The sequence below is a fragment of the Oncorhynchus mykiss genome, chromosome 5 (genome assembly GCF_013265735.2).
Source record: "Oncorhynchus mykiss isolate Arlee chromosome 5, USDA_OmykA_1.1, whole genome shotgun sequence".
NCBI classification, from domain to species: domain Eukaryota; kingdom Metazoa; phylum Chordata; class Actinopteri; order Salmoniformes; family Salmonidae; genus Oncorhynchus; species Oncorhynchus mykiss.
In genome coordinates, this window is record NC_048569.1 from 60,208,801 (window position 1) to 60,277,396 (window position 68,596).

At 43.9% G+C, this 68,596-nt stretch overlaps 1 long non-coding RNA gene across 1 annotated transcript; it reads left to right on the plus strand.

Annotated features, from left to right (window-relative positions):
* Positions 1-14,996: 14,996 nt before the first annotated feature.
* LOC118964531 lies at positions 14,997-59,047 on the plus strand. The gene is made up of 3 exons (XR_005051588.1): positions 14,997-15,044; positions 15,186-15,334; positions 58,651-59,047. It is a non-coding gene; the product is annotated as an uncharacterized LOC118964531 (long non-coding RNA).
* Positions 59,048-68,596: the final 9,549 nt, after the last annotated feature.

A 68,596-nucleotide genomic window follows, 5' to 3' on the forward strand; every position in this document is an offset into this window, starting at 1 on the left:
TTTGACATTAATTAATCAAAGTGAACTGACTTATTTAACTTAAGATGTAGAAAAAGTAATGACAAAATGCACACCACTGTAAACACACTTCCCCTCCCTCTCTCTCTCCATTCTAATTTTTGTTTCTATCATGTGTGTTGTGGCTTTCTTTCTCTTTTGTGCAAAGTACAGTAGACCAGGGCAAGGTTATAATGCAGTAATGGAAAACTAAAATCAAACTGTACCTACATAATTAAACTTCTAATATTGTTTCCTACCACTTGTAGGACAAGGTCCCACAAGAAACAGAGGATACTGGGATGCCCACTCATATGGACTTACAGAAGACCGAAGTCGCATCTTGATTCTCTACTTTGCTTTCAGACACGACGCTACTGGTGTGTTGGTGGAAGACCTGCTGACACTTCTACGGTTACATTCAGCTGGGACAAGTGCAGGTCCAGCAAGCATGTATGTTTTTGAGAAACCACTAGCTGGTATTGTAGATCAACATGAACGTCATCATTACTGCAGAGAATGTAAACAGTACCTTGGCAATTCACAAACTAAAGTAGAAACACTCACGTGTGTCCTGTTCCTCATCTGTAACAGTGAAAGACAGTTTAGAGGAAGGACATTTCTTTATCAATGTCCCATTGAAGGATCAACTGAAATTTCTTCTTGACAATCAGGGTATACATGATCTACAGTATGTTTACGTGCTGATGACAGTGGTCGTGTCTTTGACTATGCCGGATTAAGTGATATGACATGCTATTCTATAAAATAATTTCTCCGTAATTAATATTACCTGATTGAGCTAACCATGTAAATGTAATTAACTAGAGAGTTGGGGCACCACAAAATAATATTTATAGAGCTGTTATCTTCCGAATATACTCTTAAAGACCTAGTAATATTTTACATCAATAGCAGTCCATATTAATCGTCAGCTTAATTCAGTCTCATCTGAAAGTTGTAAATTCTTGGTTATCTTCACGAACCCCGGCTAACAAGTTGAATCAGCAATTCAAAATTGGGTTTAATTATTTATTTACTAAATACCTAACCACACAGAATTACATATACAAAGAATTAATTATACCTTGATTACAAATGACGTCATAAAGGAAAACGTCCCTAGCGGGCGGAACAGATATGACAGCTGGTTACACAAAAGAAAAGGGCTGGGTTTGAGTGAAAGAGCGGGAAGACTGAGGACCAAAGGAAGAAGCTGTGATATCGTAAATACAGTATTTTATGCATTCTAAATTACAGCCCATTTGGAAAAGGAAAATGCAATACATTTTAAATACTCTGAGCTGTGCTTCGGTAGGTTGGTGGTAGATGGAAGGCCGTGTTGCCAAACCGAGTCCTTTGTCCTTTGAAGAATGTCTCTGGTGGTCAATTGGATACGTTGTAGTAATGTCGTTGTGTGATAGACAGGATACTCTGTCTGTTCCTTCCTAACCCTCGTTTGCAGCTGCTGTTGCTAACTCAACGGCTAGGAGGTATCCCTTCTGTAGTGAATAAGAGTTCAAAGTTTATACCATTCGCAACCAAAGCTCACACTGATGTTGGCTTTGTTCTGTAGTTATTATCTGAACCATTCTGACATCGGACCGTCGTCCTCACATCATCGGAACAGGAGGTTACATTTTCGTCAAGGGCTTTTATAGTGGAGGGAGAAAAGGGGTGTGTTTCATAGTTTTCAACCTATGACTCTTCACGTGGGCAGGCCACTGAGTCGGGCCTAATACACTCATGAAAACCCAATTCTCACATTTTAGAAGCTAAAATCACATTTCATCCCATCAAGAATATTTTCATATTCAAACATTTAAATTGAACAACAATTCCATGTGAATCTGATAACTCTGATGTGTAGACTTTACACTGTAGAGTTTGTCATCTTATTAATTGATGAGAATGTCTGAGATGACAACCGAACTGACATCATATTCATTAAGTACCACTGCATATGTTCAATTGGTCGGATTACCAGAATATAGTTAATTTCCCCTCACCTTCTGATGTTCCCAGAATCTCTATGTTAACCAAGGGGTGTTCAAATATAACATCAGTAGGGTAGAGAGAGGAAAAAGGGGGAGAGGTATTTATGACTGTCATAAACCTACCCCCAGGCCAACGTCATGACACAGACATGTAATACGTGACATAGAGGATGGCACTTTACATCAGCCCTTGAAGGCAAACTGTGATGATGATGTCTTGTCCCTTACATTTAATTGTGATTGTGTACCAGTCGTTCAGTCCTCCAAATTCAGTATTTCGCCAGTACTGTGTTGTCATTAAGACACTCCCAGAAAGTAAAGATAAGCATGTGCTTTTGTGCGACTTGTGGTTTGGATCCAAAAAGCCAGATGTGACCTTTTGTGGAGGAATGTGCCACTCTTTTACAGACTTGCTTTGAGTGGCAGCATCCCAGTGAACAGTCATGGAGACACGTGAAGGTGTTACGCCCTGACCTTAGAGAGCCTTTTTATTTCTCTATTTGGTTTGGTCAGGGTGTGATTTGGGTGGGCATTCTAGTTTGTCTGTTTCTTTGTTGGCCGGGTAAGGTTCCCAATCAGAGGCAGCTGTCTATCGTTGTCTCTGATTGGGAATCATACTTAGGCAGCTTTTTTCCCACCTGTGTTTGTGGGTAATTATTTATTTTCTGTGAGTGTTTGTGTGCGCCACGGTTGCATCACGGGCGGTTTCTGTTTACCTGTTTTTTTTTTGTGAAGGTTTCACTCCTATTAAAGATGTGGAATTACATGCACGCTGCGCCTTGGCTCATTTATGACAGGGAGTTTGAAGACAGTCAACGTGACAGAAGGTGCACACATTATGTTGTGTTTGTGATGCATTAGCAAGACCATTACTACAGAACTTCAAACTATTTCATGGAGATTATGGTTGTGGACTATGCCTTCACCCTGGGCTGCAACACACAAGGGAATTGGAATGTTTAGATGAGAAACCGAACAACAGAACCACTGTGAAGTTAGGAGAAATAGCTGCGACATAAGGGCAGACTATTGCGCATAAAGGACTCATTTGCCATTTTAGGTTTACCAAAGTTTGATTTGATCAATGGAATGGTCCCTGACTACATGCACTGTGTGTTTCTTGGAGTGTGCAGACAGATTGGCACTTTTTGAATTGATTCCAAGAGCTAAGCACAGCCATGGTACAGCTATGGTACATTTGTACACAAACCCAAAGAATTGACATACACCCTCTGTCTATAAAACCTCCAACGAGTTCCAAGATCAGTAACTGTAAAAACAGTCAGCTCATCTCCTATTCAAGACCCCCAAATTATTTTAGTTTTCTTATTGGAATAAGGTCATGCCAATCATCATTATTTTATTAGCCAGTCAGTAGTCTCTATTCACAGGAGTTAGGGTAGGACCCCACCAGGCAGGGCCTTATTCAGTCAGTAGTTTTCCATCCTGATGACCAACTCTTTTTTTTTACCCCTCCTGCTCATTCTACCTCCTGGGGAATATTTTTTTTCTGATGTTTGATTGTGTGTGCAGCTAAATGTAAGTGCCTACATCTTTATGTCTTGTTTTTTGGAGCTAAATAGTGTCTGTTATAAATATGTACCATATGCATACTCCTGCTATCATTAATGTTAGCATTAGTATTGCAATCCAAATGCATTACTATTTAGCATGCTTATTTGTGATTAGCATTTGTTAGCATTTCTCTGTGGTGCTAGGCATAATAATACATAGATATTTATACATTATTTGTGCATCTAGCATGTGTTTGGGTCCACAAAGACTGTTTAGTTTGTTGACATGTAAATAGGCATATTTTCCCAAATTGTGCTATATACAGAACCACATTTAGTATCAGAGATAGTGGTGTTGTATGTGTGTGCATTAAAAACCTTGAACTGGAAGCAATGCTTCCTCATGTTCTGGACCGACACATTGGTGGTTGCTTAACCCAGCACCTAAGTTTTCTATCCTTATTTATTTTTGGTCCTTCGAATTCCTATAAAAAAACATACACCGGGTGTACAAAACATTAAGGACACCTGCTCTTTCCATGCCATGGACTGACCAGATGAATGCAGGTGGAAGCTATGATCCCTTATTGATGTCACTTGTGAAATCCACTTCAATCAGTGTAAATTAAGGGGAGGAGACAGGTTAAATAAGGATGTTTAAGCCTTGAGACATGGATTATGTATTTGTGCCATTCAGAGGGTGAATGGGCAAGGCCAAAAATGTAAGTGCCTTTGAACGGGGTATGGTAGTAGGTGCCAGGCGCACCGGTTTGTGTCAAGATCTGCACAACTGCTGGGTTTTTCACACTCAACAGTTTCCTGTGTGTATCGAGAATTGTCCACCACCCAAAAGACATCCAGAAAACTTGACACAACTGTGGGAAACATTGGAGTCAACATTGGCCAGCATCCCTGTGGAAAGCTTTCGACACATTGTAGAGTCCATGCCCTGACAAATTGAGGCTGTTCGGAGGGCAAAATGGAGGGGGGGGGGGGTGCAACTCAATATTAGGAAGGTGTTCCTAATGTTTGGTATACTCAGTGTATATTTTCATGGTCCTTAGGAGCCGGATGCAGTAACTGCCACAGCCCAAGGATGCCAGTCACCAGAGAAGATCCTCCACAAGTTGTGGTTTGTCCCAGCCGCCAGACTCACCCCCCACATTGTCTAATCGACAAGGCACGCACAACAACACACAAACAACACACCACTCCAACGAGTGAGACCAAGAGGAGGCTGTGGAATGAATTATTTCCTCACATAACCAGACAAGCACCAGCTACCTTTCTGCGCGAGATGAGAGAAGTTCCCTGTTCTTCCAGAACACTCGCAACGTGCCTGCAGCTAATTGGAGAGGAATGTGAGAAGTTGACACATGAGATGATGGCGCTATTGGAAGAGCAAACTTCATCTGCTTCAATGAGTATCCAGCAGTTCAAGTCAGCACCCAGGCTGACCCGCATCTTCATCGGTTGCCATCTCACTGGCCCCCCACAGCAGGTGTATCTCGACTAGAGATCATTAAAGATCAATGCCAACTTGAGCGGTCACAGCTGGTAACAACCAAAGAGGACACACTGCGGTCACAAACGTGATAAGATAAATCAGCTCATTGAAGAACTCAGGATCAGAGAGCTCCCCAACCCAGACCAGTCATCATCATCATCATCACCTACTCCATTAAACCCTCTCCATCGTGAGCCATTGCACCATCGAGACAGGTCGTCTTCTCATTGCAGTACTCGTAGCCCTACAGTGCCACTTAGAGGGCCGACTTCACGAGATCGCTATCAGCCTACCTGCAACCTGACTGTTGCTGTCAGACCCTCACATGATTGTCACCGTCAGCCCTCACTGCTGGCACTCACATGTCCGCTACCACACAATTTCTCCGTTCAGCCGGGAGCGCACCTACTGTGAACCAACACCTACCATCCCTAACTTTGTCAATGAAGATCCACAGGATTTTGCAAGCTTGAAGGTTGCCCTCAACAATGTGCTTCCTGTAGATGCAACAGAGCGCTTCAAGTATCAGGTACTGGTGGACCACCTGAATTTGGAAGAGGCTTTGCTCATTGCAGACTCCTACAGCAACAGCAGGAACCCATACTGTACAGCTACACCATGGAGTCCCTCATAGAACTGTATGGCCAGCCCGACCAATTATGACAGGGTTAATGAACGGCCCCAACATCTAGAGTGGTGAAATCAAGGCATTTGCTCTGAGGCTGAGTGCCTTGGTTGGCATGCTGGAACAGCTAGGGAGCAATGGATGAACGGAACTGAGGTGCGGCTCAATACTTCTCCCGCCTCTTAGCTAAGCTGCCACATGACCTAAGAGCCAGCTTCAAGAGATGGTTGAACACGATCAAGACACCCATTCCAACCCTCCTGGCATGCAGTTCAGCAGCGACCAAGGCAGGGACCAGCCTGGCTCACGCCAAGATCAGCGTAAAGACAAGTCTTCCCCCAAGACCACCACCATCTTCCACGGAGGTGAGCAGAGAAAGGTCATGAGAGAGGCCAAGGAAATATTGCCCATTCTGTAATACCATAAAGCACCAAATGAATCAGTGCACAAACTCCCAGCTCCATTCCAAAGAACAGATCGAATCCTGGATCAAGATAAATCACAGTTGTTGGAAGCACCAAGTGTACTCCCAAGGCAAAGCGCAAGATGTGTAAGAAGAAACATCTTGAAATTCTCCATGACGTCAACGCTAGCACTACCGCTACCAAGAACGCTAGCACGAGTGCTACAAAGACAGGGTTCAAAGGTACGCCACTCCCCTCTTGTGGAAGAAGAACATTTCTCACTTAGAAGCTCCGAAGGAGGTACTGGCTCATCTGCGAGGGACAGAGAAGCATCTGTCAAAAGATCCAGAGAATGCAGCAGTGTACAACACAGAGGTTGACAACTTGGTGGAGTCCGGCCACATCAAGAAGGTACCCTTACCGGCAGTCAGAGTGCCAAGGTTGGTACATTCCTATCAGTGGGAAGAACAGAGTCGTATTCAACTGGTCTATCAACTACAGAGGCAAGAGCTTGAATTAGAGGAGTCCTTCAGCGCGTCTGGTAACACTCTGTGGCCATCAGAAGCAACATCAAAGGTATGTTCCATCAAGTCTGCCTGCTACCCGAAGACCAGCCTCCTCTCCGGTTTCTGTGGCGAGACCTGTACTACGATGATCATCCTGATGTCTACGAGTGGCAGTGGCTTCCCTTTGGGAGGACATGTAGTCCCTACTGCGCCACATTCACCCTTCAGAAGTATGTGTTCGACCATAGCGAGCCCGTGGAAGATGTGCACTCTCTCTAGAACATTGTTTCTATGTAAACAAAAACTGTCTACCAAGCCTCCCCTCTGCGGATAGCCAAGAATCAGGTGGACAAGCTGAAGCACCTCCTTGCTGAGGGCGGTTTCAACCTACGCCAGTGGGCCAGCAACCTTCCAGGAGTCATCAGACACCTACCTCAAGAGTCCAGGTCAGACAGCAGTGCACTCTAGTTCCCCCAGGATGGCGTGGAACCCCAAGAGCTTACCCTTGGACTATGATGGTAATGTCTGTCTGACACTCTTGGCTACAAGCAAGGTCAAATAAAGAACGCTGAGCCCACCATACACAACATATATCGATCCTTGCCAGCCAGTAGAATCCACTCGGCTTCATCATCCCATACACCAGAAGGGCCAAGGTCGTGGTCCAGAGGCTTTGGGACAAGAAAAGAGGGTGGGATGACCCAGACCTACCTGAATATCTTCTCCAAGCGTTGCTTACTTGGGAGAACAAACTTCCACAGCTGCCTCAGGTCACACTGCCAAGGTGTTAAGTCAGCACCGACATGGACCTCCCAACCAGCACAAGAAGTGTCCATGTTTTCAGTGATGCCTCAGAGTGTGCGTAAGGTGCCGTCTTATACCTCTACATTTAAGACACCAATTAACGGATCCAAGTGGCAGTCCTTGCAGCAATATCAAGAGTGGCTCTGAAACAACAACAGTCGATGCCAAGACTTGAGCTCTGCGCTTCACTCACCGGTGCCCTGCTGACCGTGGTCCTCAGAAGAGGACTCACCCTGGAGATCCGTGACTTCATATACTGGTGGGATTCTACAACTGTCTTAACTTGGCTCCAGTCAGACTCCTGCAGGTACAAAGTATTTGTTGGAACAAGAGTCACAGACATACAGGAGCTCACGGATCCACAGGCCTGTTGTTACGTGGACACGGAGAGCAAACCAGCTGACGATATCACACATGGGAAGACACTGTCTCAGCCAGACCCTCTGGGCAGTCGTCTGGTGACGACGACATCCGGGCCAAGAGAGAGTGTTTGCGGTTGTATGTAAAGGGTTCTGGATTCTGAGGGGGAGGGCAGGTATCCATCGCTTCCAGCTTGGTTGCGCCAAATACAGGAAGTGCCGAAGCCAGTCTACAAGCCTACATTATTTTCTACAGGTGTGGACTGCTTTGGACCGTATGTTATCAAGATTGGACAAATAAATTAAAATAGATGGTGCATCATCTTTAAGTGCATGACCACCCAGGCTGTATATGTGGATCTACTGATGAACATGGATACCGATTTGTTCCTGACGGCGTTGAGACGAATCATTGCTTGCAGAGGAAAGCCTTTTAAGATCTTGTCCGATCGAGGAACACATGTAGCGAGAGCTATAGCAGTGGTGTTGTGTGTGTGTGTGTGTGTGTGTGCGTGTGTGTGTGTGGATCTTCATCCCAATTCCACAATAAATGTTTGTTTTGTTCGATAATGTCCATCATTTATGTCCAAATTCCTCCTTGTTGTTAGCACGTTCAGCCCAGTAATCTAACTTCATGACGCACGAGCAGACGAAAAGTCCAAAAGTTCCATTACAGTCCGTAGAAACATGTCAAACGAAGTATAGAATCAATCTTTAGGATGTTTTTAACATAAATCTTCAATAATGTTCCAACCGGAGAATTCCTTTGTCTGTAGAAATGCGACGGAACAGAGCTCGCTCTCACGTGAACGAGCGTCACGAGCTCAAGGCATTCTGGCAGACTCATTCCCCTCTCATTCCCCCCCACTTAACAGTAGAAGCATCAAACAAGGTTCTAAAGACTGTTGACATCTAGTGGAAGCCTTAGGAAGTGCAACATGACCAATATCACACTGTATCTTCAATAGAGAATGAGTTGAAAAACGACCAACCTCAGATTTCCCACTTCCTGGTTGGATTTTTTCTCAGGTTTTTGCCTGCCATATGTGTTCTGTTATACTCACAGACATCATTCAAACTTCAGAGTGTTTTCTATCCAAATATACTAATAATATGCATATATTAGCAACTGGGACTGAGTAGCAGGCAATTTACTCTGGGCACCTTATTCATCCAAGCTACTCAATACTGCCCCCAGCCATAATACGTTTTTAACATGGGTGATCAGTGTTTGTATACCATAGGAAACTATAGCCATTGCATGGTGCAGAAGTTGGACAGAGGGTCTCTGATCAGAACACTCACCTACATGTCAACCATCTACTTCCCATCAGACTTTCACAAAGACATACACACTAATCAGGTAGTCAGACCATGCATGCATATTCAGTGGCCACAGTCCAGCTCCATTGAATTTAGGTTAATAAAGACATATTACTGTAATTGAAAGGAATGTGAACCAAATGTGAAGAATGCCATGTTTGTATCATCACAATCAAATTGGTTTGCTTGTAGTTTTGTAGACTTTTCATTGGGGTCCAGAAAAACAATCTACAGTAGAAATAAATAAAGGTGAATACAATGGAGGAAAACAACTGATAATACTATATAGGCCTCAATCCACACCAAAACAATGTTCTATATTGGAAGTTCACGTTGTTGGAGATGATGACCTAGGAGTAACCCAAAGTTACGTATAAGTAACCCAACTTATTTCTCTGCATGTCTGCAATTTTGTAAAAATCACAACAATCCGACAGTCCCCATTCTCCAGATATTTCCATATATTGTACATGGTATGACACTGATGGGATAGTTTAGAATATTGTGCAGTAGTATATACTGATTGCCGGACACGGTGAACACAATTGCAGACATTTCTCTTCTGATGAAGACAATGTGTTAATATTCTGTGAGCAAAACAGTGCATTTTGTATTTACTGATGATATTTGTATTCAATGTTTTGCAAAAGGTAGTCTATGCAAGTCATGGAGTGGACCTTCCTCGCACCCAAACATGAAATTTGAACTTTCTACAGAACACAATGAATGAAATGAATCATGAAATTAGCCTCTGTACTTGTTATGATCCAAGTGCTTTGAAATGTGTATTTCTCATGTATGTGAGACCTTACATGTCTCACATGTCTACAACATTTCTGTAATAATAATTCCCATAAACCCAGGGACAACAAAATAATCCAGCCAGGGCACAGTCTTAACCTAATAACTTGCAATCCTTTGTCTGAGTCTGAATACCGCTCACTTGTAGGGTCAGCTTGGATGTCACATGTAATGTTGGTTTAACTTAGTGTCACTGGCAACCAAAAAGGCTAGTAAAAGTTGGTTTGAAGTAGTGCTGAACAACTCATCAAATTCACATCCTAATCGCTAAATATTGACATTTGCAATATCCATATCGCAAGAGATCATATCGCATGCAACATCTTTGAAACGCCACTCAGGTGCGTGTAACTTCCGTTTTTAGAATTGACCCTGTTTGTCGTCTCTCTCCCTCTCTCCTCTTGCGCCTGCTTCCTACACACAAATCCCTGCCCCATGTCACAGTTACTTCGCTATACTGTTAGGGCAGATGTGTTCAACAGATTGTTCCAATCATGAATGAGGATTCTTTCCACTTTGCTTCTTAATATAAATAATATATTTCTATGATTCCATCCGTTAACCCAAATGTTTTAATCTATATCGCATGTAAAATCACAAAATTGGGTTAAAAAAAACCCGCTATAAATGTTTTTGCCGATATGGTGCAGTTTGAACCTAGTTTGAACAATTTATTCCCATGTTTAAAACATATTGCCCCTGTGGGACGAGAGCTAAAGGCTGAGTGTGCAGGGAGCAGAAAGGAAAGGAAAGAGCTCTATATCTGGGCCTGTCCCAGGGCTGGCTAAAGACTCCGAACCGGACTAGATGGGTACATTTACAACTTTAGAGATCTCATTAAATATTAAGATCACATCCTATTCCATGGGGAGAGGTAGTGTTTCAACCCACCCCAATGTCCTAAAGTAACCTTGTGTGGAGTGTGGTTCCATGTGGGCTGGATTTTGTGGGTGATGTCATATTTCAGATCAGGCTGTCCAACCCTGGCCAATCAGTTTAAGGCAGGAGGTTTGGGGGAGGCAGTCATAAAGTAGAAGAGCAGCTGGAGAGATCAGTTACAGCCCCGAAGAGCAAAATATTAACCTAAATGAGAGTGGCTGAAGCTCAGAACACCTCTACTTGTGACAGCTGTGTTTCTCTGGAGGTAAACCAGATCAAACAAGAAGTCAAATTAGGTTTTGCGTCTCCATTTCAGTCTAAGACACATTACATTGTCTGGCCTATATTGTGTTCTGTCATGATTAGTTCCTCTCAGTGTCCCTGGAGGCGAAAGAAACACACACCTGTTTAGGCGAGGTGCTGGCCAGCGGAGTAGAACACCTGTTTAGGCGAGGTGCTGGCCAACGGAGTAGAACACCTGTTTAGTCGAGGTGTTGGCCAACGGAGTAGAACACTTGTTTAGGCGAGGTGCTGGCCAACGGAGTAGAACACCTGTTTAGGCGAGGTGCTGGCCAACGGAGTAGAACACCTGTTTAGTCGAGGTGTTGGCCAACGGAGTAGAACACCTGTTTAGTCGAGGTGTTGGCCAACGGAGTAGAACACTTGTTTAGGCGAGGTGCTGGCCAACGGAGTAGAACACCTGTTTAGTCGAGGTGCTGGCCAACGGAGTAGAACACTTGAAAAATAAAAGGAGAGCTGCACACTCTAGGAGCTCAGACGCAATAATTGAATAACCAACGTTTCGACAGACAAGCTGTCTTCATCAGGGTATAATGACAAACACTGCGGGTCACTTGTTTATATAGTGTCAAAGGACACACACAGGTGTCTGTAATCATGACCGTGTGTCTTGATATCATTGGTTAATTTACAGATATAAATAGAACATACAAAAAACATGAATGGATAACATACGACCACAGATACAATTTGGCTACAATGGCCAACAAACATTTACAATGAATAGCAAAATCACAAGAATGGCTTCAGATCGAAGTCTATGTTGAGACCGAGGTCACCCCCTCCCCGATATAACGTAGGTACGAAATCGAATGGTTCGCTTCCTACAAGTGGGCCACAACTGGGTACATTGAGTTTTTGCACCTAATGGTGCTACGATGCTCAGAGATTCATCCTTTAATTCGCGCTTTGTTTTACCCACTTTTTAACCAGAAGGACAAGTTATAAGTGAAAACCTTGTGAAGACTTACAGAAAACGTTTGAGCTCTGTCATTGCCAACAAAGGGTATATAACAAAGTATTGAGATAAACTTTTGTTATTGACCAACTACTTATTTTCCACCATAATTTGCAAATAAATTCATAAAAAATCCTACAATGTGATTTTCTGATTTTTTTTCCTTCTCATTTTGTCTGTCATAGTTGAAGTGTACCTATGATGAAAATTACAGGCCTCTCTCATCTTTTTAAGTGGGAGAACTTGCACAATTGGTGGCTGACTAAATACTTTTTGCCCCACTGTATCTAGCTAAAATTGTCCCTTTCCTAAATGATCCATGGATGGAGATAAGGATTTGGACTTGTGGTTTTACCTAATCCTCTGTATTGGCCAATTATTATAACGATGATTCTGATCCAACCATAAATTCAGACATTGTGCCCCTGGCCTGAGAGGATAGAAGTTCAACATTTAGCTAGATGTAGTTGGTTAATTTGAACTAACTGGCCTGGCGTATCGTTGCCCATGAAAGGAAGTTAGGCTAGCGAGCAAGCATTTTAGTCAGGTAGCCTAGGACAACACAACTAAAAGTGTGTACTGTATGACAGACATAGACCGTTTGAGCAACAGGAAAGAGTAGAGTGGCATTGGAGTTTCTCTACAAGTAGGGTAAGTCATCATGTTTTTCTACAATGTTTTCTACTTGCACGCACACACACACACACACACACACACACACACACACACACACACACACACACACACACACACACACACACACACACACACACACACACACACATACAACAACAAAAAATCAGTACTATGGACAGTCACATCATATTTAGCTTACATCGATTGGACATAATAGTTTGTGGTATCTTTTAGTTGTCACTGTATTAGACTAAGCATAGGTGATTAGATATGGTTGAAATGTTGAAGTTGAAATGGTGCTGGAATAGTGGAGGCAACGCCTGTTTTCTTTGCGACTTGCAGTAACGCCGTGGTTCTAAATCAATAGCTGTTTAGTAGTCTGAAAATGTCGGAAATATTAACTTGCTTGACCATGCTGTTGTTCATGTGACTATGTTTTGTGGACTTCACTGGACAGATGTTGCTCTCCGGTTTTGAACTGAAACAAAGCTGTGGTTGAATTTATTCTGCCTCTGTGTCTTCTTATTGTCTCTGCCTTAGGCCTATATATGACGGTGTCAAGGCATATGAACTAACAGGTTATAGAGCAAACAACGCAATTATCACACAGGTTGTAATATGGCTTTTTTTCCTGGCTTGGCTTCCCTGGTGATTTTACACACGCAACGCCACTGCCACTAGGCTACCTGCCGCCTTATCCGCCTTATATAGGAACCTGGCTTTGACATGGGCTTTATATAGGAACCTGGCTTTGACACTGGCTTTATATAGGAACCTTGGCTTTGACATGGGCTTTATATAGGAACCTGGCTTTATATAAAAACCTGGCTTTGACACTGGCTTTATATAGGAACCTGGCTGTGACACTGGCTTTATATAGGAACCTGGCTGTGCCACTGGCTTTATATAGGATCCTGGTTTTGACACTGGCTTTATATAGGAACCTGGCTTTATATAGGAACCTGGCTTTGACACTGGATTTGACACTTAATGCGAACACTGAGAGTGCACCATAGTTCAGTCAAGTCAATGGGTTGCCTTGATCCGCTAGGGATGGGAATGTCTCTATTGCAGTTTCCCAAACTTAAAATGTCCACATTTGTTCCTTGAATGAGTATATTTGCAAGTAAAAGGAGATCGTTGAAAACACTACAGTACAGGTTTTTTACTTCCTTTATATTAGTCTTCCCTATAGTTACTTCCCTTTTATTAGTCTGGTGAGAATACTTTGATATGCGTTCTACATTGCTCCCCAAAATATATAAATGGTCTATTATAAAACATTCTCCAAATAGATTGGATGTTGGGTGGATCCTCTTTTCCTTTTTGGGGGAAGTGTTAATGAAGTCATGTCACAAATAGCATGACATGTACCTATGATCAGACACTTCACATCTCTGTATCACACGCTGTGTCCAATAGAAGTTTCCAGCATATCATGATCTAATACAACTAAGTAAAGATAACTTCTCACCCTAATTCATGTTAGTGTGACCATTTCAACCACAATTTACTTCCACAATTTACTTCATGACCTCTGTTATTACCACTATTACCACATTACCACTTGTCTGGGAAGGCTTTCCACTATATGTTGGAACATTGCTACGGGGACTTGCTTCCATTCAGCCACAAGAGCATTAGTTAGGTTGGGCACTGATGTTGGGTGATTAGGCCCGGCTCGCAGTCTGCGTTCCAATTCCTCCCAAAGCTGTTGGATGGGGTTGAGGTCAGGGCTCTGTGCAGGCCAGTCAAGTTCTTCCACACCGATCTCGGCAAACCATTTGTGTATGGACCTCACTTCATGCACGGGGGCATTGTCATGCTGAAACAGGAAAGTGCCTTCCCCAAGCTAGCCATCTTGATTACTTTCTTATGTCATTCTCTCTGGCACCAAAAGTAAAACAAGTGTTGATAGGGGACAGAATGCGGTCGGACCATCACATAATTGGCATATACAGTTGAAGTCGGAAGTTTACATACACCTTAGCCAAATAAATTTAAACTCAGTTTTTCACAATTCCTGACATTTAATCTTAGTAAAAATTCCCTGTCTTAGGTCAGTTAGGATCACCACTTTATTTTAAGAATGTGAAATGTCAGAATAATAATCATTGGCCTCCCATTAGCTTGGAACTGTCAGTTAAGACAGGAGATCTGCTTAAGCTTGTCCTCTGTGGAATGCTTTGACCAACAAACACATAGGCCTTCCCCACTGGGCACAGACATCAATTCAACATCTATTCCACATTAGTTCAACTTAATTTCATTGAAATGACATGGGTACAACAGTGCTTAAACCGGTGTGTGCCCAGTGGGACATTGATGCGAAGGCCTTCATGCGATGTTGAAGCTGTGTTTTGCTTGATTTTGCTCTCTGAAAACAGATCCAGTACAGCGGATCTCTTCCATCTATATTCTGAAGAACTTGAAGGTATGACATTTCAGGGACTCGTGGCATCATAATCCAACATACTGTAGCCTGCCTCCCCTCAAAAATACAATCTGCCTGCCTTTCTCTATCTCTCTCCCCACTCCATCTCTCACTAACTCCCACCTGTCTGTCTCTTACCAGATGAGAGGGGTTCCTCCTGCCACGGCTCTGTCATCCAGGGCCAGTTTGAGGGTTCCGTCCTTACAGCCAATATCATGTAGAGCCCATCCACAGATACACCAGCGACCCCTCACAACACCACTCAATCATCTACCATGAGGACAACATAGGTAAGAGGATTGTTGAACATCTAATGTGTTCTTCTTAAGTGTATATCAATTGCTATGTTGCGTCCTCAAAATGATATGGTCTATTACAAACGAAAAATATATCTGCCATTGTGTCACATGCGTATGTATACACCCTTCCTCATTTTTGGAATGAGGAAATTAATATAAACCTATAATAAGACCATGACCTCATCTACCAAAGGTCAAGCTGACATATTTTATGACATGATGGTCAGATGAAATGGACTAACGCTCAATGCCATGGCCTGACACCTTACCAGACCAGAGCAGACCATGGCATTGATGAAAACAGAGAGGATCCTGCACGAGGGCCAGACTAATGGCTGTCTATTGTTCCCTATCTCTCCTTTTATCCTAACCCAGTTTTAAACCAGCAGGCTGTGGGCCGGGGTTACCATGGTTCACTGATCCAGTCATGCCCTGTGCTGTTCAGAGCAGACAGGGGGTAACGGGTCCTCTTATGGAGCTCTGGGGGTTAGGAGGAGGTGGAGACTCACTCAGAGCTCCAGCCAAAGAAAATAAAAACCTGAGATGATGTGAGGGAGGAGGAGGAGCAGTGTCGGGTGACCTTCCTCCCAAGGCTGGGAACCCTTTAAGCTGGGTAGGCCTGTGAGAGGGCCTTACTAGAGAGGTTTGGCCAGATGGCACTCATTGGAAAGAGCCGTCATCCTATTTAACGTGTGCTTGTGTGTGTGTGTGTGTGTGTGTGTGTGTTTCAGTGTAAGATGAATTCCAGGAAAGAGGTTTGCTCCCTAAAGCTATATTACGCACACAAAGCACAACTTGCTGGTTTCTCAAGCTTTTTGTATCCCCCCAATAAACAACTGTAGTAAAACTGTCATTTTTTGCATTTTGTTGATGTTGCTTGTAAGCAATGTCCTGTACTTTTATATACATGCCAAAATACAGTATAAGGAAGTTACAGTACGCAATATTTAATTGAAACACACGAGAACTGATGGAGACCGATGTGTTATATCAGTACAATCAGTGCATGTGGGCCTGAGGTAATGTTGCTCTTTTGTACTACACTAACTTCCTGTGGTTGTCATCTGAACTTGAGGTTGGATAAGGATTAAGGATTCCTGGTCCCCAGACATGGGACAGCCTAGGTTTGTTTGTAAATAGGCCTTTAGGAACAGCCCTCCAGACAGTCTGTTTAACATCACTTTTATCAACAGACTGTCTGACTAATTATTAGGACTTCTTATTTATTTAGCCAACTAGGCAAGTCAGTTAAGAACAAACTCTTATTTACGATGACAGCCTACCCTGGCCAAACCCTAACCCGGACGACACTGGGCCAATTGTGCACCACCCTATGGGACTCCCAATCACGGCCAGTTGTGATACAGCCTGGAATCGAACCAGGGTCTGTAGTGACACCGCTAGCACTGAGATGCAGTGCCGTAGACCGCTGCACCACTCAGGAAGTCATGGTACGTGAGGTGTGTGTCACATACATTTACTCCATGAAGACCAAGCTCATAACAATGTTATGAAGGCCCCGGGTAGGACGTTTTACCACCCATGGGGTTATAAAGCATTGAGGTTATCTCCAATGGCTTTGATAAGAGTCTTTTGAAGTGTGTGTGTCCACGCGTGAGTCTGTGTGTTTGTGTGCAGGGAGGAGATAGAGCGGTGGGGGCAGGCCAGTACTGACAGGTCCCCATGCTGTGTAGAGTCCTGGCAGACAAGCCAAAGTTAAACAATATCAGAGAGAGGAGTGTCCGACTGTGTCTGTGTGTGAGCTCTCCATGGTAAACCCTGGTCACGTGACCTCTCTTTTGAAGTCACACCACCTTGGTGTGAGAGAGGGATAACTATTGAGCATTTGTCATGCTTGCTGGGGCTCTGTCATTCAGCCTGCTAGCTCTCCTTCCGCTCTGCGTATCATTAGTTAAGAGGCTCACTCATGAAAACATACTTAGACATCCCCGCCAACACCCTGCAAGCAAGCAGATTGACAAAGTCTCTAGTTCTGCTTGTAGGGGAAAAACAAAACAAAAACAACAGTGTGTATGTATTCCAGATGTGTGAAATCATTTTTGCTAAAAGATTCAAAAGATGGGCAGCCCTCACAGAGTACTTTCACACATTGTTCATATTGCAGTCCCGTGTAGCTCATTTGGTAGAGCATGGCACTTGCAACACCCATGGGGGACTAGTATGAACAAAATAGAAAAATAATGAAAAATGTATGAAGTCACTCTGGATAAGAGTGTCTCCTAAAATGTGTGTTGTAAAGGGACAGCTGTTGAATTTCATCCAGCATCGAAGACTGATTTCAGTCCCTCCATGGAGGATTTTGCGGAAAGAATCCGTGTTGGGAAATACCTCCATGACCACGCTTGCAACACCCCCACCAGGTCTTCTCCTGGCCCGGGTTGATTACATGACTTTAAGCCCACCGCGGATGACGTCTAAGGGTGGCTACTTTTAGCAAATGACTGTTACTTTGACATAACTTTTAACTTTTTAAATTAGCACATTCAGGGTGTTCATGTGGCCAAGTTCTCCTATAGGATTTAATATGAACTCTAAAAAATATATATATCTGGTGACTGGGGGTTCTGACCTACTCTGTGGCTGAGTATGGCAGCGTCTCAGTGCACGTTTTATGGAATACACTTTTAGTCCTGAATTGGTTTGATGTTCAGGTAAACCAAACAGGAAATCCACCTATGGGTTTTATGATGGATGTAGTACGTTTAGGCTGTGTAATAGGCTGTTTAAACTATGTACGGGGTATTTCTCTACTGCAGTGAGACAGATTGAGTTTAGTTATTTAAGTTGGCAAAGAACTATGCCTTTCTTTTAAGAGTTTGGCTGCATGGTCCAGAAACTTGTAGAGCGTTTGCTTATTTTTGTCTCCCCACGCATGCATAGTTGAGAGAGAGCCCAACTCTTCATCTCTGAGGCTCAGGGAGCCCATGGCAGATGTCTGGAAATAATTCTGTCAATGGGTCAACGCCCGGCATTTAACCCCCTCCCCCTCTCCCCAGTCCAACATCCCCACCCATGCCATCTATAGAGCCAACAACTCTCATTGGCCATAGGTGCCTCAGCAGAATGGTGTGACCCAATCACACATTGTCTCCCTGAGTGTTTGATGGAGCGACAGGTCGCCCAGGCCTGACAGTAGTATTTTCTCAGTCCTCCACGGTTCAACAATCAGGTCTTCCTCTGTCAGCCCTCCAATCTGGGTCGCCAATTAATAACATCGCAGAAATCCAGGAAATCACACGTTAAAGTGATTATTGTTATGTCATACAGTGCCTTCGGAAAGTACAGTGATGTACAGTGAAAGTACAGTGATGTACAGTGAAAGTACAGTGATGTACAGTGCCTTCGGAAAGTACAGTGATGTACAGTGAAAGTACAGTGATGTACAGTGAAAGTACAGTGATGTACAGTGATGTACAGTGATGTACAGTGCCTTCGGAAAGTACAGTGATGTACAGTGATGTACAGTGAAAGTACAGTGATGTACAGTGCCTTCGGAAAGTACAGTGATGTACAGTGAAAGTACAGTGATGTACAGTGAAAGTACAGTGATGTACAGTGATGTACAGTGAAAGTACAGTGCCTTCGGAAAGTATTCAGACCTCTTGACTTTTTCCACATTTATTACGTTACAGCCTTAATCTAAAATGTATTAAATAAATAAAAATCATCAGCAAACTACACACAATACCCCCAAATACTGACAAATATTTTTGAAATGTGTTAAAAACAAACAAACAGAATACCTTATTTACATAATTGTTCAGATCCTTTGCTATGAGACTTGAAATTGAGCTCAGGTGCATCCTGTTTCCATTGATCATCCTTGAGATGTTTCTACAACTTGATTGGTGTCCACCTGTGCTAAATTCAATTGATTTGACATGATCTGGAAAGGCTTTTTAAGTGGGAGAACTTGCACAATTGGTGGCTGACTAAATACATTTCTGCCCCATATATATATCTACAGTGGGCTCCAAAATTACTGGCACTGCACAAACAATACTTTAAAAAATAGAAACAATATAATTATAGAGAAACTCAAAATACCAACATGTGAGAAATACTGTACTTTATTCATGTTTCAATGGAACCCACCAAAATCATACAATTATTTAATAGAAAATACATTTCACCAAAATCAAGGTTTCATAATTATTGGCACTCCTCATTTAGTACTTAGTGCCACCACCTCTGGCAGGGATAACAGCATGGTATTTTCCTGTAATGTTTGACAAGGTTAAGGAACACATTTGGAGGGATTTTGGACCATTCCTCTATGCAGATCCTTTCAAGATCCTTCACATTCTTGGGTTTGCGCTTATCAATTGCCCTCTTCAACTCAGCCCACAGGTTTTCAATTGGATTGAGGACCGGCGACTGAGATGACCATGGCAGAACATTGATTTTGTTGTCACAGAACCATTTCTGTGTGGATCTTGAGGTCTGTTTTGGGTCATTGTCTTGTTGGAAAGTCCATATACGGCCAAGTCCCAGCCTTCTGGCAGAGGCAACCAGATTGTCAGCCAATATTGCCTGATACTTGGTGGAATTCATTATGCCATCAATCTTAACCAGTGCCTCTGGAGCTCTGGAATTAAAACAGCCCCAAAACATCACTGACCCACCACCATATTTCACCGTGGGTATGAGGTGCCTGTCCTTGTATGCATCTCTGTTTCGACGCCAAACATGCCGATGCTGTATCTGACCAAAACGTTCAAATTTGGTCTCATCTGACCAGAGCACCTTCTTCCAATCATAATTGAAATGACGTTTGGCAAACTCCAAGTGCTTGCGTCTGTGTCTTGGGGTCATTAAGGGCTTTCTTCTGGCAACCCTTCCAAAGAACCTGTGGTTGTGGAGGTGGCGTCTGATGGTACTTTTTTAAACCTGGTGACCCCAAGACGTCACCTAGGCCTGCAATTCTTTCACAGTGATTCTTGGGAATTTTGTTGCTTCTCTCACGATCCTCCTCCCTATCCTGGGGGGCAAAATGCATTTGCCTTCTCTACCCATGAGGATTTCAACTGTTGCATGTCTTTTGAAATTTTGAATAATTGCCCTGACAGTGCTCAGTCATATATTCAATAGTTTGTGGATCTTCTTGTAGCCATTACCAGATTTATGAAGGTCTACGACCATCTGTCCCTTTTGAACTGCCAGTTCTTTTCTTTTCTTCATGGTGTTGGATGACAAAGGGATATTGCATGTGTGTTACCTCATTTTTATACCCTAGTGAAAAAGGAAGTGATGTAATGGCTCAATATAGTTCCTTAGATAAACTTAAATAAGTGGAATATAATTCCTGGTTTAATGTTGGTAGATGTTATTTACAACAATATTTAAGGGTGCCATTAATTGTGAAACCTTGATTTGGAGGACATTGATTTTTTATTAAATCAATAAATGATTTTGGTGGGTTCCATTGAAACATGAATAAAGTACGGTATTTTTCACATGTTGGTATTTTGAGTTTATCTCTATAATTATATTGTTTATATTTTTTAAAGTGTTGTTTGTGCATTGCCAGACAAGGGTGCCAGTAATTTTGGAGCCCACTGTATATATATATTATACCAAAAGGGGTCCTGAAATGCAAAACAAATAGCTAAATGATCCACAGTTTGACCATCTTAAAACAATTCCATATGTCAGCTTAGAAGATGTGGTGTCGTGTTCTTTCAATAGAGTTCCAGACACTTGTAGAATCTATGCCACGGTGCATTGAAGCTGTTCTGGCTTCTGGTGGCCTAACGACCTATTATAATGGCGCCGGAGGGGATCGCTGCCGTTTTACGGGCTCCTAAACAACTGTGCTCTTTAAAAAAAAATATGGCGGTTGTTTGTAACTTATTTTGAACATAATGTTGCTGCTACCGTCTCTTATGACAGAAAAAGCTTCTGGATATCAGAACAGCTGTCAGTTTCTCCCTAGGAGAGGTGGGTGTGTCAGGTCAGGTGCAGGAGTGAGCGAATACGAGAAAGGGCGTTTTATTTACAAGTCCAAAGAACAGGAATAGTACCACAACAGTAGCCACAAAACAACAGGAACGTAGTCCCGAAAAAACACCTGTTCAACAGAACAAACCAAAACACAACCCAAACAAAATGACAGCTACACGAACAATCCCACACAAAACCAAGAGGGTAGGGCGAGATTAAATACCCCACTAATAACCTAAACTATACACAGGTGAACAACAATACAGACAAAACCAAATGAAAAACAAAAAGGGATCGGTGGCAGCTAGTAGACCGGCGACGACGTCCGCCGAGCGCCGCCCGAACAGGGAGAGAAGCCACCTTCGGTGGAAGTCGTGAAAACAGCGATCACTGGACGAAGATTTTTTCTTTAATGAGTCCGATGCGAAGGATATACTGCTTCTCTGAGACCAGGCCCAAATCCCAGTAATTCGCGGGAAGAAAATATGGAAATACGGGGGGCGGAGATCAGGGTGCCTTGTGAGAATTAGTCGGTGAGTGTGTAACCCGGCTCTACCATCCGTTCTATTGGCCAATGTACAATCACTGGAGAATAAACAGGATTATCTCAGTTCGAGACTATCCTACCAACTGGACATTAAAAACTTGTAATATCTTATGTTTCACAGAGTCGTGGCTGAACGACAATACAGATAATATACAGCTGACTGGGTTTACCGTGCATCAACAGGACAGAACAGCTATGTCTGGTAAGATGAGGGGTGGTGGTGTGTGTCTATTTGTCAATAACAGCTGGTACGCAATGTCTAATATTAAGGAGGCCTTGAGGTATTGCTCGCCTGAGGTAGAGTACCTCATGATAAACTGTAGACCACACTATCTACCAAGAGAGTTTTCTTTTTTTTTAAATTTTCGTAGCTGTCTATTTACCACCACAAACCTGATGTTGGCACTAAGACCGCACTTAACGAGCTGTATAAGGCCATAAGCAAACCAGAAAATGCTAATCCAGAAGCGACGCTCCTAGTGGCCGGAACTTTAATGCAGGCAAACTTAAATCCGTTTTGTCTCATTTCTACCAGTATGTCACATGTGCAATCAGAGGGAAAACAACTCTAGACCACCTTAACTCCCCACACAGAGATGCATACAAAGCTCTCCTTCACCCTCCATTTGGCAAATCTGACCATAATTATATCCTCCTGATTCCTGCTTACGAGCGAAAACTAAAGCAGGAAGTACCAGTGACTCGCTCAATACGATGTGGTCAGATGACGCAGATGCTACGCTACAGGACTGTTTTGCTAGCACAGACTGGAATATGTTCCGGGATTCATCCAATGGCATTGAGGAGTATACCACCTTAGTCACCAGCCTCATCAATAAGTGCATTGACGATGTCATCCCCACAGTGACCATACGTACATATCCCACCAGAAGGTATGTATTACAGGCAACATCCGCACCAGGCTAAAGTCTAGAGCTGCCGATTTCAAGGAGCGGGACACTAATCTGGATGCTTATAAGAAATCCCGCTATACCCTCAGATGAACCATCAAACAGGAAAAGCATCAATACAGGACTAAGAGTGAATCCTACTACACCGGCTCTTACGCTCGTCAGATGTGGCAGGGCTTGCAAAATATTGCGGACTACAAAGGGAAACCCAGCTGCGAGCTGCCCAGTGACGTGAGTCTACCAGACTAGTGAAATACCTTTCATGCTCGCTTCGAGGGAAGCAACACTGAAGCATGCATGAGAGCACCAGCTGTTCCAGAAAACTGTGTGATCACGCTCTCCATAACTGATGTGAGTAAGACCTTTAAACAGGTCAACATTCACAAGGCCGCGAGGCCAGACTGATTACCAGGACTTGTACTTAGATCATGCGCGGACCAACTGACAAGTGTCTTCACTGACATTTACAACCTCTCCCTGACCGAGTCTGTAATACCTACATGTTTCAAGCAAACCACCATAGTCCCTGTGCCCAAGAAAGCAAAGGTAACCTGCCTAAATGTCTACCGCCCCGTAGCACTGACGTCTGTAGCCTCCTGGACAAAAGGAACACCTATGTGAGAATGCTGTTCATTGTCTACAGCTTAGCGTTCAAAACCATAGTGCCCACAAAGCTCATCACTAAGCCAAGGACCCTGGGACTAAACACCTCCCTCTGCAACTGGATCCTGGACTGCCTGATGGGCCGCCCCCAGGTGGTAAGGGTAGGTAACAACACATCTGACACACTGATCCTCAACACAGTGGCCCTTCAGAGGTGCTTGCTTAGTCCCCTCCTGTACTCTCTGTTCACCCCCGACTGCATGGCCAAGCACAACTCCAACACCATTATTAAGTTTGCAGATGACACAACAGTGGTAGGCCTGATCACCGATAACGATGAGACAGCCTATAAGGAGGAGGTCAGAGACCTGGCAGTGTGGTGCCAGGATAACAACCTCTCCCTCAACATGAGCAAGACAAAGGAGCTGATCGTGGACTACAGGAAAAGGAGGGACGAACATGCCCCCATTCACATGAACAGGCTGTAGTGGAGCGGGTCCAGAGTTTCAAGTTCCTTGGTGTCCACATCACCAACAAACTATCATGTATCATGGTCCAAACACATCAAGACACTTGTGAAGAGGGCACGACAACACATTTTCCCCCTCAGGAGACTGAAAATATTTGGCATGGTTCCCAAGATGGTATGGTAACTGCTCGGCATCTGACCATAAATCGCTACAGACGGTAGTGTGCACAGCCCAGTACATCACTGGGATCAAGCTTCCTGCCATCCAGGAACTATATACTAGGCAGTGTCAGAGGAAGGTCCAAAGAATTTGTCAAAGACCCAAGCAATAAGACTGCTGAACAGTTAAACAAATGGCCACTTGGACTATTTACATTGACAACCCCCCCCCCCCCTTCTTTGTTTTTACACTGCTGCTACTAGCTGCTTATTATCAATGCATAGTCACTTTTACCCATACCTTGATTTGATTTGACACTGATGTTGATGTTTCCTTTATTTTGGCAGTTACCTGTATGCATCAATTTCTGGAAGCAAAATGTGGCCCTTGACAGCATGGCTACTCAATTATTTAAAAAAGTTCTGAGGGTTCATGGTCCCTGAGTTCTAATTCAAATTCAGACAAATTATTGTGATTCAGGGAAACCACACATGGTAATACTAAAGGCTACACAGTCAGTTTATGGTGATTGGATAAATACGTGTTTTCTACTCTGAGATAGGCCTACAACTACAACTTAAAAATGTATCATTATTTTATGCACTGGCACTATAGAATGGTATGAGTTACACAAAACAAAAAAGTTGAGTTGATTGTGTTGTAGAGTGTTGAACATTATATATGTAAAATACTGTGAGCAAAAGAAAACAGAAACTTACTTATCTATTAGGTGGTGTGGTTTGTATCTTTTGGGACTTAAAGCAATTAAAGTTGCCCTTTGCACCCTCGTGGTTGATAATAGTAAGTATTAGCCTCATGAGACATGGAGTAGATTACAGATCTCTGTATACAACTTGGAGATGTTCCATGTCATCCAGTCTGTTGTGTACATGAAGTTATCAGGAAACACAACTGCTCCTATCTACCAAGCCAGTTATTAGTAATTTAGGTCCTTATTGATAAAAAGCAGCTGTGCAACTCGTATTTCAACACTACAAACACATGTTCACTGCTTCCTGCCAAATAGGAAATGCTGTTTGATGTTTCAGTTGTCCACATGCGCCAACACATACAGTGAGTCATTAACCTTCTCCGGCCATGGATTTGATTTCAGCAATCCAGCCTCCATTAACCTAGACTAGTGGGTGTGCCGGTCATCGGTGTGTTGATTTTACACAACACCATATTAGGGCCAATACTGGTGGATTATCAACAATCATGTGACCACCTCCTACGCTTAAATGGAGGAGTAGAACATAGCACAAGGCCCATTACCTTTGGCCTACTGCAATGACTGTTTGATGGGAATTCAGATTGCTGCAGTTGTTAGAAAGAGTCTTTGCTTTTGCGGGAAAACATCAGTGTACAATCGTGATAAATATTACGAATTGAGTTGCTAGGGTTGGTTTGTGTTCCAAATAAACATTTAGAAGTAAATGCAAATGACAAAGTCAATGTGTTTGATGCTTATTTATAAAACCCTCTTAGGCCCCCCTATCTGAGATATCTACTGCAGCCCTCATCCTCCGCATACAACACCCATTCTCCCAGTCACATTCTATTAAAGGTCCTTCTTGACTTTTGTGCTGTTGACTGTGCCCAATAATGTTTGTACCATGTTTTGTGCTGCTACCATGTTGTGTTTCTACCATGTTGTTATGTTGTGTTGCTACCATGCTGGGTTGTCATGTGTTGCTGCCTTGCTATGTTGTTGTCTTAGGTCTCTCTTTATGTAGTGTTGTGTTGTGTCTCTTGTTGTGATTTGTGTTTTGTCCTATATATATTTTGTATTTAAAAAAAAAAGTTTTTTAATCCCAGGCCCCAGTCCCCGCAGGAGGCCTTTTGCCTTTTGGTAGGCCTTCATTGTAAATAACAATTTGTTCTTAACTGACTTGCCTAGTTAAATAAAGGTTAAATAAAAAATAAATAAAAATACATTTGTATTTGATACCCTGAAGAATTGTGATGAATTAAGGCAGAAACATGCATTTTTTGTGAAAACTTCAAGAGGCTGAATATGTCTTGCACACTTGTTTAACTGTGTAGTTGTGCATGTGTTCATGTGTTCATACAGTAAAATATACATTTGTAAAGATTTTTTTTTTACCAAGTTAGTGCACTAGGCTTTTACGACTCCTGTATGAGCATAGAAAAATACTCGTCAGCAGATCAGGGATAAAAATCCACATAGATTCTCCACCCAATGGAAGCAGCCATGACAGGTTCTGTGGTGCAGAGCGTCTGTAGCGCCTTGCCCAAAGCCTCAGATCCAATAAAGTAGGCCAGACATCACCTCACACACACACACACACACACACACACACACACACACACACACACACACACACACACACACACACACAGTGTCTGGTACTAGTATTGGCACCATTATGGCATAGTGTTTGAAAGAACTCATGATAAAATGGCAGGTAAGAGAAAAGATAAGAGAAAAGAGTGCCCACATAAACTCAGCAAAAAAAGAAACGTCCTCTCACTGTCAACAGCGTTTATTTTCAGCAAACTTAACATGTGTAAATACAGTGCCTTGCGAAAGTATTCGGCCCCCTTGAACTTTGCGACCTTTTGCCACATTTCAGGCTTCAAACATAAAGATATAAAACTGTATTTTTTTGTGAAGAATCAACAACAAGTGGGACACAATCATGAAGTGGAACGACATTTATTGGATATTTCAAACTTTTTTAACAAATCAAAAACTGAAAAATTGGGCGTGCAAAATTATTCAGCCCCCTTAAGTTAATACTTTGTAGCGCCACCTTTTGCTGCGATTACAGCTGTAAGTCGCTTGGGGTATGTCTCTATCAGTTTTGCACATCGAGAGACTGAAAGTTTTTTCCCATTCCTCCTTGCAAAACAGCTCGAGCTCAGTGAGGTTGTATGGAGAGCATTTGTGAACAGCAGTTTTCAGTTCTTTCCACAGATTCTCGATTGGATTCAGGTCTGGACTTTGACTTGGCCATTCTAACACCTGGATATGTTTATTTTTGAACCATTCCATTGTAGATTTTGCTTTATGTTTTGGATCATTGTCTTGTTGGAAGACAAATCTCCGTCCCAGTCTCAGGTCTTTTGCAGACTCCATCAGGTTTTCTTCCAGAATGGTCCTGTATTTGGCTCCATCCATCTTCACATCAATTTTAACCATCTTCCCTGTCCCTGCTGAAGAAAAGCAGGCCCAAACCATGATGCTGCCACCACCATGTTTGACAGTGGGCATGGTGTGTTCAGGGTGATGAGCTGTGTTGCTTTTACGCCAAACATAACGTTTTGCATTGTTGCCAAAAAGTTCAATTTTGGTTTCATCTGACCAGAGCACCTTCTTCCACATGTTTGGTGTGTCTCCCAGGTGGCTTGTGGCAAACTTTAAACAACACTTTGTATGGATATCTTTAAGAAATGGCTTTCTTCTTGCCACTCTTCCATAAAGGCCAGATTTGTGCAATATATGACTGATTGTTGTCCTATGGACAGAGTCTCCCACCTCAGCTGTAGATCTCTGCAGTTCATCCAGAGTGATCATGGGCCTCTTGGCTGCATCTCTGATCAGTCTTCTCCTTGTATGAGCTGAAAGTTTAGAGGGACGGCCAGGTCTTGGTAGATTTGCAGTGGTCTGATACTCCTTCCATTTCAATATTATCGCTTGCACAGTGCTCCTTGGGATGTTTAAAGCTTGGGAAATCTTTTTGTATCCAAATCCGGCTTTACACTTCTTCACAACAGTATCTCGGACCTGCCTGGTGTGTTCCTTGTTCTTCATGATGCTCTCTGCGCTTTTAACGGACCTCTGAGACTATCACAGTGCAGGTGCATTTATACGGAGACTTGATTACACACAGGTGGATTGTATTTATCATCATTAGTCATTTAGGTCAACATTGGATCATTCAGAGATCCTCACTGAACTTCTGGAGAGAGTTTGCTGCACTGAAAGTAAAGGGGCTGAATAATTTTGCACGCCCAATTTTTCCGTTTTTGGTTTGTTAAAAAAGTTAGAAATATCCAATAAATGTCGTTCCACTTCATGATTGTGTCCCACTTGTTGTTGATTCTTCACAAAAAAATACAGTTTTATATCTTTATGTTTGAAGCCTGAAATGTGGCAAAAGGTCGCAAAGTTCAAGGGGGCCGAATACTTTCGCAAGGCACTGTATATTCATGAACATAACAAGATTCAACAACTGAGCCATAAACTGAACAAGTTCCACAGATATCTGACCAACAGAAATGGAATAATGTGTTCCTGAATGAGCAGTATGGCTGGTGGCATTGTCATGCTGGAGGGTCATGTCAGGATGAGCCTGCAGGAAGGGTACCACATGAGGGAGAAAGATGCCTTCCCTGTAACGCACAACATTGAGATTGCCTGCAATGACAACAAGCTCAGTCCGATGATGCTGTGACACACCACCCCAGACCATGACGGACCCTCCACCTCCAAATCGATCCCGCTCCAGAGTACAGGCCTCGGTGTGACGCTCATTCCTTCGATGATAAACATGAATCAGACCATCACCCCTGGTAAGACAAACCCGCGACTCATCAGTGAAGAGCACTTTTGCCAGTCCTGTCTGATCCAGCGACGGTGGATTTGTGCCCATAGGCAATGTTGTTGGCGGTGATGTCTGGTGAGGACCTGCCTTACAACAGGCCTACAGGCACAAACCCATCATCCTGTCCCTATCCCGCTGTCTTAGGCGTCTCACAGTACGAACTTTGCAATTTATTGCCCTGGCCACATCTGCAGTCCTCATGCATCCTTGCAGCATGCCTAAGGCACGTTCACGCAGATGAGCAGGGACCCTGGGCATCTTTCTTTTGGTGTTTTTCCAGAGTCAATAGTTAGTTTTCATATTTGCGACCTTAATTGCCTACCGTCTGTAAGCGGTTAGTGTCTTAACGACCGTTCCACAGGTGAATGTTCATTAATTGTTTATGGTTCATAGAACAAGCATGGGAAACCGTGTTTAAACCATTAACAATGAAGATCTGTATTTTTGCTAATTATCTTTGAAAGACAGGGTTCTGAATAAGGGACGTTTCTTTTTTTGCTGAGTTTAGTATTGTAGATGATCTGCAGATACAATAGCTATTGCAGGTCATATTATGTTTAGAGCTATAAGCTACCCTGTAAATTGATTAAATAAACAGCAGGTATAATTTTGCGTGTCAGCTCCATGAATAATCTATTATAGGCAGGCCATTGTCTCTAAGGCATGAGGCTAGTTTGGTTATGGTCCCTATATCTTGATCAACAATGGGTACAGGGAGATTTGAACATATACAGAACATCATGTAAAGTTATTTATAGCCACATGCTTGGAAACATACATAATTTCCTTTATGTTGAGATTAGCTATAAAATGGATTGAGCAGATGTTATTCCATGAGGAATTTTCCATCCTGCCGAACCTGTTCTCTCCCCTCAAACACGTTCCCACAGGTGACTGGCCTTCTGTCTATGTTGCAGAAGTATTACCTTCTATTTTTTTTACCGGACAATGTGATTTTAACAACAAACCTTAGCTTTGCCCAAAAGGGTAATAACCATACATTTGTGGTGGTGTGAGAATGTACAAGGCCGTAAAGCTACAGTGGGGCAAAAAAGTATTTAGTCAGCCACCAATTGTGCAGGTTCTCCCACTTAAAAAGATGAGAGAGGCCTGACATTTTAATCATAGCTACACTTCAACAATGACAGACAAAATGAGGGAAAAAAATCCAGAAAATCACATTGTAGGGCCCTCACCTCCTCCCTGTAGGCTGTCTCGTCATTTTTGGTAATCAGGTCTACTACTGTTGTGTCGTCTGCAAACTTGATGATTGAGTTGGAGGTGTGCTTGGCCACGCAGTCACGGGTGAACAGGGTGTACAGGAAGGGGCTGAGCACGCACCCTTATGGGCCGGTGAGTTGAGGATCAGCGAAGTGGAGGTGTTGTTTCCTACCTTCACCACCTGGGGGCGGCCCATCAGGAAGTCCAGGACCCAGTTGCAAAGGGCGGGGTTCATACCCAGGGCCCCAAGCTTAATGATGACCTTGGAGGGTACTATGGTGTTGAAGGCTGAGCTATAGTCAATGAACAGCATTCTTGCATAGGTATTCCTCTTGTCCAGATGGCATCCATGTCTATGTAAGGGGGTTTATTGTGCCTGTCTTTTCAGCCCAATGGCCAAATACTTTCCAAAGTATTTACTCCAAATGTCCATTTATGGAATGGAGAGAGAATTTATTTCATTTTTGGACTGACCTCCGCCCTTTCCGTCTGCCATTTGTGAGTTGGTTCAATGGGAAGGGAGTCTGCCACATCTGACTTGTTCTGTGTTTCATGACCCAGAGAACGTGCAGTACATTTGAAACGCCAGCATGCTAGATGCCGTCATTATGTAGTATTAGTATGCCAGAGATAAGGCATCAGGATTTCCTTGTCCCTCAGTAACCCCATCCGTTATATTTACCTTTGTTCTCGGAAGTTGTGTCCAGAACTGGAGTTACTACTCGATGTCGGATACATCTGGACAAAAGCTCACTTGTTTTGGGTCATTTGCATTTGTGTTAACCATTGTCCAACATATTTAGGCCTTCCCTGCCGTCTATCGATATCAGAACTCCTTTTTGGGAATTATAGTTTTTTTTCAGAATTTGATGAAAACCTTTGATAACTTTAGAGCTTTTGGATCTCGACTGTCTGTCAAACAAGTTATTAAAAGCTTTGCTACATAAACCAGACATCAAAGCAATCCTAATAGCGTTTGATGTTATTCAGGATTAGTTAGATTGAATAAAAGATAAATGTCAAAAGTTCAATGCTGCTATTCAGTCAGATGACTGGATAAAACAGATTATTACGGAGACATGTTGGAATTCCATTTGGTATGTTCAGTCTGAGTTAATTAAATTAGCTTTTGATGTTGAAAGTTCAGGCCTGTCTGCGTTATGCATGGGCGTTAAAGACACCCCACCTTTTCTGTGCCAACTGCCAAGCCCTCTCTTCTCCTGACCACACAGCTGCTGTGGCACCACACTGGCAGGGATTAGGAGAGAGCTTCAGGGCACATGGTGCCATATGTGTCAAGGCAGTGTGCCAGGTGTAAGCGCTAGCTGCCCCATATGTTAACCCAATGCTAAGGGCATATCAGCACAGGTTCTAGTGCTATTTAGCTGCCTTCCCCTCCACAGGCCCTCAGCTACAGTCTGTGCCAGCTACACCCTTCAGAATGTAGTAACACCACTGCCATGCCCAGCACTATGCTGGGGCTGCCAAGATGGCTGCAGCCAAGTCCTTGTTCCAGGATAGTTTCCCCTGGGTGTTCGTGTGACTGTGAGCCCCCATGCACATGACACAGTCCCAGTCCCTGCAGCCCCAGAGACCTGTAGTGAACTCTGGCGTAACTGGCAGACTGACTGGGTCAAAGGCTCACCGCCCCGCCCACCAAACAGCCTGCCTGTCCACCCGCCGCCTGCCTGACTGGCTGGGATGCTGTGCAATAAATGTCCCTATGGCAGTGATTTAAGTGTCTATGTGGAAACGTCCCATAATGGAACAATGTATGATGGTCTGGATTAGAGATTGTCACACATTGATCTGGGAGTCTGGTGACATAACTTCATCTTAAAAAAGAAAAGGAAAAGCGTCACACTCGAAGAGCACCGATGCAATCTTTTATTTCCACCACTTCGACAGCCAAGCTGTCTTCATTGGGGTAAACTGACAAACAGCACAGGTCACCAGTTTATATAGGGTTTCAAAGGACTCGTGCATGTGTTTATAATTATGGCCGGCTGTGGCATGATTTCATTGGTCGATTTACAAATATCAATAGTACATATAAAAAAACATGAATAAATAACATACGATAATAGATACAATTAGGCTACATCATATAGGCCTACAAACACAATATTAGTTACAATGGATAGCAAAAACACAAGAATCACAGGACTGGCTTCAGATCAAACTCTGAGAACGAAGGGAGCGAGGGTCTTTAAATTAAAGATTCAGGCAGCCTCTCGTTTTAACAAAGAATTGTCAAAATAGTGAAGGGACGAAATAGGCTGGTTCGCTTCCAAAAAGTGGGCAGCAACTACGTACATCACGTTTTTGCACCTAATTGTGCTACGGTGCTCAGAGATTCTTACTTTTAGTTATCGCTTCATTTTGCCCACATCATTTTTACCACACTGACAAGTTATTAGATAAGTAACTGCCATAGTGGAGCACTTGATATCACCTTTTATTGGAATCTGTTTCTCTGTTTGGGGGGGTTTGAAGGATCAACATTTGTAAGTGCCATTGCATTGAGCGCAGCCATTCCACTTGTGGTATCTATCTGGTGGTGGCGCAAGGAGACTTTGTGGGGGGGGTATTTTGTTGTGGTAAATCAGAGGTTACCAATTGATCTCTTAGATTTCTACCCCGGGAGAATAGGACCAAGGGAGGGTGCGAAAACACATTACCAATACTGTCATCGGATTTTAGAATGTGGTAATATTTGTGGCCGATTCCCTTAATTTGTTCAGAGCATTTTGAATAGCGCGTAGTGAGAACTCAATAATTATAATTTTTGTCTCGATTTTGTTTTTGATTTTCTCAACATCCATGTTTTGTACCCCCTTTCAATTACTTTTCTTTGAATTTCAGCCATGTTTCTGTTGAAGTTTGATTGTTTTTTGCAAATTCTTTTGATTTGACAGAATTGGCTGTCGGGCAAACTGTTTTTCAAGGGACTCGGGTGGCATCTATCAGCCTTCAACAAACTGTTACGATCAGTGAGTTTCTTGTAAATATCTGTGTATAGAACATTATCCACACAAATAATCAATAAAAAAATTGATAAGTGCTATTGATAAGAGACAGGTAAATACACATAGCAATCGTTTTAGATTATTTTTTCCTGATGATCCTTGGAGACTAATGTGAAACCAACCATATGGAAGCAAACTGAAAATCCTATCAACATGACATGTACTGCGGCCTTGTAACATAGATGCAGGGAGTCAGGAAGCAAGTGCAGTTAGTGAGTTTAATGACGAAGAACATAGAATGATACAAAACAAGGGAGAGGTCTTACATGGAAAAATAAACAATATTTCCTGGTGGGTGATAACAAAGGAGTGCTAGATAAAGGGGAAGTAATCAGGGTAATGATGGAATCCAGGTGTGCCTCATGATGGGACACGTGTGCGTAATGAGGGTTGCCAGGTGTGCGTAATAACCGGTGGTTAGTAGACCTGCTACGTCTAGTGCCGGAGAGCGGGAGCGGGAGTAGGTGACAGTACCTCCCCCCGACGCACGGTTCCAACCGCAGGATGACGCCGGCCAGGAGGACAGCCCCAAGTACGAGGAGCAGGCCGGTCCGGATAGCGAAGGTGTAATTCTTGGATGATGTGGGGATCTAGAATGTCGCCCACCGGAACTCAGCACCCCTCCTCTGGACCATACCCCTCCCAGTCCACCAGGTACTGGAGTTGACCCCCACTACGTCGGGAGTCCAGGAGTGATCTGACGGCATTGGCACGGCTCTTCTCGATGTCTGAGGGAGGTGCAGGGTTGTCGTGGGGGACAGCATTCGCCAGGGGACCAGGAACCACCGACCTGAAGAGGGAAACATGAAAACATGATGAGCTCCGGTAGTTAGTGGGGTATTGTAATATGTAAATTACCTCGTTGACGAAGAATAGACTGATGAGATTCAGAAGAAACTGTAATCGAACCCACAAATGCTGATGCTCCAGATACTGAACTAGTCTAAAGAAGGCCAGTTTTATTGCTTCTATAATCAGAACACAGTTTTCAGCTGTGCTAACGTAATTGCAAAAAGGGTTTTCTAATGATCAATTAGCTTTTTAAAGTGATAAACTTGGATTAGCTAACACAACGTGCCATTGGAACACAGGAGTGATGGTTGCTGATAATGGGCCTCTCTACGCCTATGTAGATGTTCCATAAAAAATCTGCCGTTTCCAGCTACAATAGTCATTAGACAATAGACAATAGTCAGATATGCTTAACACCCCGGCAGCATTTTTCTGCGGCTGGCCATGCTTTCCTCCTGGCTACCCCAACCCTGGCCAACAGCTCCACACCCTCCGCAGCTACTTGCCTAATCCTCCCCAGCTTCTCCTTCACCCAAATCCAGATAGCAGATGTTCTGAAAGAGCTGCAAAACCTGGACCCATACAAATCTAGACAATCTGGACCCTCTCTTTCTGAAATTATCCGCCGCCATTGTTACAACCCCTATTACCAGTCTGTTCAACCTCTCTTTCTTATCGTCTGAGAACCCTAAAGATTGGAAAGCTGCCGCGGTCATCCCCCCCCCTTCAAAGGGCGTGACACTCTAGACCCAAACTGTTACAGACCTATATGCATCCCGCCCTGCCTTTCTAAAGTCTTCAAAAGCAAAGTTAACAAACAGATCACTAACCATTTCAAATCTCACCGTTATCTTCTCCGCTGTGCAATCCGGTTTCCGAGCTGGTCACGTGTGTACCTGAGCCACGCTCAAGGTACTAAACGATACCATAACAGCCATTGGTAAAAGACAGTACTGAGGAGCCGTCTTCATCACCCTGGCCAAGGCTTTCGACTCTGTCAATCCCCATATTCTTATTGGCAGACTCAACAGCCTTGGTTTCTCAAATGACTGCCTCGCCTGGTTCACCAACTACTTCTCAGATAGAGTTCAGTGTGTCAAATCTGAGGGCCTGTTGTCCAGACCTCTGGCAGTCTCTATGGGGGTACCACAGGGTACCAATTCTCGGGCTGACTTTTTTCTCTGTATATATCAACGATGGCTCTCTTGCTGCGGGTGATTCCCTGATCCACCTCTACGCAGACGACACCATTCTGTATACATCTGGCCCTTCTTTGGACACTGTGTTAACAAACCTCCAGACGAGCTTCAATGCCACACAATACTCCTTCCGTGGCCTACAACTGCTCTTGAACGCTAGTAAAACTAAATGCATGCTTTTCAACCGATCGCTGCCCACACCCGCCCGTCCGACTAGCATCACTACTCTGGACGGTTCTGACTTAGAATATGTGGACAACTACAAATACCTAGGTGTCTGGCTAGACTGTAAACTCTCCTTCCAGACTCATATTAAACATCTCCAATCCAAAATTAAATCTAGAATCAGCTTCCTATTTTGCAACAAAGCCTCCTTCACTCACGCTGCCAAGCATACCCTCGTAAAACTGACAATCCTACCGATCCTTGACTTTGGTGATGTAATTTACAAAATAGCCTCCAACACTCTGCTCAGCAAACTGGATGCAGTGTATCACAGTGCCATCCATTTTGTAACCAAAGCCCCATATACCACCCACCACTGCGACCTGTATGCTCTCGCCGGCTGGCCCTCGCTACATATTCGTCGCCAGACCCACTGGCTCCAGGTCATCTATAAGTATTTTCTAGTTAAAGCTCCGCCTTATCTCAGCTCACTGGTCACAATAACACTACCCACCCGTAGCACACGCTCCAGCAGGTATATCTCACTGGTCATCCCCAAAGCCAACACCTCTTTGGCAGCCTTTCCTTCCAGTTCTCTACTGCCAATGACTGGAACGAATTGCAAAAATCACTGAAGTTGGAGACTTATATCTCCCGCACTAACTTTAAGCATCAGCAATCTGAGCAGCTTACCGATCGCTGCAGCTGTTCACAGCCCATCTGTAAACAGCCCATCCAATCTACCTACCTCATCCCCATATTGTTTTTATTTTATTTTTTGCTCTTTTGCACACCAGTATTTCTACTTGCACATCATCATCTGCACATCTATCACTCCAATGTTAATTTGCTAAATTGTAATTACTTCGCTACTATGGCCTATTTATTGCCTTACCTCCTTACGCCATTTGCACACACTGTATATAGACTTTTTCTATTGTGTTATTGACTACGTTTGTTTATTCCATGTGTAACTCTGTATTGTTGTTTGTGTCACACTGCTTTGCTTTATCTTGGCCAGGTTGCAGTTGTAAATGAGAACTTGTTCTCAACTGGCCTACCTGATTAAATCAAGGTTGAAATATTTTTTTTACAACATTAGCAATGTCTACACTGTATTTCTGATGAATTTGATGTTGTTTTAATGTACAAAAAATTGCTTTTCTTTCAAAAACAATGATATTTCTAAGTGATGCAAATGAATAAGTTATGTCTGAATACCAAATGCTGAGAAGTGAGCAGGGAAGGTGTGCGCAGGAAAGGTGTGCGCAGGAAAGGTGTGCGCAGGAAAGGTGTGCGTAGGAATGATGTGCGTAGGAATGGTGTGCGTAGGAATTGCATAAATTCCTAAATCTGGATCGAGCCCTCAGTGAATGTGGCACATGGCATTAGCCACGCTATTTAGACTCTGCTCCTCTCTTCTCACCTCTCCTGACTAGCCAGATTATTTCCACTCGTGACAATTTATGTTGTCCATGGCCCTTGTTGTGGCCCATTGGGCATTTTTATTTTTAAAGCAAGCATTATAATGTAAATGGTGCACTGATTTTGTCTGCCTGTAAATATGGCCCTTGTGTTGTCACTGATGACCCCATTCTCACAGGATTGAGACAAGGCTCCTGTCTCCTCACTCCGAGGTGTCAATATTTATGACAGAGGAAAGTTCACGCTGTGCTTCGTTGTTGCATGCAGAAGAGTAGGGATTATATGTTCTGTGTGCCTTGGTTGGCATGTGACTGGTTTGCACGTGTAGGGTATGCAGGGTACAATGTCAGCAGTCTCCCACTCATGCTGAAAATACAGTGGCTTATAAATCTTTGTGGAGGAGATTATGAATTGCATTAATGCCATATCCACTGTACTGTAGTTTTCTCCTTTCCTCCACTCCTGACTGCATTTCCTGCCATAGAAATGTAATGAATAAAACAGGCGTTCCCATTCAAGTCAATGGTCGCATAATGGATGGACTGGTGGCCATTGCGAGTGTATCCATAAGAGCAAAGCAGGAAGTAAAAGCAGGAAGTGTACCCATCAATATGTGCTGCGATTTCTTGATTCAACTCAACTAACATTACAAAAAATACAGTCCATAGCATGATCCACATCAGTTAACATCATTTGAAAGAACATTCTATATTACCATGGAAGTGATTGCACCACTCTACAAGGCAGCAATTGTGAGTGTACCCATGAGTTTACCAGTCAAATTGTCTGAGTAAGAGGTTCCAAGCCCATTCTATTAATTGTTTTCTACAACACCTTGCTTGTTTCAACAAGGAGCAACAAAGTTGAATCACTTTGTTGAGTCCATGTTATCGCAGAAACAGACTCAACCATACAAATGACCGCCCGTCCCTTCTTCAGTCAACTGTTCGTTCCCAAAATAGTTATGAAGGTTATTTTATTTCCATGGCGGTTTTCATCCATAACTGCTGGTTACAGGGTTATATGGTAATTGTGCCAGCCCTAACTGTAGTGAGTCTCCTCAAGCAGAGAAGTATCGAATCACACTGTGAGTGTTTTTTGTTGTTGAATATTCTGTCCCTTTTGGCTCTGTGTCCTCCTCTCCCTGGTTGCCTCCTACGAGAGAGCGGTGAATGATACTTATGGCAAGGCCGACTGTGATGGACTCCAGCTCTAATCAACTTCATAGTGAAATACCTCAGTGTAAGAACTCCTAGACTCACAATGGCTGCAATGTTTCCTGTTTCAGGGCTTATCCAATTTAGATGTGCGGATGTTACGCTATGATAACCCCGAGCTTCAACTTGATGTGCAATTCACAAACTAGTTATGTTTTCCCTTTCATTCTCTCTTCCTTAGACTCAAAGGCTGCTTTATGACAGATTTTATAGAAATAATGCAGTGTTCTCAGGTGGTGCTGATGTGTCTGAGAGAAACTGGGAAAATGACTCTGTCCGACCTGCTGATCAACAGGGACTACAGTGGAGTCCTGGGGCTGGTCTGGGAGGGCAAGACAGGCACACACACATGGACAGACACACATGACCACCTTGTCATCAATGGCCTCTAATACTAATCTGCATTATAATGCATTTGCACTATGTACACTTTCCGCACAACACTGTATATACACTGTACATAATTGCCACGGCAGAATCCATGCCTCTGTAAATTGTTAATTGTATATTCCCGCTGTAATCAGTCTATACCCTAGAGTTGGATGTATACTGTTCCGATATGGCTATATTCTGTATGATGTCTGTGGTATGTGTAAATGTACCTGGCAAATAAAAGTGATTCTGATTCTGACAGAAGCACTCTTGTTATTATGGGGTGTGATTGAACAGAATCCCCTCAGCAGTTACAACATGGCCATAAAAACAGTCCCCCCACTACCTCTTAAACACCACTGGATTAGCCACACACACAAACCCACCCCTATCTGTGAGTTGTGGGGGGCAGTGCCCATATTTGTAACAGTTGAGCTAGCTCAGCACCTTTCAAGTGGTTGGTATTTGTCCTTTGTCTGTTTCTGGCCAGAGGTCACCCCTGGCCCCTCCCAACACCCACATTGGAAAAGTTTCCATACTAAGTCAAAGTAAATAGGGTTATTGAATATTTGACCTTCACAGCATCAACTGCAGGTGACTTTGGATAAAGAAAGTTAGCATGGCTGTCATAAGGCCAGAAAAGGGTTTAGCATAGTGCTTTTTCAAGTCCATAAACTGGGCTGTGCCAACACTCCTGTGGATGTTTTTAAGATGGTACATGTAGAATAGATATTTTTCCTGCTGGCCTGTGTCCAACATGTGCTGAATTATTGTACTATGAGTGTGTGAGCCCTGTTAGTTCTCTCTCCCTACGGCCAGAGTTCAATCACTGAATTTTGACTGCACTCCAATCACAGCTGTGTGTCCAATCATAGGCAAATTACAATTGGCCCAGAACCAAGCGGCATGGCTGGCCCTTAAATTAAAATCAAATCAAATGTTATTGGTCACATACACATGGTTAGCAGATGTTTTTGCGAGTGTAGCGAAATGCTTGTGTTTCTAGTTCCGGCAGGGCATCAAGCAATATCTAACACGTAATCGAACAATTCCACAACTACCTAGTAGACACAAATCTAAGTAAAGGAATGGAATAAGAATATCTACATACAGTGCCTTGCGAAAGTATTTTGCCACATTTCAGGCTTCAAACATAAAGATATAAAACTGTATTTGTTTGTGAAGAATCAACAACAAGTGGGACACAATCATGAAGTGGAACGACATTTATTGAATATTTCAAACTTTTTTAACAAATCAAAAACTGAAAAATTGGGCGTGCAAAATTATTCAGCCCCTTTACTTTCAGTGCAGCAAACTCTCTCCAGAAGTTCAGTGAGGATCTCTGAATGATCCAATGTTGACCTAAATGACTAATGATGATAAATACAATCCACATGTGTGTAATCAAGTCTCCGTATAAATGCACCTGCACTGTGATAGTCTCAGAGGTCTGTTAAAAGCACAGAGAGCATCATGAAGAACAAGGAACACACCAGGCAGGTCCGAGATACTGTTGTGAAGAAGTTTAAAGCCGGATTTGGATACAAAAATATTTCCCAAGCTTTAAACATTCCAAGGAGCACTGTGCAAGCGATAATATTGAAATGGAAGGAGGATCAGACCACTGCAAATCTACCAAGACCTGTCCGTCCCTCTAAACTTTCAGCTCATACAAGGAGAAGACTGATCAGAGATGCAGCCAAGAGGCCCATGATCACTCTGGATGAACTGCAGAGATCTACAGCTGAGGTGGGAGACTCTGTCCATAGGACAACAATCACTCGTATATTGCACAAATCTGGCCTTTATGGAAGAGTGGCAAGAAGAAAGCCATTTCTTAAAGATATCCATAAAAAGTATCGTTTAAAGTTTGCCACAAGCCACCTGGGAGACACACCAAACATGTGGAAGCAGGTACTCTGGTCAGATGAAACCAAACCTTTTTGGCAACAATGCAAAACGTTATGTTTGGCGTAAAAGCAACACAGCTGAACACACCATCCCCACTGTCAAACATGGTGGTGGCAGCATCATGGTTTGGGCCCACTTTTCTTCAGCAGGGACAGGGAAGATGGTTAAAATTGATGGGAAGATGGATGGAGCCAAATACAGGACCATTCTGGAAGAAAACCTGATGGAGTCTGCAAAAGACCTGAGACTGGGACGGAGATTTGTCTTCCAACAAGACAATGATCCAAAACATAAAGCAAAATCTACAATGGAATGGTTCAAAAATAAACATATCCAGGTGTTAGAATGGCCAAGTCAAAGTCCAGACCTGGATCCAATTGAGAATCTGTGGAAAGAACTGAAAACTGCTGTTCACAAATGCTCTCCATCCAACCTCACTGAGCTCGAGCTGTTTTGCAAGGAGGAATGGGAAAAAATTTCAGTCTCTCGATGTGCAAAACTGATAGAGACATACCCCAAGCGACTTACAGCTGTAATCACAGCAAAAGGTGGCGCTACAAAGTATTAACTTATGGGGGCTGAATAATTTTGCACGCACAATTTTTCAGTTTTTGATTTGTTAAAACAGTTTGAAATATCCAATAAATGTCGTTCCACTTCATGATTGCGTCCCACTTGTTGTTGATTCTTCACAAAAAAATACAGTTTTATATCTTTATGTTTGAAGCCTGAAATGTGGCAAAAGTTCGTAAAGTTCAAGGGGGCCGAATACTTTCGCAAGGCACTGTATAAATATATGGAAGAGCAATGACATGCAGGGGGGTGGGGGTGGGGGGGATATCAATAACAAATTGTCAATCTCTCCTGGCTCAAAGTTGAGGAGAGATTGACTACATCACTTTGTGAGAGGTATTGACTTGCTGAACGCACCAAAGTGTCTGTTCAAACAACTAACACACAGCTCATACATACCGCACAAGACATGCCACCAGGGGTCTCTTCACAGTCCCCAAGTCCAGAACAGTATCTGTGAAACATGCAGTACTATATGGTGCAATAACTACATGGAACTCTCTTCCACATCAAGTAACTCAAGCGAGCAGTAAAATTAGATTTAAAACAAACAAACAGATAAAACAACACAGCACAACGGCAGACTGTGAAGAGACACACAAACACGCACACTCTACACAAACACACGTTGTAATGTTGTGGTATTGTGGATTTTACATTGTAAATGTGTAATAATGTAATAATGACATGTATGATGTTTTGTTTTAATGTAATTGTTCTGACCCTGTTTGGAACCCAGGAAGAGTAGTTGCTGTAATAAATAAATACAAATGACTAAATCAAAGTTGCGTGTCCAATGTATTCGCTAGAAGCCAAATTGACATCTGAACTTGTCCACATCTGATATGCATCTTATTTGACCTAACTTGACCTGTGCGAATACCCCAGGTTTGGTGGATAAAGTGTTGTTTTTTTACAGAAACTGATCATCCTTGCAAAAACACCTCCGAAATGTCATCAATAAAACACACAGTGCTGCCATTCTATGGACAATGTGACATTTCTTAATGTCAGCGCGGTTTCACAGGCCGGTGACAAAGCTTTCTCTGTTTAATTATTGTTGTTTTGGAGGAAGTGGGACCTGTTCCCACAATGGGTGGAGCACCATTTCCATCACATTGTCAGCTAGGGCCGTCTTTTGATTGGCTAATCGGAGGGGTGTGAGAGAGAGACTCTCATGGTCACACGTGACCAGAATGCTTTGAATCCTGGCTCCAGCTAACCCCCCCCACCCACCCTCCGACGCTTTAACTTCACTGAACACAGGGCGACTGCATTCCACGGCCCCTGCAGAAGCATAGTTTGGTCACCATGGTGAGGTCTCACATGAGGAGCACGCTTACACATGCAAACACACACACACAGTCTTGATGACATCGCTGTGACATTGAATGGCTTGAACCACTGACATGTGACAACCCAAAGAATTACCACAATGTGAGAATGTTTGACCTGAGTCTAGATACAAGGCCTAAATCCACAGTATCGCCATCAGCCAAATCTTCCTAATTTATTGGTCAAGGTAGAGAGATTGGGTAACATGAACTATATGGCATGGTGTTATAAACCCAGAGACATTGGTGTCCCTGGTACCACTGGTGTCCCTGGTGTCCCTGGTGCCACTTCCCAGCCCCACACCACTACAATTAATTTTCCTTTTGACAATATAATTACGAAAGTATGGGTGTTAATTTTCCAGCAGCAACAATATAGGAGGTTATGTCTCCATAAAGCGCTGTGGTAACAAAATGGTTAACTAACTGTTTATGTTTTACTGAACAATAGGGTCAATTCTATTCAGTTCGGTCAATTCTATTCAGTTCGGTCAATTCTATTCAGTTCAGTCAATTCAGGAAGTAAATTGAAATTCCAATTGAAGAATTGAAAGAACATCATTGAATTTGAATGGCATTTAAAAAAATTATTGAATGGAAAGGTATCTAAGGTATATATCTCAAGTTGAATAAAATTTTATAGAATTCGGCATTCACAAAAAGGGTAGGCAATGGCCTTTACATGAAAACACTTTTGATAATCAGCCATAGAAAGGGAATTTCTTTGGAGTGAGGACACTATGAGCGAATCAAAACACACAAGCCTTACCCCCACTCTCAACCCAAGACACACACACACAGACACACAGACACAGACACACACACACACAAAACACTGCCCCAGTTGTTCCTCTGTTGACAATGAACTCAGTGGAAGGGTGTCCATAGTGATGAGGAGCAACAGCTTATTCCTTTGGAGCTGCATCAACAATGTTTGGCACACAGAGCCTCACAGAGCTAAAACAGCATTGTCTGAGCTCAGTGAAAAACTAGCCTGACATACAGTAGAAAGCATAGCTCCAGCTTGGAACAGACTGCAACCATACACACATCCCTGTACAAGGACTCACATGGTACGGTGGCAACTCTCGACAACCTACGCTTTTGCTGCTTAATGTGAAGTGGATAAATGATGGGAAAGTCTTGTTGTTTTGACAGTGCAGTCTAAATATAGCACACGGTCCACTCATCTGTTTCCCGGGCGTCCTCATTCAAACGAGAGCATCACTTGAGTCAGCTCCTCCTTCTACTGTTGTTTGTTTGTCCAAGACCGTGAAAGTGTGTGTGTGTGTGTGTGTGTGTGTGTGTGTGTGTGTGTGTGTGTGTGTGTGTGAGAGAGAGAGAGAGAGAGAGAAGACTGGTTGCCCTCTAGGTTACAGAGAGCTGGTAGTCCCAGCCACCAAACTACTAGGTGTGAAACAGGGAAGAGGCTCAGGTGTGCTACCTATATCCCCCCAATAGAATCTCCATACTTTAATGATGACAGCTTCTCCATCCTAGAGAGGGAGATCAACCATTTCCAGGCTCAGGGACATGTACAAGTCTGTGGCAACCTAAATGCCAGAACTAATCATGAGCCATTAAATCCAAAGGAACTGAATAATATTAAGAAATGCTATAGATGGAAGGAAAATAGTGTGGAAATCTACCAAAAGCAATTAGGAACAACAAACCCTTCTAGACAATTTCCTGGACAAAAGGTTTCACTGTAATAGTGAAAGTGTAAACTTGGCAGTATAAAACCTAAACAGTATATTTGACCTCTCAGCTTCCCTATCAAATCTAAAAATGTCAAGCAGACAACCTAAGAAAATTAACAACAATGCCAAATGGTTTGATTAAGAATGGGAAAACCTAAGAAAGAAATTGAGAAACCTATCTAACCAAAAACACAGAGACCCAGAAAACCTGAGCCTTCACTATGGTGAATCACTAAAACAATACAGAAATACACTACGGAAAAAGAAGGAACAGCACGTCAGAAATCAGCTCAATGTAATTGAAGAATCCATAGAATCTAACCACTTCTGGGAAAATTGGAAAACTCTAAACAAACAACACAAAGAGTTATCTATCCAAAATGGAGATGTATGGATTAACCACTTCTCCAATTGTTTTGGCTCTGAAACAATGAACAAACAGCAAAAACATCAAATCAAATGTATTTATATAGCCCTTCGTACATCAGCTGATATCTCAAAGTGCTGTACAGAAACCTAACCTAAAACCCCAAACAGCAAGCAATGCAGGTGTAGAAGCACGGTGGCTAGGAAAAACTCCCTAGAAAGGCCAAAACCGAAGAAGAAACCTAGAGAGGAACCAGGCTATGTAGGGTGGCCAGTCCTCTTCTGGCTGTGCCGGGTGGAGATTTTAACAGAACATGGCCAAGATGTTCAAATGTTCATAAATGACCAGCATGGTCCAATAATAATAAGGCAGAACAGTTTAAACTGGAGCAGCAGCACAGCCAGGTGGACTGGGGACAGCAAGGAGTCATCATGTCAGGTAGTCCTGAGGCATGGTCCTAGGGCTCAGGTCCTCCGAGAGAGAGAAAGAAAGAGAGAAAGAGAGAATTAGAGAGAGCACACTTAAATTCACACAGGACACCGAATAGGACAGGAGAAGTACTCCAGATATAACAAACTGACCCTAGCCCCCCGACACATAAACTACTGCAGCATAAATACTGGAGGCTGAGACAGGAGGGGTCAGGAGACACTGTGGCCCCATCCGAGGACACCCCCGGACAGGGCCAAATAGGAAGGATATAACCCCACCCACTTTGCCAAAGCACAGCCCCCACACCACTAGAGGGATATCTTCAACCACCAACTTACCATCCTGAGACAAGGCCGAGTATAGCCCACAAAGATCTCCGCCACGGCACAACCCAAGGAGGGGGGGGGGGGGGCAACCCAGACAGGAAGATCGCATCAGTGACTCAACCCACTCAAGTGACGCACCCCTCCCAGGGACGGTATGAAAGAGCCCCAGTAAGCCAGTGACTCAGCCCCTGTAATAGGGTTAGAGGCAGAGAATCTCAGTGGAAAGAGGGGAACCGGCCAGGCAGAGACAGCAAGGGCAGTTCGTTGCTCCAGAGCCTTTCCGTTCACCTTCACACTACTGGGCCAGACTACACTCAATCATGTGACCCACTGAAGAGATGAGTCTTCAGTAAAGACTTGAAGGTTGAGACCGAGTTTGCGTCTCTGACATGGGTAGGCAGACCATTCCATAAAAATGGAGCTCTATAGGAGAAAGCCCTGCCTCCAGCTGTTTGCTTAGAAATTCTAGGGACAATTAGGAGGCCTGCGTCTTGTGACCGTAGCGTACGTGTAGGTATGTACGGCAGGACCAAATCAGAGAGATAGGTAGGAGCAAGCCCATGTAATGCTTTGTAGGTTAGCAGTAAAACCTTGAAATCAGCCCTTGCCTTGACAGGAAGCCAGTGTAGGGAGGCTAGCACTGGAGTAATATGATCAATTTTTTTGGTTCTAGTCAGGATTCAAGCAGCCGTATTTAGCACTAACTGAAGTTTATTTAGTGCTTTATAGCCGGAAAGAGCATTGCAGTAATCTAGAAGTGACAAAAGCATGGATTAATTTTTCTGCATCATTTTTGGACAGAAAGTTTCAGATTTTTGCAATGTTACGTAGATGGAGAAAAGCTGTCCTTGAAATGGTCTTGATATGTTCTTCAAAAGAGAAATCAGGGTCCAGAGTAACGCCGAGGTCCTTCACAATTTTATTTGAGACAGTTTTGAATGAAAAACACATTTTTGTCTGTTAAAATAACATCAAATTGATCAGAAATACAGTGTAGACATTGTTAATGTTGTAAATTACTATTGTAGCTGGAAACGGCAGATTTTTTGTAGAATATCTACATTATCAGCAACCATCACTCCTGGCACGTTGTGTTAGCTAATCCAAGTTTATAATTGTAAAAGGATAATTGATCATTAGTAAACCCTTTTGCAATTAAGTTAGCACAGCTGAAAACTGCGAGAAATTGCCAGGAAATTGAAGACTCCCTTCACAGAACAGCACAAACTGGCTCTAACCAGAATAGAAAGAGGAGTGGGAGGCCCCGGTGCACGACTGAGCAAGAGAACAAGAACAGTAGAGTGTCTAGTTTGAGAAACAGATGCCTCACAAGTCCTCAACTGGCAGCTTCATTAAATAGTACCCGCAAAACACCAGTCTCGACATCAACAGTGAAGAGGCGACTCTGGGATGCTGGCCTTCTAGGCAGAGTTCCTCTGTCCAGCATCTGTGTTCTTTCGCCCATCTTAAGGTTTTCTTTTTATTGACAAGTCTGAGATATGGCTTTTCCTTTGTAACTCTACCTAGAAGGCCAGAACACAGGAGTGATGGTTGCTGATAATGGGCCTCTGTACGCATATGTAGATATTCTACCAAAAAATCTGCCGTTTCCAGCTACAATAGTCATTTACAACATTAACCATGTCTACAATGTATTTCTGATCAATTTTATGTTATTTTAATGGACAAAAAATTTGCTTTTCTTTCAAAAACGAGGACATTTCTAAGTGGCCACAAACTTTTGAACGGTAGTGTACAGTGCCTTGCGAAAGTATTCGGCCCCCTTGAACTTTGCGACCTTTTGCCACATTTCAGGCTTCAAACATAAAGATATAAAACTGTATTTTTTTGTGAAGAATCAACAACAAGTGGGACACAATCATGAAGTGGAACGACATTTATTGGATATTTCAAACTTTTTTAACAAATCAAAAACGGAAAAATTGGGCGTGCTACTTAAACTTTTTAACATCATCCTCAGCTCTGGCATCTTTTCCCCAGTATTTGGAACCAAGGACTGATCACCCAAATCCACAAAAGTGGATACAAATTTGACCATGTACACAAACAACAAGTGTGTGGTTAGAATTGCCAAAAAAACACACATTTCTTTCCACAGGGTCAGGGGGTGAGACAGGGATGCAGCTTAAGCCCCACCCTCTTCAACGTATATATCAACAAATTGGCGAGGGCACTAGAACAGTCTGCAGCACATAGAATCTGAAGTCAAATGTCTACTATTTTCTGAGATATGGTACTTCTGTCCTCAACCAAGGAGGGCCTACAGCAGCACCTAGATCTTCTGCACAGATTCTGTCAGACCTGGGCCCTGACAGTAAATCTCAGTAAGACAAAAATAATGGTGTTCCAAAAAAGGTCCAGTTGCCAGGACCATGAATACAAATTCCGTCTGGACACCGTTGCCCTTGAGCACACAAGAAACTATACATTGAGTTGAAGTTGGAAGTTTTTCACAATTCTTGACATTTAATCCCAGTAAAAATGCAGTTCTGCCCACAAAGTTTCTATAGGATTGAGGTTAGGGCTTGTGATGGCCACTCCAATACCTTCACTTGCTGTTCTTAAGCCATTTTGCCACCACTTTGGAAGTATGCTTGGTGTCACTGTCCATTTGGAAGACCCATTTGCGAACATGATTTAACTTCCTGACTGATGTCTTGAGATGTTGCTTCAATATATCCACATAATTTTCCTACCTCATGATGCCATCTATTTTGTGGAGCGCACCAGTCCCTCCTGCAGCAAAACACCCCCACAACCCGATGCTGCTACCCCCGTGTTTCACAGTTGGGATGGTGTTCTTCGGCTTGCAAGCCTCCCCCTTTTTCCTCCAAACACAACGATGGTCATTAAGAGCAAACAGTTCAATTTTTGTTTCATCAGACCAGAGGACATTTCTCCAAAAAGTACGATCTTTGTCCCCATGTGCGGACTTTCAGGTTATGTCGATATAGAACTCGTTTTACTGTAGATATAGATACTTTTGTACCTGTTTCCTCCAGTATCTTCACAAGGTCCTTTGCAGTTGTTCTGGAATTGATTTGCACTTTTCACACCAAAATACGTTCATCTCTAGGAGACAGAATGCGTCTCCTTCCTGAGCGGTATGACGGCTGCGTGGTCCCATGGTGTTTATACTTGGGTACTATTGTTTGTACAGATGAACATGGCGTTCAGGCGTTTGGAAATTGCTCCCAAGGATGAACCAGACTTGTGGGGGTCTACAATTTTTTTTCTGAGGTCTTGACTGATTTCTTTTGATTTCCCCATGATGTCAAAGAAAGAGGCACTGAGTATGAAGGTAGGCCTTGAAATACATCCACAGGTACACCTTCAAATTATGTCAATTAGCCTATCAGAAGCTTCTAAAGCCATAACATAATTTTCTGGAATTGTCCAAACTGTTTAAAGGCACAGTCTACTTAGTGTATGTAAACTTCTGACCCACTGGAATTGTGACGCAGTGAATGATAAGTGAAATAATTTGTATGTAAACAATTGTTGGAAAAATTACTTGTGTCATGCACAAAGTAGATGTCCTAACCGACTTGCTGAAACTATAGTTTGTTAACAAGAAATTTGTAGAGTGGTTGAAAAAAGAGTTTTAAAGACTCCAACCTAAGTGTATGTAAACTTCTGATTTCATTTGTACCTCTGCCTAAACATCGGCGCCACAGGTAACTTCCACAAAGCTGTGAACGATCTGAGAGACACGCAAAGAAGGGCCTTTTATGCAATCAAAAGGAACATAAAATTCGACATACCAATTAGGACATGGCTAAAATATTTGAATCAGTTGTAGAACCCATTGCCCTTTATGGTTGTGAGGTCTGTGGTCCGCTCACCAACTAAGAATTCACAAAATGGGACAAACACCAACACCAGACAAACACTAACACAGACTCCGCATGCAGAATTCTTGCAAAAATATCCTCAGTGTACAATGTGAAACACCAAATAATGCATGTTAATTATCAAAAGCCAGAAAAGTTACATTCTACAACCACCTAAATGGAAGCGGTTCCCAAACCTCCCAAACCTTAACCATAACAAAGCCATCACCTACAGAGAAATTAACCTGGAGAAGAGCCCCCTAATGAAGCTGGTCCTGGGGCTCTGTTAACAAACACAAACAGACCCCACAGAGCCATAGGACAGCAACACAATTAGACCCAACCAAATCATGAGAAAACATAGAAAATAATTTACAAAAATACTGAGTGACCTAGAATGCAATTTGGCCCTAAACAAAGAGTAAACAGTAGTAGAATACCTGACCACTGTGACTGACCAAAAATGAAGGAAATATTTGACTATGCACAGTGAGCATAGCCTTGCTTTTGAGAAAGCCTGCCAAAGGCAGACCTGGCTCTCAAGAGAGGACAGACTATGTGCTCACTGCTCACAAAATGAGATGGAAACTGAGCTGCACTTCCTAACCTCATGCCAAATGTATGACCATATTAGAGACACAAATTTCTCTCAGATTACACAGACCCACAAAGAATTCGAAAACAAATCCAATTTTGATAAACTCCCATATGTATTGGGTGAAAAACCACAGTATACAATCACAGCCGCAAGATTTGTGACCTGTTGCCACAAGAAAAGGGCAACCAATGAAGAACAAACACCAACGTAAATACAACTTATAATTATGTTTATTTATTTTCCATTTTGTACTTTAACTATTTGCACATCATTACAACACTGTATATAGACACAATACGACATTTGAAATGTCTTTATTCTTTTTATTGTTTATTATCTATTTCACTTGCTTTGGCAATGTAAACATATGTTTCCCATGCTCCTTAAATTGAATTGAGAGAGAGAAAGTGAGAGATAGCGAGATAGAAAGGAAGAGAGAGAGAGAGAGAGAGAGAGAGAGAGAGAGAGAGAGAGAGAGAGAGAGAGAAGTGTGTGGGGGCTGTGTGTTTGTGGTGAGTCTAGGAGACTAATAATAGGAGGCATTCATCAGGGCTCTTTCTAAGGCAGAAAGGGGGAGGAGGACATGATATAAACAGAGCTGATTGCAGTTGGCCAAACCACAACCTAAGATCACAACACTGGTGCCAAAGCCATGCTCTTTCTAGGAAATCCAGCCCTAAGAATAGCCCCTTTGGGTCCATTCAGTGAGGATGCGCACGGCATTCTTGATTAGCCTGGAGATGTTCGTGTTGGCATGCAGCCGGGCCCATGTTGTGAATTCCCCAAGCGAAGCATGCCTGGGTTGGCTATGTGTTCTCAAGCAGGGACTCCTTTTGATGGTGATTCTTAATTGCTTGTTTGATCAGCCTGAAAGGCATGGCAATCTCTAGGACTTGTGTAAATCCTGGATGCTGAGTACCATTGGGATGAACAGTAAAAACAGCCTCATCCACAAAGCAGCATGGATTAGATGCTCAAATTAAAGGTTGCCCTAACCCACAGATCTAGGATCAGATTACCATAGTTAACCTAACATAGCCTTGATGAAATAATACCTATATCAGCAATTAGGGGAAACTCCCCCCTACTTTGGGTTGGGCAGGCAGGGGAAATAGGGCAGCCTTGTTTTTGCAGTCAACCTTCACTGTCCTCCAGTGCAAGTGGTGAAAAAAGTACCCAATTGTCATACTTGAGTAAAATTACTACTTGAGTAAAAGCAAAGATACCTTAATATAAAATGACTCAAGTAAACGTGAAAGTCACCCAGTAAAATACTACTTGAGTAAAAGTCAGAAAGTGTTTGGTTTTAAATATACTGTACTTAAATATCAAAGTAAATGTAATGGTGTAACAGAGTAGCTGGGTAAGGTAGGTTACTTTCTAAATGTAATCCGTTACAATTACTAGTTACCTGTCCAAAATTGTAATCAGTAACGTAACTTTTGGATTAACCAAACTCAGTAACGTAATCTGATTACATTCTGTTACTTTTAGATTACTTTCCCCTTAAGAGGCATTAGAAGAAGACAAAAATGTATGTTACCAATTGAACCACTTCTATTTCAGGATAAATCAATGTTAAAGTTTACATAGCTGGTCATAAAACAGGTTCAGCCCCTGGTTCGACCATGATCTGGCAGAGTTACTCCACCTCAAGAATTCCATTTGGCAAATTGCTCGGCACACGCATACTCGTTCAGGCAAATTGAAATAAGTGCACTCAGGCTATCCGGAAGGCCAAAGTTAGTTACTTTAAAGAGCAGTTCTCTCTCTGTGGGTTTAATCCCAAGGAAAACGGTTAAAGACCTGGAGAATAAACCCTCCTCCTCACAGCTGGCCATGTCCCTTAATATTGATGATGTGGTTGTTACTGACAAGGAGCACATGGCTGAGCTCTTTAATCCCCACTTCATTAAGTCAGGATTCCTATTTGAATCTGCCATGCCTCCTTGCCTGTCCAACATTTCCTCATCTCTCACCCCTTCAAATCCGACTATCCCCGATGCTCCTCCCTCTTTTTTCCCCTGCAATGATACAAAGTTTCTCCCTGCAGGCGGTCACTGAATCAAGGTGCTAAATGAGCTCCTGAAACTTGACCCCAAAAAAACATCTGGGTCAGATGGTTAAGACACAGTTCGTGAAGGCAGCCACAGTTCGTCCTTTATTGAAAGGGGAGATCAAGCTGATCCTAACTGTTTAAGCCAATTTCGATTTTGCCCTGTTTATCAAAAGTGTTGGAAAAATTTAATCAACTGACTGGTTTTCTTGACATCTATTGAATTCTCTCTGGTATGCAATCTAGTTTCCGCTCAGGTTATGGATGTGTCACTGCAACCTTAAAGGTTCTATATTATGACACCATTGTCCTTGATTCTAAGCAATGTTGTGCTTCTATTTTTTTGACTTGGCCAATGCTTTGATATGTTAGACCATTCCATTCTTGTTAAATAGTACCCGCAAAACACCAGTCTCAACGTCAACAGTGAAAAGGCATTCATTGAAAAGACCAAAAAATGTGTTTTGCTTTCAAAAACAAGGACATTTCTAAATGACCCCAAACTTTTGAATGATAGTGTTTATATATTTTATAAGTCAAAAAATGGATGCAGCTACTACAGATTGCCCCTTTTAAGTCTATCTAAAGTGTGTATTTTTGAGCATGTGTCCATTAGGCCTATGGAGTTTAAAATGTTTTATCAGCATGAATTAGATTGAGCGATAAAAGCCCCACTTTTATTCCATAGGCTGGGATCTGCACTACGCAGCTGTTGCAAGAGCACATTTTTTACTGGCTGTCCACTGGTTTCAAAAGCAATGATTGATAGGCAGCTTAAACTTCTTGAATTCAACTATTATTGGGTTCAAATACACATTTAGATTTGTGAACAGCCATCCACATCAACCCCAATCCGTAAGGCGCAGATATCTAAATGATAGAGCAGCAGCTTGATTCAATGTGCTATGTAGATTATATTTTTTTTATTTAACCTTAATTTAACTAGGTAAATCAGTTAAGAATAAAATCTTATTTACAATGACGGCCTACCCCGGCCAAACCCTAACAACACTGGGCCAATTGTGTCACCCTATCAGGGCTGGTTGTGATACTGCCTGGAATTGGTCCAGGGTTTGTAGTGATGTTTCTTGCACTGAGATGCAGTGCCTTAGACTACTGCACCACTTGGGAGCCCAAGATATCAATAATAAGTGATATCCGTAATGCCGTAGAGTACACCACTGCTGTCATCCTTCCTTCCAAGTGTTTATTCAAGTTGGATAATCTTCGAATGCCGACAGCAGTCGCACCATTGGAAGACATAGCTTGGACTGGAGCCTACAAAAGCCTATTCCTACCCTTTTCCCGCGATCCATCAAGCACATTTGGTGTGTCATCATAGTGGTCTCTGACTTGTGGTCAGACTCACTCAGGTGGAACAAACGTAAACTTGTGCCTTTTTTCAATGCTGATTTGAAGTGTAAAGATTTTTTTCCGCAAACATCCTTTCTGAATTAAATGTAATCCTCGAAGTAACCATCTAGTTTTTAAAGTATCTGTAATCTGATTGCATTATTTTTTGCTTGTTAAAGATTACAGTTACAGTTTTTTTGTAATCTCTTACATATAACGGATTACATGTAGTCCATTACTCCCCAACCCAGCAGAGTGGTTATATAAAAGACATAGGTAGCACTTGCATGTGCTGGACAGGCCCTGCTACCCAAAGCATACACATCAGGCATGGGACTGAAATACAGGAAAAGGGACAGACTTGGGGGTAGGGGAGGAAATGTGTGTGAGGGAAGTTCCTTGTTCTTGTTCTTGTTTATTGTTAGCTAAGTTTATTCAGTAGTCAAATGAGACATTGTCCTTCATTGTTGTTGTTGTTGGTGGTGGTGTTGATGATGATGATGATGACGACTATAGTGGTTCTGCAGTGGTAGCCGAGGTTTATTGCTAGTAGCGGTTATTTCCTGGAGAACACCATAATACGTGCTGTCCTCATTATTTGCTTGTATAAGTTGCACATATCCTTTGTCTGAGACAGGTAGAAAAGGCTAAATGCCACCCCCACATGCCCTGACCACATGACCTGAATTCCCGAACAGTATTCACAGATGTGGTAAAGAGATCAACCGAACTCGACCAAAACATTGGAATTGCCAGGTAAAAAGAATGTATGCAGCAGTTAAGGATAACTAACGTGGCAGGTTAGGAGACTTATGTTAAGGTTAGGAAAAGGGTTAGGGTTAACTAAAATTCTCTCCTAAACTGCTGCGAAAAGTTACTTCTGGTCATAGCTGTACTCCCTCTACTCAAAACCTCAGAATCTCTTCATTTCCTCCCATCAAAATTAGCCTACACTTAGGCTATTGTTTGTATGTGTATTGCACACTATGTTGGGGTAAAAAGCGGAGTATAAAAGGTTTATGGATGTCAACCCCAATACATGTTCATGTCATCTTCCCCAAACAACTGCATTACACTTTTAAAAAATGTCTATGCTACCAGCTTATACAAATGGGAGTTAGCATTTAGCTGACATTTTTTCTAACTCCAAAAAGGACTATTTCTAAATATTATACAGCAAAAACATCGGATTTTAGTAACCACATTGTGGGTTTAACAGATTTAACAAATATATCCACTTTGTAAAAAAAAAATGCATGTCACCAATGACTGCGTCCTTGTTCTTTCCCCAATGGTCTGCATTCCATTGATCTCTTTACCGCATGTATCTAATCAATAAGTATCTGTCAGTGCCCCCCGAGAAGCAGAGCTGATCCTTTGTTGAGCCAAGGCGAGAAGACGCTGCTCTACTCCTAAAGCCCATGTCAGATCCATGACCAAGGCTTTTCAATGATCCACATACTGTCACAAAACAGGCCTCTCTGAAACGAGTGGGGGCCTAGCTGAGGGATGATGTCACAGTACTGTGTTCTGTGAGAAAAAGGCCAGCTGTTTGTAACTGGTGGCAGTGGGGTCGCCTGCAGTGCAGGAGCGTTATATAAGGTGGTCACCGATACAGATCCAACTGGCTGTGAGGCTTTCATCTGCCACAGTGAGACTTAAGCCTGCCTGCTGGCCTGTCCACACCTCCACTAATATGCAGGGGGCTGGGGACAACCGCTATAAAACTCTGGGAAAAAATTGCCCTGTTTTGTAAAAGTATTTACTGAAAGGATGTGGTAGGGTCAAGGTCACAGTGGTCATTTATGCAACCTAGAATGCAAACAATATAGTGTGGGATGGAAAAAAGTCCCTGTGGACGTCTGGCAGTGTCACGTTCTGACCTCTATTTCTGTTGTTTTGTATTTATTTAGTATGGTCAGGGCGTGAGTTGGGTGGGCAGTCTATGTTTGTTTTTCTATGTTTTGGGGCATTTCTATGTTTTCGGCCTAGTATGGTTCTCAATCAGAGGCAGGTGTCATTAGTTGTCTCTGATTGAGAATCATACTTAGGTAGCCTGGGTTTCACTGTGTGTTTGTGGGTGATTGTTCCTGTCACTGTGTTTGTCGTCACAGGATAGGACTGTTTTGCGTTCTCACATTTCTTGTTTTTGTTAGTTTGTTCATGTGTAGTGATTTATTAAAACATGAATAACCACCACACTGCGCTTTGGTCCGCTTCTCTTCCTCCTACAGACGAACGCCCTTACAGAATCACCCACACCCCAAGGACCAAGCGGCGTGGTAAACAGAGGCAGCAGCAACAGCAGCAGCAGGAGAAGCGACTGGTGCAGCAGGAGCAACAGCAGCAGCAGCAAAAGCAGCAGCAGGAGGAGCAACAGCAGCAGCAGCAAAATCAGCAGTGGGAGAGGCTGCACTACTTGGAGAGATGGACTTGGGAGGAGATTCTAGACGGGAAAGGACCCTGGGCAGAGCCAGGAGAATATTGCCGCCCCAAGGCCGAGCTGGAGGCAGCAAAAGCAGAGAGGCGGCATTATGAGGAACTAGCACGGCAGAGCGGATGGAAGCCCGAGAGTCACCCCAAAAAATTTCTTGGGGGGGGGCACAGGGGGAGTGTGGCAGAGTCAGGAGTCAGACCTGAGCCAACTCCCCCCGTTTATCGTGAGGAGCCAAGGAGGAGCTCAGAACCAGAGCTGGTGTTGGAGGTGAGCGAAGCAGAGACTGTGAAGGAGTTAATGGGGAAATTGGAGGAGAGTGATATGAGGGACTTGCTGGTTTGGTGCATGAGGCACGACATTCGCCCGACGGAGCGTGTCAGGGATTTAATGGCACCGGGGTCAGCTCTCCATACTCATCCTGAGGTGCGTGCGAGGGGTCTGGTGAAGACTGTGCCAGCCTCACGCACCAGGCCTCCTGTGCATCTCCCTAGCCTTGCACGTCCTGTGCCATCTCAGCACTACAGTGCTCCTAGCAGTGCTAACTGTGGCGGGCGTGGTGCTGGTCAGGCACCGTGTTATGCAGTTGTGCGCACGGTGTCCCCAGTACGCGTGCTTAGCCCGGTGCGCTACATCCCAGCTCCCCACATCTGCCGGGCTAGGGTGAAGATCCAGCCAGGGCGGTTGGTGCCAGCCCTGCTCTCAAGATCTCCAGTACGCCTTCACGGCCCGGTCTATCCGTCACCACCTCCACGCACCAGCCCTCCGGTGGCAGCCCCCCGTACCAGGCTGTCTCTCCGGCCCATCCTTACAGGGGCTCCCTCCTCTCCAGCGCTGCCGGAGCCTCCCGCCTGTCCGGCGCCGCTGCCGGCGCCTCTGCCGGAGCCTCCCGCCTGTCCGGCGCCTCTGCCGGAGCCTCCCGCCTGTCCGGCGCCTCTGCCGGAGCCTCCCGCCTGTCCGGCGCCTCTGCCGGAGCCTCCCGCCTGTCCGGCGCCGCTGCCGGAGCCTCCCGCCTGTCCGGCGCCGCTGCCGGAGCCTCCCGCCTGTCCGGCGCCGCTGCCGGAGCCTCCCGCTTGTCCGGCGCCGCTGCCGGAGCCTCCCGCCTGTCCGGCGCCGCTGCCGGAGCCTCCCGCCTGTCCGGCGCCGCTGCCGGAGTCTCCCGCCTCTCCGGCGCTACCAGGGCCTTCCTTTTCTCCAGCGTTGCCGGAGCTTCCCGTCTGCCCAGCGCCAGCTGAGCTTCCCGTCTGCCCAGCGCCAGCTGAGCTTCCCGTCTGCCCAGCGCCAGCTGAGCTTCCCGTCTGCCCAGCGGCGCCAGCGCCGCCCGTCTGCCCAGCGCCGCCCGTCTGCCCAGCGCCGCCAGTGCCGCCCGTCTGCCAGGAGCCGCCAGTGCCGCCCGTCTGCCAGGAGCCGCCAGTGCCGCCCGTCAGCCAGGGGCCGCCAGTGCCGCCCGTCAGCCAGGGGCCGCCAGTGCCGCCCGTCAGCCAGGGGCCGCCAGTGCCGCCCGTCAGCAAGGGGCCGCCAGTGCCACCCGTCAGCCAGGGGCCGCCAGTGCCGCCCGTCAGCCAGGGGCCGCCAGTCAGCCAGGGGCCGCCAGTGCCGCCAGTCAGCCAGGGGCCGCCAGTGCCGCCAGTCAGCCAGGGGCCGCCAGTGCCGTCAGTCAGCCAGGGGCCGCCCGAGCAGCTGCCCCTCTGTCCAGAGCAGCTGTCGCCCCTCTGTCCCAAGCTGCTGTCGCCCCTCTGTCCCGAGCAGCCGCCCCTCTGTCCCGAGCAGCTGCCGCCCCTCTGTCCCGAGCTGCTGCCGCCCCTCTGTCCCGAGCTGCTATCGCCCCTCTGTCCCGAGCTGCTATCGCCCCTCTGTCCCGAGCAGCTGCCCCTCTGTCCCGAGAAGTTGTCCCTCTGTCCCGAGCAGCTGCTTCACCTCTGTCCCGAGCTGCCCCTCTGTCCCGAGCAGCCCCTCTGTCCAGTGGGGTCATTGAGAGGGGTGGCCATGGTGAGTAAGCCAGGGAGGCGGACAATAAGGCGGACTAAGACAATGGTGAAGTGGGGTCCGCGTCCCGCGCCAGAGCCGCCACCGCGGACAGACGCCCACCCAGACCCTCCCCTATAGGTCAAGGTTTTGCGGCCGGAGTCCGCACCTTTGGGGGGGGGGTACTGTCACGTTCTGACCTCTATTTCTGTTGTTTTGTATTTATTTAGTATGGTCAGGGCGTGAGTTGGGTGGGCAGTCTATGTTTGTTTTTCTATGTTTTGGGGCATTTCTATGTTTTCGGCCTAGTATGGTTCTCAATCAGAGGCAGGTGTCATTAGTTGTCTCTGATTGAGAATCATACTTAGGTAGCCTGGGTTTCACTGTGTGTTTGTGGGTGATTGTTCCTGTCACTGTGTTTGTCGTCACAGGATAGGACTGTTTTGCGTTCTCACATTTCTTGTTTTTGTTAGTTTGTTCATGTGTAGTGATTTATTAAAACATGAATAACCACCACGCTGCGCTTTGGTCCGCTTCTCTTCCTCCTACAGACGAACGCCCTTACAGGCAGACAGCTTTAATACGGCTATTCAAGTAGAATATACAGTACCAGTCTGCTTCACAGAGTTAAAGTAACAGACACATCTCAACGTCAACTGTTCAGAGGAGACTGCATGAATCAGGCCTTTGTGGACGAATTGCTGCAAAGAAACCACTACTTAAGGACACCAATAAGAAGAAGAGACTTGCTTGGGTCAAGAAACACAAGCAATGGACATTAGACCGATGTAAATCTGTACTTTAGTCTGATGAGTCCAAATTAGAGATGTTTGGTTCCAACCACCGTGTCGTTGTGAGACACAGAGTAGGTGAACAGATGATCTCCGCATGTGTGGTTCCCATCGTGAAGCATGGAGGAGGAGGTGTGATGGTGTGGGGGTGCTTTGCTGGTGACACTGTCAGTGACTTATTTAGAATTCAAGGCACACTTAACCAGCATGGCTACCACAACATTCTGCAGCAATACGCCATCCCATCTGATTTGCGCTTTGTGGGACTATCATTTGTTTTTCAACAGGACAATGACCCAACACACCAGGCTGTGTAATGACTATTTGACTAAGAATGAGAGTGATGGAGTGCCTCATCAGATGACCTGGCCTCGACAATCACCCGACCTCAACCCAATTGAGATGGTCAGAGTGAAGGAAAAGCAGCCAACAAGTGCTCAGCATATGTGGGAACTCCTTCCAGACTGTTGGAAAAGCATTCCAGGTGAAGCTGGTTGTGAGAATGCAAAGAGTGTGCAAAGCTGCCATCAAGGCAAAAGGTGGCTACTTTGAAGAATTTTAAATATAAAATATATTTTGATTTGTTTCACACTTTTTTTTGTTTACTACATGATTGTTTACTACATGATGTGTTATTTCATAGTTGTGATGTCTTCACTGTTATTCTACAATGTAGAAAATAGTAAAAAATAAAGAAAAACCTTTGAATGAGTAGGTGTTTCCAAACTTTTGACTGGTACTGTCTAAGTAGAGTTACAGTACAGTATATAGCACTAACACCTAACACGTTCATGAGGTTAAGTAACCCACTGCAGCTGAGGTTTCACCCGCTCTATTGATACTGTTCAGGGCATGCTGTTGTCTACTGTACACATTATGCCAAGCAAATTGCCCTTTCACCTAAATTATAGTCTCAAGACTTAATACCTTACCTTTGCTCTACTTACCTTTCCCTTATATTTTAGGGAGCTGGGGAGGGATTTGTTCAAGACACACGCTGCAGAACTACACCCAGTACCTCCCCCCTCAACATGTTAAGGTCACCCTGGCCCACGAGCTGTGCCACAGCCTGAGTGCCGCTGTGAGTACTGGACAATGTCATCCTTGCCTATTGTTATTGTTTTTCCCCATTGGTGTTCCAACACATACTTTTATTTGTTATATCACTGATATTTGATGTTTGATATATCATTATATGCCATTTGATTATATTACTTATTTTGTTGTACAGGTCTTGTTGCAGCTCTCTGTGTTAATTCATTGTCACATTCTGACCTTAGTTCCTTTGTTTTGTCTTTGTTTTAGCATGGTCGGGGCGTGAGTTGGGGTGGGCAGTCTATGTTCTTTTTTCTAGAATTTGGGATTTCTGTGTTTGGCCTGATATGGTTCTCAGTTAGAGGCAGCTGTCAATCTGATTGAGAACCATACTTAGGTAGCCTGGTTTCACCTTTGAGTTGTGGGTGATTATTTTCCTGTTTAGTGTTTTTTGTCATTCACCTTACGGGACTGTTCACTGGTCGTTTATTGTTTTTGTTCAGTCTTCTATTACTTCATTAAAAGATATGAACACTTACCACACTGCGCATTGGTCCTCTTCTTCTTCCACCAACAACGGCCGTTACATTCATTGCAGGACTTGAACCCTATGGGCTGATCTGTTCTTATCTCTTGAAATTTGTACAGTATTGCACACAATATCTAACTATTACAAAGGAAAACATTAGGCCATAGGGTTAGATAAGATCATGTCCTGGCTTGTTGTCATGCAGGATTTGTTTTGATTGTGTACATGTAGCATGATCAATCCAAAATCAAATCTAATCAAATGTTATTTATCACCTGCGTTGAATACAACAGGTGTAGGTAGACCTTACTGTGAAACGCTTACTTACAAGCCCTTAATTAACCAACAATGCAGTTCAAGAAATAGAGTTAAGAAAATATTGACCAAATAAACAAAAGTAAAAAATGTAATAAAAAGTAACACAATAAAATAACAATAACGAGGCCATAATACAAGGGTACCGAGCCAATGTGTGGGGGTACAAGTTAGTCGAGGTAATTTGTACATGTAGGTAGGGGTAAAGTGACTATGCATAGATAGTAAACGGTGAGTAGCAGCAGTGTAAAAATTATGTGGGGATGGGGTGTCAATGTAGATAGTCCGGGGGGCCACTTGAGGAAGAGGTTGTTGTCCTGGCACCACACTGCCAGATCTCTGGCCTCCTCCTTATAGGCTGTCTCATCGTTGTCGGTGATCAGGCCTACCACTGTCGTGTCTTCAGCAAACTTAATGATGGTGTTGGAGTCGTGCTTAGCCACGCAGTCGTGGGTGAACAGGGAGTACAGGAGGGGACTAAGCATGCACCCCTGATGGGCCACCGTGTTGAAGATCAGCGTGGCAGATGTGTTATTGCCTACCGTGACCACCTGGGGGGTGGCCTGTCAAGATGTCCAGGATTCAGTTGGAGAGGGAGGTGTTTGGTCCCAGGGTCTTTTCCTAAGTCATTTGTGGGCACTATGGTGTTGAACGCTGAGCTGTAGTCAATGAAAAGCATTCTCACATACAGTCTCTTCGGAAAGTATTCAGACTCCTTGACTTTTTCCACATTTTGTTAAGTTACAGCCTTGTTCTAAAATGCATTCAATATTATTATTTTTTCAGCAATCTACTCACAATACACAATACATAATGACAAAGTGAAAACAGGTTTTTAGAAATTGTTGCCAATGTATTAAAAATGAAAAACAGAAAAACCTTATTTACAAAAGTATTCAGACCCTTTAAAATGAGACTCGAAATTGAGCTCTGGTGCATCCTGTTTCCATTGATCATCCTTGCGATCTTACTACGTCTTGATTTGAGTCCACCTGTGGTAAATTCAATTGATTGGACATGATTTGGAAAGGCATACAACAGTCTATAGAAGGTCCTTCAGTTGACAGTGCATGTCAGAGCAAAATGTCAGAGCCATGAGGTCAAAATAATTGGCCGTAGAACTCCGAGACAGGATTGTGTCAAAGCACAGATCGGGGGGAGGGTACCAAAAAATTTCTGCAACATTGAAGTTCCCCAAGAACACAGTGACCTCCATCATTCTTAAATTGAAGAAGTCTGGAACCACCAAGACGCTTCCTATTGCTGGCCGCAAGGCCAAACTGAGCAAACAGGGGAGAAGGGCCTTGGTCAGGGAGGTGACCAAGAACCCAATGGTCAATCTGACAGAGCTCTAGAGTTACTCTTTGGAGATGGCAGAAACTTCCAGAAGAACAAACATCTCTGCAGCACTCCACCAATCAGGCCTTTATGGTAGTGTGGCCAGACGGAAGCCACTCCTCAGTAAAAGGCACATGACAGCCCACTTGGAGTTTGCCAAAAGTCACCTAAAGACTCTCAGACCATGAGAAACAAGATTATCTGGTCTGATGAAACCAAGATTGAACTCTTTGGCCTGAATGCCAAGCATCACGTCCGGAAGAAACCAGGCACCATCCCTACAGTGAAGCATGGTAGTGGCAGCATCATGATGTGTTGATGTTTTTCAGCAGCAGAGACTGGGAGACTAGTCAGGGATGAGGAAAAGATGATTGGAGCAAAGTACAGCAAGATCCTTGATGAAAACCTGCTCCAGAGCGCTCAGGACCTCAGACTGCGGTGAAGGTTCACCTTCTAACAGGACAACGACCCTAAACACACAGCCAAGACAACGCAGGAGTGTCTTCGGGACAAGTTTCTGAATGTCCTTGAGTGCGCCAGCCAGAGCCCGGACTTGAACCCGATCGAACATCTCTGGAGGGGCCTTGAAAATAGCTGAGCAGAAACGCTCCTCATCTAACCTGACAGAGAGGATTTTCAGAGAAGAATAAGATAAACTCTCCAAATGCAGGTGTACCAAGCTTGTAGCCTCATACCCAAGAAGACTCGATGCTGTAATCGCTGCCAAATATGCTACTACAAAGTACTGAGTAAAAGGTCTGAATACTTATTTGTAATAAATTTGCAAAATAACAAAACAAACTGTTTATGTGGTATTGTGTGTAGATTGATGAGGGAAAAAACTATTGAATCAATCTTAGAATAAGTCTGTAACATAACAAAATGTGGAAAGAGGTTTTTGAATTCTTTCCGAAGGCACTGTAGGTGTTCCTTTTGTCCAGGTGGGAAAGGGCAGTGTGGAGTGTGATTGAGATTGTGTCATCTGTGGATCTGTTGTAGCGGTATGCGAGTGGAGTGGGTCTAGGGTTTCTGAAATGACGATGTGAGTCCTACGGGGCGGTAGTCATTTAGGCAGGTTTCCTTCGCTTTCTTCGGCACAGGGACTGTGGTGATCTGTTTGAAACATGAAGGTATTACAGACTAAGGTCAGGGAAAGGTTGAACACATCAGTGAAGACACTTGCCAGTTGGTATGCACATGCTCTGAGTACACGTCCTTGTAATCCATCTGGCCTTGTGATTGTTGACCTGTTTAAAGATCTAGCTCACATCGGCTATGGAGAGCGTGATCACACAGTCAATCCGGAACAGCTGGTGCTCTCATGCATGCTTCAGTGTTGCTTGCCTCAAAGAGAGCATAAAAGGCATTTAGCTCGTCTGGTAGGCTCGCGCCACTGGGCAGCTCGCTACTGGGTTTCCCTTTGTAGTCAGTAATGGTTTGCAAGCCCTGCCACATTTCCCACGTATTGGGAACCCTAAAACCAACATGGCTATTTGCCTTGTTGGAGAACGAATCAATCTGCGAATGACTCACTTCACTTTGCCAGATGTTAAAAAGAGTGAACTTTAGTGACTAACGTACACTGAGTGTAAAGCAACATTAGGAACACCTCCCTAATATAGTTGCACCCCCTTTTGCCCTCAGAACATCCTCAGTTTGTATATTGGCCCATGTTGACTCCAATGCTTCCCACAGTTGTGTCAAGTTGGCTGAATGTCCTTTGGGTGGTGGATCATTCATCCTCGCTCTTTTGTTTGGGTTTCTACCCTGTGTTTTGTATAGTGTTTGTTTGGTCTTCGTCCTGGTCTTTACAAGGCACAACGTAATTTTTGTATAATAAAAAACCCTATTACGCATTCCTGCGCCTGTCTCCCGAATCATTCATACCAATGTGACAGCATGTTAAATGTGCAACCAGAGTGGAAAAAAACTCTTGACCACCTTTACTCCACACACAGAGACGCATACAAAGCTCTCCCTCCATTTGTCAAATCTGACCATAATTCTATACTGCTGATTCCTGCTTACAAGCAAAAATAAAACCGAAAGCACCAGTGACTAGACTAAAAAAGTGGTCAGATGAAGCAGATGCTAAGCTACAGGACTGTTTTGCTAGCACAGACTGGAACATGTTCCGGGATTCCTCTGATGGCATTGAGGAGTACACCACATCAGTCGTTGGCTTCATCAATAAGTGCATCGATGACCTCGTCCCCACAGTGACCGTACGTACATAACCCAACCAGAAGCCATGGATTACAGGCAAAATCCGCACGGAGCTAAAGGCTAGAGCTGCCGCTTTCAAGGAGCGGCACTCTAACCCGGAAGCTTATAAAATATCCAGCTATGTCCTCTGACGAACCATCATACAGGCAAAGCGTCAATACAGGACGAAGATCGAATCATACTACAATCGGCTCTGATGTGGCAGGGCTTGCAAACCATTACAGACTACAAAGGGAAGCCCAGCCGAGATCTGCCCAGTGACACTAGACGAGCTAAACTACTTCTATGCTCTCTTTGAGGAAAATACCACTGAAACATGCATGAGAGCACCAGCTGTTCCGGAAGACTGTGTGATCACGCTCTCTGCAGTTGATGTGAGTAAGACCTTTGAACAGGTCAACTTTCACAATGCCACAGGGCTTGTGAATGTGTACTATTAGTGTGTACTATTACGTGTACTATCAGCATGGGCTGACCAACTGGCAAGTGTCTTCACTGACATTTTCAACCTCTCCCTGTCCGAGTCTGTAATACCAACACGTTTTAAGCAGACCACCATAGTGCCTGGGCCCAAGAACACTAAGGTAACCTGCCTAAATGACTACCAACCCGTAGCATTCACGTCTGTAGCCATGAAGTGCTTTGAAATGTTGGTCATGGCTCACATCAACATCATTATACCAGAAACCCTAGTCCCACCCCAATTTGCATACCGCCCCAACAGATCCACAGATGATGCAATCTCTATTGCACTCCACACTGCCCCTTCCCACCTGGATAAAAGGAACACCTACATGAGAATTCATTGACTACAGCTCAGCATTCAACAGCATAGTGCCCTCAAAGCTCATCAATAAGCTAAGGACCCTGGGACTTAACACCTCCTTCTGCAACTGGATCCTGGACTTCCTGACGGGCCGCCCCCCAGGTGGTAAGGGTAGGTAACAACACATCCGCCACGCTGATCCTCAACACAGGGACCCCTCAGGGGTGCGTGCTTAGTCCCCTCCTGTACTCTCTGTTCACTGCATGGCCAGGCACGACTCCAACACCATCATTAAGTTTGCCGATGACACAACAGTGGTAGGCCTGATCACCGATAACGATGAGACAGCCTATAGGGGGGAGGCCAGGACAACAACCTCTCCCTCAACGTGATCAAGACAAAGGAGATAATTGTGGACTACAGGAAAAAGAGGACCAAGCACGCCCCCATTCTAATTGACGGGGCTGCATTGGAGCTGGTTGAGAGCTTCAAGTTCCTTGGTGTCCACATCACCAACAAACTAACATGGTCCAAGCACCCGAAGACAGTTGTGAAGAGAGCACGACAAAACCTATTCCCCCTCAGGAGACTGAAAAGATTTGTTATGGGTCCTCAGATCCTCATAAAGTTCTACAGCTGCACCATCGAGAGCATCCTGACTGGTTGCATCACTGCCTGATATGGCAACTGCTCGGCCTCCGACCGCAAGGCACTACAGAGGGTAGTGTGAACGGCCCAGTACATCACTGGGACCAAGCTTCCTGCCATCCAGGACCACTATACCAGGCGGTGTCAGAGGAAGGCCCTAAAAATTGTCAAAGACTCCAGCCACCCTAGTCATAGACTGTTCTCTTTGCTACCGCACGGCAAGCGGTACCAGAGTGTCAAGTCTAGGTCCAAGAGGCTTCTAAACAGCTTCTACCCCCAAGCCATAAGACTCCTGAACATCTAATCAAATGGCTACCCAGACTATTGCCCCCCACCCTCCCCCTCTTTTACGCCGCTGCTACTCTCTGTTGTTATCATCTTTGCATATTCACTTTAATAACTCTACCTACATGTACATATTACCTCAACTAACCGGTGCCCCCGCACATTGACTCTGTACCGGTACCCCCCTGTATATAGTCTCGCTATAGTTATTTTACTGCTGCTCTTTAATTACTTGTTACTTTTATTATCTGTATTTAAAATAAAATAAAATGTAACTGCATTGTTGGTTAGGCGCTCGTAAGTAAGCATTTCACTGTAATACCTGCTGTATTCGGCGCATGTGACTAATATAATTTGATTTGATTTGATTTGATCTTCATAAATGCCTGGAATTACTCAGTTGCAGAGAGAGAGAGACATAGGAGGTATTTTTTGTTCAGACCTGTAGCGCCACACCCAGTCATCCTTTTTGACCGTCAGGACTCGGCTGATACACTTGATGCTGCAGTGAGAGAACTTATCGTTGTTCTCCCAGACCTCGTTAGTGGTGTGAGGGAACATCAGGAACCTGCCTTTCACTCCAAAAGAACTAAGGTTCCAATTTTGGGAAAGCAACTACTTTTTCAAATAGTTAATTCCCCTCAAGTACACAGGCTGAAACTAAAACCAGGTCTCTTTATTGATAGACACAAATGCTTGTTAACTTAGGTGATCATTTGAGGTCATTTGACACGAAAGACAAAAGTACTGTGTTGCTGATGCCCATAGTTCTGGAAGAGGAATACATTGTTTTCATAACAAGCCTACACAACAAGGACAGCACAGATATGTTTGGTATACTGTATATGAGTCAGCAGTGTTTGATGAAATAATGTGTGTGGGTATACATGGCCTGTCAGCAATTGATCAGCCAATCTGTGGGAAACAGATCATGGGGGAGGGGGAGGAGTGTGATCTGGGCCATAACAAGACAGACAGACGTCTGCTGCACAGAGAACAAGGAACCCATGGGAACCCAGTGTTGCCTGAAACCTGGCAACATTGCAGGTAACTTCTGGTCAAAGGTTGCTGTAGGATCAAATCAAAATCAAATCAAATAGTATTTTTACCTGCTCCAAATACAACAGGTGTAGTACAAGCCCTTAACCAACAATGCAGTTTTAAGAAAAATAAGTGTTAAAAAAGTATTTACTAAAATAAACTGAAGTTAAAAAAAAAAATTCTAAAAATTCAGGTAATTGAGGTAATATGTACATGTAGGTAGAGGTAAAGTGACTATGCATAGATAATAAACAGAGTAGCAGCAGCTTCAAAATGGGGGGGACAATGCAAATAGTCCAAGTAGCCATTTGATTAGCTGTTCAGGAGTAGGATGAAAAAAGCCCTTTGTGATTTGCTGGTCCTAGATCTGTTTCTATGAGTAATTACTCATTTCTGTCCAAAGTTTACATAACATCTCCCATGGAGCTCTTAATAAGAAGATTAACATGTTTGACAAAGCAGAGTTGTGGTTGTAGCTAAAGGGAGAATTACTGCATTTCATACCATTCAAAACAAAACAGTAAACAACACCCATATTATGAAATTGTCTCTGCCTGTCTGCCCACCCACCTGTTTCTTTCTTTCCTTCTGTCCTCTCAGTCCCAGTTAGGGACTGTGCTGTGGCCAAGAGTGTATCATAAGCTGTCAGGGGACAGATGTGAGGAGGAGTCGGACTGTCAGCTGGAGAGTGTGTGCTCTGGTCTCTCCCTCATCTGCCCTGAGCCTACAGCCAAGGCCAACATGACCGTATGTAGTCGGGGCACTCGGGTGTGTCTCAATGGAGGGCCAGATAATGACTCAACATTTTCAGTCCTTGTACCCACTGTCTCAATGTGATGACTTTCCAACGTCAGCAGTATCCACTTTAACAGGATCTGTTGTCCTTGGTTGCCATCTTGAGTGAATTTCCTCCATTATTTTACCCTTTCAGATGATGAATGTGGTTCTGGGTTTGGAGAGTCGTTCTGCTTGGGAAGATTTCAATGTAAATTCCATATGTATGGCTCTCTATGGGGGCATACATCCTGAAATATTAGATTTGGGCCAGAACCCATTTCTGATGCAGCCTGGATCAGGGAACAAGTTAACTGAACACGGATGTTTAGGATTTGTGAGAATGAGTAGGCCTGTCTGGCACTATCTAGCAGACATTTTTTTCTGTGAGACTTTGGTGTTCTTTTTCTTGTGTTCTCCTTTCATTCTCTCTATGTCCTCTCCCCTCTCTCCTGTATTGTATTTCACCCTCCCTCTTTTCCTCTCTCTCACTATCCTTCCCTCCTCTTACCCTGTCCTATTCCCTTCCTCCATCTCTCTCTCGCCCTTTCTCCCTCCTTCCCTCTCGCCTATCCTTCTCTCTCTGTCCATTTCTCCATCTATTTCTCAAAATTGTCACTTTGAGTCACAGTGTGTGAGTTACAGCCTGGAGCAGTGTGACTGTCTGGGAGAGTCCAAGAAAGGGAAGTGCCACGTGCTGCCAGCAGCCAGGTAACCACAATCCCTCTTCTCCTCCCTCACCCCCGTCTCCTCCCCTGCTGCGCTTAAATCTGGGGAATATGTTTACGATTTGGGGACAAACAAGACCGTGTACATTTGCTTAGTCTTTCCCTTAACAACCAAAAGGGCATCTGATGTGGTGGGTTGTGTAAAAGCAGAATTTAACAAGGATAAGGAGCTTGGTTACCAATGTGGGCATGTGCTTTTTCCCTCGGTAAACTCAATCTTTCACCTTTAACAAAACCTGTATTTCCCATCCATTTCTTTACCTTAGACATGCCTGCGACCTGCGACCTGCACCACTTCCTCTGTCCTGACTAAGCAGTTCCAGGTTAAGCGTGTAGCCTTGTTTGCCGGGGAGCCGTGTTCACCCAAGCAGGTCTACTGCGACAAGTTCCTGGTGTTCTAGGCATCCTGAACACTGACAGGCCCATCGCCAGGCTGAAGAACTCCTTCCTCCACCTGGTAGACCTGGATGAGTTTGACAACCTGGCTGAGTGGATGAAGGTTTGTTTTATGGGGGTCGGCTATCTATCTACCCTATGCTGTATTCAGGTTGTTAATTTACAACAGGCCAGAGGATCCTAGAAGATGTAGTGTGTTGAGATGCGTGTTGAGCTCAGTGTGTATATGGAAAGCTTCTTGTTTTGATGTTCTTGATGTTCCAGCTTGATGTTCCAGCCTCAGTTGGCTTTGAGCTTTGGCCACACTGTGAAGTGCGGTGAATCAGGAATGCCCACATGGATTTAAAAGAGCTACTTGGGTCACACGTCAGGTTGAGTTAGCGAGAAGGTGACCCCTACTCAGAGTTGGGGAGTAAGGGATTACAAAACAACGGTTACAGTAATCAGTCACGTTACAAGCAAAAATATTGTAATCAGATTACAGATACTTTTGAAAAACTATGTGATTACTTTGAGGATTACTTTTAAATTCAGAAAGGATGTTTGCAGAAAAAAATATTTGACACTTCTTTGTTTTTGTCAATGACATTCAAATTAGCATTGAAAAAAGGCACAAGTTTAAGTTTGTTCCACCTGAGCGAGTCTAACCACAAGTCAGAGACGACTATGATGACACATCAAATGTTATTGATGGATTGCGTGAAAAGAGTTGGAATAGGCTTTTGTTGGACTGCTGTCGGCATCCAAAGATTATCCAACTTGAATAAATGCTTGAAGGTAAGGATGACAGCAGTGGTGTAGTCTACGGCAATACGGATATCACTTATTAT